The following is a 72,089-nucleotide window of genomic DNA, read 5'->3' as shown; positions in this document are numbered from 1 at the left end:
GACGTACTGGAATCTTGTTGTAACTTTCGAATAAGTGCCCACACTTCTTCGTCATTCTTCCATTCCTCACTTGCTTTGTTTATCCAATCTGGTTGGATAATAGAAATGGCGCACAACAATGCTTCCACATCCTCATCCTTTCTTGAGAGTGCATCTGCCACCACATTTTTCTTCCCCTTTTTGTAGATGATTTCAAAGTCATAACCCAACATCTTTGTGACCCACTTTTGTTGCTCTTCAGAGGATAATCTTTGTTCTAAAAAGTATTTAAGGCTATCATGATCCATTTTTACCTTGAAGTGTCTCTCCATTAGGTAGGGTCGCCATTTCTTAAGTGCATGGAGTATTGCCAACATTTCCTTCTCATAAATAGCTTTGTGTAAAAACTTTCCCTTGATTGGACGACTTTCAAAAGCAATGGGTCTTTCATCTTGCATTAAAACAACAACAATTCCATTTCCTGAAGCATCACATTCCACAATAAAGGTTTTTGTGAAGTCCGGTGTAGCTAAGACTGGTGCTTGGTACATTGCCTCTTTAAGATGTTCGAAGGCCTTTGTTGCTTCTGGAGTCCATGAAAATGCATCTTTCTTCAATAATGTTTTTAGAGGTGCTGTTATTCTCCCATAATTCTTAACAAACTTGCGATAATACCCTGTCAACCCGAGAAATCCTCGCAGATTCTTTATGGATGTGCGGATTTTCCATTCCTTAATGGCTTTAATTTTGCTAGGGTCTACCTTAACTCCTTCATGAGATACAATATGACCCAGATATTCCACCTCTTGTACCCTAAAGAAACATTTGGATCTTTTTGCATATAATTGTTTCTCCTGCAATAGTTGTAGCACCCTGTCAACATGTTCAACATGATCATTCCAAGACTTGCTGTAGATTAGTATATCATCAAAAAATACTAACACAAATTTTCTAAGGAATGGTTTGAAAATGGAATTCATCAAACCTTGAAATTTTGAAGGTGCATTGGTAAGGCCAAAAGGCATGACACAAAATTCATAATGACCCTCATGAGTTCTAAATGTTGTTTTTGGAATGTCTTCAGTCTTCATTCTGATTTGATGATATCCTGAACGAAGATCCAACTTGGTGAAGTAAATTGGTCCATGCAATTCATCCAGTAATTCACCAATGATGAGAATGGGAAACTTATCTTTAATAGTGAGCTTGTTGAGCTCCTTATAATCTGGACACATGCGCCATGATCCATCCTTCTTGTGCACTAATACTACTGGAGCAGAGAAAGAACTTTGACTCGATTGAATTATACCAGCCTCTAGCATTTCTGCAACCATATGTTCAATTTCACTCTTTTGGGCATAGGGATATATGTACGGCCTAATGTTTGGAGGAACACTTCCTGGAATCAGATGAATAGCATGATCATGATCAAGAATAGGTGGGAGACCTTTGGGAGTCTCAAATACCTTGGAATGATTGTCCAAGACTTTTTGGAGATCTGGAGAAATAGATGATTGCAATGTGGAAACATCTAGCGAACATAATTGTGCAATTACACCCCTTTGTTCCTTTTTTAGAAGCTTTGTCATACCGTTAGAGTTGATTATCTTTCCCGGTTTCCCTGCAATACCCCTTAATTCAACTTCTTTTCCTTCCACAGAAAATTTCATGAAAAGTTCTTGAAAATTAAAAGCTATTGTACCCAAGGATTGTAGCCATTGGACTCCTAGTACAACATCATCACCTCCCATTGGAATGGAATCATTGGGCTAGTCAATACATATTCTCCCATCGATAGCTTGATATTATGGCACTTTCCAGAGCAATTTATTGTTCCTCCATTTGCAGCCATCACTTGACACTCTGGTGCTGGATATAAGAAGCAATTCAATTCTTTTGCTACCTTACAATGAATAAAATTGTGGGTACTTCTTGAATCAATCAACACTATTACCTTTTTCTTCTTGATTTGTCCTTCTATCTTGACGGTTTGAGGAGTGGTAATTCCCGCCAATGCATTACAAGATATGGTCGGATTCATTTGTTCTTTATCTAGGCTTTATTCCTAGAGTATATCCTCTTCTTTTGACCTTTCTTGCTCCTTTTCTTCTTCCTCTTCGCAATCTATGTAGAATAATTTCTTCTCAGCACACTTATGACCTTTAGTGTATTTGATATCATAACTGTAACAAAGCCCTTTTGCTCTTTTTTCTTCCAATTGTTGTGGTTTCAACCTTATAGGTTATGGAAGACTAGGGGCAACAACACTTCCATCTTTATAGTTGTGAGTGGTATGCTTCCTAGTTGCCATAATTTTGCTTTCCATTTTTCTTGCTAACCTGAATGCCTTCTCTAATGAATCAGGTTCCCAAAGGTGAACATCATGTTGGATATTATCCTTTAAAGTCCCTATGAACACATCCATCCTATGCTCCTCTAGAATATTTTTTACCCTTATGTTCAATTTTTGGAACTCCTCAATGTGCTCCATTATTGAACCCTTTTGTTTGAGACTTATCAATTGGCTAAAAAAAATGTTGCTTTTTGTATCCTCATAATGTGCTGTCAATTCTTCTATAAAAATTGCCCAAGTGATAATTTGTTTACGAGAGCAAAGCCATTGATACCATACAAACTGATTTGGTTCCAATTATAAGGTTCTAATACGTACCTTTTGTGTGTTTTGCACATTATTGAGATCGAAAAATTGCTCCATTTGTAATATCCATGTTGTGGGATCCTTGCCATCAAACTTCCTCATATCGATTTTTGGAATATGGTGGGTCTTCGATCCCACATTATAGTCTAAGAAATCATGATTAACATTTCTTTTGTTTGCATCATGAGTTTCCTTTACTACCTTTTCACCATTAGTAAGTATTTCTTGTAGAAAATTTGTCAAATCTGTCTTCAAATCTGCCATGTCTCTCTTCAAATCTGTGTTCAAATATATCTTCAAATCATCCATCTTAGCTTCCACGCTCTTTATCTTAGATTCCACGTCATTTATATTAGCTTCTGTTAGCTTTTGTGAGAGTGACATTTGTTGCACTTGTTCTTGTAATTTTGATATATCATGTAGCATTTCTTCCTCTTCTTCATGAGTCATGCTAGAGATTTCAGGTTGCTTACTAGGTGTTTGCATTTTCTTTCCTCGGGGCATCAATTACTAATAATAATGCTCTACTATGCCCTTTGAATTCCTTCAAAATAAATTTTCAAACCAAGCTTAAGAAAAAATTTAAAAAAATCTACACACCTTTTTTCACTTTGTAGGAGGTCGATATTGCCTTGATGTATCTCTGTACTTTCTTATCATCCAGTTCTGAAATTGTGACCTGCAATAGCCCTCTATGTCCTCTTTCCAATGCCACCAGTCTGACCCAAATTGGATTCTCCAAGGAAGAGTTATGCGAAATCTCCCATAGTGACTTGATTATAGACTAGTTTAGTAGAGCGAACTTGTACGACGTGCCACGAGTCACTGTTTCGACCTTTGGCTCTAAAAAATATCTAAAAGAAACTACAGTCCGTCCTATTTCTTTAAATTCTTACGAAATTTCAATCTGATGCTCAGAGAGAAAGTTATGACGATTTTCCCCAGGTCACCTGTTTGGAATGTAATTCAGGAGTCTGCAAAAAGACCAAGTTCCTCAGATCATATCTCCGCAAATATAGCACGAAAAGCTCTGAAATTCGGACCCAAGCTTCAACGCGATGTCTTCTCAAATTGGTTTTTTTTATCTTCTGAAACGTCGCAAAAATAAAGTTATAGTGAAAATTCCACGATGACCTGTTTGGAGCAGCGAAACCCTAGAATCCAAAGCTCTGATACCAAATGTTATGAAACCAGCTCAAGAAAAGATAGAAAAGATAGATCAACACCTTTGAATTCAGCCTCTTCAAGGGGGCAACCTCTTTTACATTACATAAATGAACAATTCTTCGATGATTCAAATGACAAAACCTCCTTTCTATATATACAAGTCTAAGGAGTCACAATATAACCCAACCGACCTAACAATAATAATATAAAGCCACAAAAATAACAATAGAGGGATTCTATGGGGCACAGTAATAACAATATGGGGATAATAGGGGCACAACAATATTAATAAGGGATGCAACTACAATAGTAATGGGGTAATCACTAGTATTATAGGGACCCAACAATTTTTGTTTGAGTTTGAAGTCTTGTGCAGAACTTATGACTATTTAGAAGACTCTCAAAAACTCAAATTGTTTCCCTCAACAATAAAAGGGGCTGCTTTCAAATGGTTTATGGGGTTAGTCACTCAATCCATTAGAACTTGGAATGACATGAAACATGCATTTTTGGATAGGTACTTGGATTATTGTATGCATACCAATCATAAAGATGAGGTGTTCAAAATGATGCAAAAATAGGATGAAAACTTAGAGGATTTTCCTGAGAGATTCAACTATAATTTGAAAAGAGAACAAATGAACAATCTAGATGAAGAAAATTTGAAAGCTCTTTTGTTAAATGCCATTAGGGATGAATGGATAGATATCCTTAACATGATGGGGAAGGGAGATATCTCTCAACTTCCATTGAATAACATAACAGAACTATGTGTTCATCTCTCAAGAGGGAAATCTAAAACTGGGAAAGGGCCGAGAGATCCTTCTCTTGTTAGAGCAAACAAATCTGCAACCGGATCTGTAAGTACGACAGAAATTGGCAATATGCACGATGAGTTTAAAACTGACATTTTAGGGAGCCTTAGTGAGCAACTAGAGACCCTTAAAATTCAAAACAAATAGAAAACAGAGGTTGATGCTTTAGCCATCTTTTGTCCAAAATGTAGAAAGAAACATGCTCTAAGGGAATGCCCTTTAGATGAAAAAATTGTAGAAACTTGTATGATTTGTTCAGAAAGTCATGAGACCAAGGGTTGTCCCTCAATCCCAGGTCTTAAGGCTGTCTTTCAAGAGGAAACAGTCCCAAATCCTGCAGAACCTCTTTCTTTTGATTCCTTATGCCATTTACTATACAAGTAAGAATTTGACTCCCACTGAGTTGAATTTTACTGTGACTGAAAAAGAATTCTTAGCTATTGTTCATGCAATTAACAAGTTTAGACACTATATAATAGGCTATGAAACCTTTGTTCATACAGATCACTCTGCAATTAGATATTTGATGAATAAACCTACTACTAATGGTAGAGTTACAAGATGGTTTTTACTTTTACAAGAATTCAACATTACTGTGCTAGATAGACCTAGCAAACAAAACACAGTTGCTGACTTCTTGTCCAAGATTCAGAATATCAAAGAAGACTCTCCGGTTGAAGATAAGTTTCCTGATGAATATCTCTTTGCAATAACTACTCAAACTCCTTGGTTTGTAGATGTTGCTAATTACTTGGTTACAGGGAAGTTACCTTCACATATATTTCCTAGAGAGAAAAGAAAGATCATTCAAGAAAGTGCAAGATATTCACGGATCACTAACGAATTGTATAAAACATGGCCAAATCTTATGATCTGAAAGTGTGTCAGGGAAGATGAAATGCCTGATATTCTCAAAGCATGTCATGATTAGCCATGTGGTGGACACTTTGCTGACAAGAGGACAACCTATAAAACCCTTTCTTTAGAATATTATTGGCCATCCATCTTCAAATATGCTAAATAATATGTCAGAAGGTGCGACCGCTGCCAAAGGGTAGGGAAACCTGCTCCCTCAAATGAAATGCCATTACAACCTCAGGTACTTATCGAATCTTTAAAAAATGGGCTTTATAATTTATTGGACCTATTAATCCTCCATCCAAGCAGAAAAAGTATATATTGGTATGCATTGATTATGTCACCAAATGGGTAGAGGCCAAAGCATTACTTTTTGCTAACGAAAAATCTATAGTTAGTTTTCTTTTTGAGGATATTTTTACTCACTTTAGTGTTCCAAGAGAAATTGTAACAGATCAGGGATCTCAATTCGCATCCAACATGATGGAGAAGCTTATGGAGGAGTACAATATCAAGCATAGGAAATCCACTCTTTATCATCCACAAGCAAATGGTCAAGTGGAGTCTACAAATAAAGTGATTGAAGGAATCCTCACCAAGACTATGCATCTACATAGAAGAGATTGGGCAGAAAGGCTTCCTGAAGCCTTATGGACCTATAGAACTACATGGAGGAACACAACTGCACATACACCCTATGAACTTATTTATTGGAAGCAAGTCCTAATCCCTTTGGAGTTCAAAGTAAAAACTCTCAAGATGGCATTTTAGTTGGGGATGAATTTATCAGAAGCTCAAAAGCATAGACTGGAGCAATTAAATGAACTTGATGAAATCAGACAAGAAGCTGTTCAGGACTGGTCTAGTCCAACAACAAAGGGCTAAGTGGCATGACAAATACATCAAGGACAAAAAGTTTCAAGAGGGAGATTGGGCGCTATTATTTGACTCAAAGTTTAAAGATTTTCAAGGAAAGTTTCAAACTCATTGGCTCGGGCCATATGATATTGAAAAAGTTTTCAGTAATGGATCAGTAAGGATCATAATAATAGATGAAAGTCAAACTCCTCTCCTTGTGAATGGTCATAGACTGAAAATTTATCAAAAACCAGTCTCAAAGGAGGAGTTCATCAAGATCTTTCAGAACAATTCTGAAATTAAGCTGGTGAAGAAGAATCCTTCTTCTCCACCAAATTAGTCTTTGTTTTTCCTATCTTATAAAAAAAATAAAAATAAACAAATTGTATAAGGTTGAAAACCAATCACTGATTGGCATGCTTATACAAAAAATACAGGGTGAAAATAAGAAGACTCTGACACCCTATATTTTCCATTTCTTTTCTGAAAAATGGTGACTCATTATGCATTCTAAAAAATTCAATGTTTTATCTCATTTCACTATGTTTTACTTTTGCAAGTTTCACTTCACTCCATTACCATAATCCACCAATAAATTTTTCCTCTCCAACATTTCTTTCATCTCCATTTTTCATTTATCATCTTGTCATATTTTCACTCACATAGCCATTTCCATTTCATTCATTCATAAGCTCTATTTTATTCTCTGTTTTACATTCTGTAGCTGTTTCTATGTTCTGCAGTTGTTCCCATTCCATAGCTAATCTTGTTCTGTAGCCAATCTGATTCTGCAGCAACAGTTTGATTATCAGTCCAAGCAAAAAGAAGCAAGTTCATAATAAAATCTTATATGCAGGTAATTGAAGGAAAAGAAAACAACTTTGAAGACCAACCATATCTAAGCACTTGTGGAATCAAACAATAAGATATTAGCAAGCGGAAGGTAATGTTCCAAAGGTAAAAACAAAAACTTATTTCAAAAATCAATACAAAGACATAAGTTTGTATAACTTGTACAATCACATGATTCATTGATTTATCATTATGTGACTTGACTGCCGTGATGATTCCGCCAAACCTTTCGTCTTCAATGCCAAACGGTCTAATGATGCAATCTCCATTTTAAACTCCATGGCTCATACTTAACTGGATTTCTACAACACACTTGTTAAACAGTTAGATTAACGACATGACCAATTTGAATACGACTCTTCAAAACCCTGATTGTTCATTTATTAGTCCAAGTTTTTCTCTTATACTCCAGCATCGTTTTTGTGCATACAATCACTTTGTTTTCATATATTTCGTGTATACAATCACTCTATTACCTTGTGCACAGTCACTCTGTTTCCACGCATTTTGTGCATACAACCACTCTGTTTTCATATACCTTGTATGAACAGTCATTTTATCTCATATTTACAGTCGTTCTACTTCCATATAATTTGTCATTCTATTTCCATATCCAGTGCTCCATTTTCGTATACATAGCCCTCTTTACGCAGTCACTCCATTTCTCAAACAGTGAAGGGAACTTTGAAGAATAGCTGAGAATAGAGGTGATGGGGCTCATCATTATAACCGATCCCAAAGGGGTGAAGTACATGAAGGGTTATCCGCAGCTAAAAGGAATGTTACGTAAGGCTAGTTGGTTGAAATTCATTGGAAAATTCAACGGTTACCATAAAGAAATCACCAAATCCTTTGCCAGGTCATTTGATGGAATGGACGTGGAAATAGGTGACATCAAATTTGCAGTTACTGAGTCATTTATAGCTGAAGAAACATAACTCCCAAGGCTAGGAGAGAGGTGGTTTAAGAACAAAGAGTTTCATGATGAATCCTGGAAGGTCATTCTAAAAAATCCAAGTATGGACACTTCAATTTTTAGAAAAGGGATTCCAATCTTTGCACTTAAAAACAAATGGAGCAGCATGTTGTTAGTTTTGCAAAAGTTTATTACATGCGAAGGGAGGTTTGGTTCTATGTATGTATATCATATACGACTGTTAATGAATTTTCTAGAAGATGGAACCCTCAATCTCCCATTTTTCCTGTTGAATAGTCTGAGAAGAATGGCAACTAATGTTCAGAAGAAAGTTGAGTCAATAGAAACCACTCTATATAACCATGGACTAGTTGAATTTCATTTGAGAAGTGTAGGGGACACATGGGAGGACTTTTTGGTAATAAATGTCTTCCAAGATGCTCTAGAATTGCTTGAGGAAAGTCCTGTAAAAAGAAGTAGGAGAAGACCAGTCTCACCATTCAAAACACCCCTGAAACTTCAACACAGAAAAACAATGAAGAGGAGCCAATCTCTGAAACATTAACAAAGATCAGAAAGCAGAAAAAGAAGAGGAGAAAAATGAAAGAAAAGGTTGAGGAAATCCACAAGGATATTCCTAAACCTTCATCACCTAAGGAGGATGAATAGTTACTTTCTGAGAGACTCATCAAAATCAGAGAACAAATCAATAAAGGTAAGGAGAAAGGAAAGAGGAAACAGGTTACAGAGGAAGAGATCATAGCCTCCCAAAACTTGAGGAGGAGTACTAGACTCAGGGGCAAAGTGAAGAAAATGAAATCAAAAGAGACCCAGTTTATAGATTTAGAGGGAGAAACTCCAACTTAGTCCCCTGACAATATTCCTTATGAGAAAAGCCCACGAACTCTCCTCCACAAAACTTTAAGAGTAGTCCAAGAAGAGCCTCTCCAGGCATTGATCCAATCCAACAGCAAATTTATGACTACATAGAGTCATTGGATAAAAAGAGTACATCAGTAGACCCAGAGACTTCAGCTAATCCCGAGCAGCCTGCCACCTCACAAGAAACTTTAACTAACTCACTTGAATAGGAGATATATGAGCTAGAAGTTCTAAATAGGCACATCCAAAGAGAAAATGAAGCCTTAAAAGAACAAAACAAGTTGAATGATATTATCCATGATAACACTATGCTTCACTTGGGTTTATGGCACAAGAAGAACAAAAAACTGAAAAGGAAGAATAAGAAGCTAAACATGGCACTTATTAACCTCAAGTACAGATTTCTCATGAGGAAGCCAAGGATGGCAGTTGGTGCAAAGAAAAGCAAGAAGAGGTTGGATGTTTTGGCTGAAGTTTCAGAACAAATGCAATGGGAGGAGGGAGTTCACAATTTTGATTGCATGGGGACATGCAATAGTCTTGTAGTGGGGGTATGTTGAGCTCCAAAACTGCCCTTCCCTTTGAAACTTTTCTCATCCTTCCTTCTTTGTTTTTCCATGAAAAATGCATCCTTATCATCAAAAACCATTATGCATTGCCTCAAGGAGTATGTTTCAGTGATTTACATTTTATACTTTTATGTTTGTTGTTTGAATAAGTTTTTGTCTTTTAGATACGGAACGCAGCCACATGCTGTAGCTAATCGGCTGTTCCGCAGCTACTTCCACGCTTTCGCAGGTTCCAGGTGTCAAGAGAGGAAAATGACTACATGGGTAGCTTGGAAAATATCAGGGCATGGATTGTGTCCTATTCACCTGGCCTAGATCGACAAAGAAGACTCTAGCAAAAGGGAAGTCAAACATAGAAACCTAAGGCAAACAGGACTCTGTTTTGTACACGTTTCTCAGTGATGGGATCCGAAGCAGTTTCGTAAGGCCACGGACTTCATCTGCCACCTGCACAAACTCAATCCAACAGCCATTACCGTAGATTTATGTTTCCAGGCAACCAAGGACAAGAATTCCGCATACTTGCATGCCTACGTGTTTTGTTGTAGCTTATTTTTCTCCTTAAACCAGTTGTATAATTTCTCTATAAATACATGTGTGAAGAATGCAGAACAAGTTCGATTTTATTCATCTGTTAAGTTTAGATTTCCACTCTGTAGTTTTGAGAACTCATTCTCTGTTTTTAATATAAAGACTGTGTTTCATGGATACCTGAAAATGTTTGTTGGAGTGCTGATTGAGCACATTTAACCTCAGCAATTGCACAGGGCCCCTGCGCTAGCTAAGGTCACATTTCATTTTTGTTTTGTCTTTCATAGTTGAACTGTAAATTCACTGTGTTTTTCCATGATGTTTATAACCATTTTATAACTTGTTTATAATGTAGTTTTTCTCATCTTCTTACTAACGCGGAATAGTTTTATTGCAGTACATTTAGTTCTTTTGTTCATTTATTTTTAGTTCCTTATCAGTAGCTTTAAATTGAGTTCAGTAGTGTAGATTAATTTATTTCATTTTCTGCTCATTAGTCTTTACATTTTGAGTTAAATTAATCAATGCCATTTTGTTGTTAGTTTAGTAACTCATGTTGTAAGTGAATGTTTCTAAAAGCCCTTTTAGTTGATGGTTCATCTTAAAACTAAGTGGTGAAATATTTCATTTATGAATGAGTCTTTCTCTGCATTTTTTATGTTTACTTTCTTTTAGAACAATGAAGTATGGAATCCCTCAATGTTATCACAAGGAGGTTGTTCTCCCAAAATTGTGTAGCAGAGTGACAAAGCACTTCATTTAGTTGTTATAATAGATTAGTTGCAATTTCATTTTCAGTCATAGTTTTTCATTTAGTTTTGTTGCAATTTCATTTTCAGTTTTTCATTAACTTTTGATTCTGCAATAGACTAGACAGTAGTTGTAATCTCATTTTTAGTATTTCGTTTTAGTTTTGTTTTCATCATAGATAGATGCAATCTTATTTTCAGTTTTAATATCTCATTTAAGCTTTGGTTTTGTAATTGGTTAGATAATAGTTTCAATTTCACTCTTAAGTCCTTTTAGTTCATGATTGGGAATCAACAATAAATAGCAAGAATAAAAACTCTGTTTTTTTTCTTTTCTTGATTAAAATCTTTACTTCCAAATCTGGCCTAAAGCACTCTTAGTCCTCATTTCATTAGCAGAAGTAGATTTAAGGTTTTGTTAAATACATTGTACATCATTAGGGATTAAAGGATTAAAAACCCCAAAACAACTTAAAACTCAAAAACACTGAAGTAGGAAGGGCCATCTAGCACATATAGTGCACTACACTTCATCAGTTTACGATACCTGGATTGATAATTTATGTAGAGCAATTTAGGACACTAAATTGACGAAACAACTGTATCCTCCCCTCCTAAAACATGATGGTGGAATATCTGTGAAGGCCAAGCTTAGGCTGCCTAGGCATCTCCATGATGTCAATGTCTACCCATCCATGGATAATCCTGATCCTGAGCTGCAACTAGAAAAACCTGCCTCACGATACAATGGAGGCCTTTGTGAACTCCCATGTGCCAACCCAAGAGTGAGCTAGATCACTCTTTGTGATGACTCCACTCATTACGAGACAAAGTGATCTATAAACTAACTAAATCCCTGCATCCCATAACCGTACCTACTACGGCATAGATCTGATAAATGTTGGAATTCATTCTTGCCTCATCTCTAGTCTCTTCATGCAATCAATATATAGGCTCCATATATCATGAATTAATATAATGCATGCTAAATTTCCCTGTGCCTGCCACTGTGCAGTATTGATGACTGCTGGAAGTCACATTTTCCAAATAGCTACCCCCTGAATGCAACCAATAGATGGGTATCTGATACTCGCAATCGACTCAGTGTATGTGGATCCCTCCTACTCCTGCCAATCATCACCACTGGTTCTACCATCCACCCTCTTGATAATGTGCCAATAAAAATTCTGGAGCCCAGACACATTGGAAAATTGCCTCAACCGTACATGATATCTTCTGCTCGTGCATGGTTCCGACATGCCATGTGGAAATAATGACACATGTCTCCCTTGTGACCAGATCCCTAGGCATAGGGTCAGTGATGAACGACATGCCACCCCTACAGATGATCACCTCATCCCCCAACATTTGGTTGTCAACTCGTGCACTGACCCAATGCCACCACTAAGAAGTATCTCCCCTAGTGCACTAATTGTCATCCAAATATCTGGGCTGAGTTCCCCGTCCCCCACTGCTCATGCCTAGAGTATCAAAGGAAAACCAAATCGATTATGCCTGTAAGTAATGTAGAAGTGGGTTAGGTGTGTGAGTCCCCATGGATACCATCAAGTATCACTCATCTATGTCCTCGTTGATCTTGGGTGGACTACACCCAAAGGTATGCTCGATGTCTTCGTCCATGAGTCTACCTGGAGGTAACTTTCCAAGACCCCGTTGTGCAGCACCATAAGCCTGTACATACCACCAAGCATCCCTATACTCCTCGACATGCGACTGCACATCGCGACCTACCCATGTACACTGCTGGATACCCCATACTTCTATTGTCCCATCCTATATCACCTCGTGTCCTTCCCGTGTCACTGTACCAGACACTCCCCATAGATACTCATTGAGATGTGATCTACTCCTCCTACTCCATAGTGTAAACAGACATGCTATGACACACCACCATGCATCTTCATGCTCCTCTGCAAGCCACTACTCCTCGCTGCATAGCCCTGCACACCACTGGATGCTATGGCCTAAAAGTGGGTCTCTATCCATCGGTCGGCATCCATTTACATAACACTGTACCCTATGGCATAACTCTGTCAAGTCCTATGTACCACTGGCCACTTTCATACCACCTTGTAACATACGGTATCTTGCATGTTCCTAAGTATCCACCACTATGCTAATAAACCCTCCATGATCTGGGCTACATCTCCCCATTTATCCTGAAAGACCTGAGCGACTCGACTCCTCACATTCCAATGGGAATGACACTATTGTTCCTATCCTCAGTAGCTCTAGTGTCTAATATACCAATGAGAGGGTACCGTCTCCATGTAATGCCCCATCTAGTAGCCTGCTCATGCCACCTCCTCCTACCAACTCCTACTAGAGTAGGCTAATCACCCTATGACTCCACGCATAGTCAGTATGTGAAGACAACTCATGAAATATGTTTTCTCCCTTGTCAAACCGTCCCGTCATTAGTGATATCTAGGGATTTGATGGAGATCTAAAAATGTGTGTGCACCCAAATGTCGGATCCATCATGCAGCTACTACCATCACCTAACGCCTCTATGATGTGATGGGAAATCCCACCTGGATCCCAACAACATTCTAGCCCTTGAGTCCCTTTGGTAATCCATGGACTCTGCTGAAATGTGGCCATGTATGTAACCAATTGCCTAGCCAGCTCCATTGGGTACCTACTCAGTACCTTTATCCATCCAATCCCAAAGGAGGGATCGAATGTACAATCCCCTATGGAAGGAACAAGCCCTCCAAGCTGATGCAATGTCATACTCAGCTCATGTCGCTCAGTATTGCTAACTTGACCATCCCCTTGGGTATGTCTAGACAAATCTGCCTCCCTCAATCCAATGTGTAAGGGTGGCCTAATAATGTTGTAGATCCCATCAGTGTGCCTCTGAAGTGAACTGAGCTGAAATCCCAATGTGTGGTCTCTATGCTACCCCTCATCAATGGCTAGCCCAAAGGATGGTTGCAATCCTCCTCCATCATTGATCAACATGAGCCTTCAACTTCTCCTCCAAAAATAACCGAACACGTAAGACATGATCACTAGTCAACTGTAGGTGGTTGTCGTCCAACAAATCTGTCATAGATCTGTATGCCTTTGTACCTATCACCTCTTCATCAAAGTTGGAGATGTCTCTCGGCACCTCATCAATTTGTGGTGCACTGTTATCACCTCAGAACTTGGTAACAACCCCAGATACCTCGTCAATGGATACCTCAACAACAGATGGAATCTCATCAACGAGTGTATGCTCAACTGTCTTCTTACCTATTATGGACCCTTCAACTACTCTTTCATCTTCTGCCTTAATCCTCCTCATCGTCCTTGCATAATTCCACTGAATTCAAAATGATTTGTGCATGTATCTTAGTTCACAGAACTCCCAAAAGGAGAGGGACGCATGACTTCCATGTCCCAATGATTGGTATGCCTTCCAATTAGCTGCCAACCACATCAATTGCAATCATGTCTTTCCATCTTGATACATTATCCATAATTTTGGGCATAGTGGATTTATCGTATAATTGAGAATGGTCTTGATTCCAAATTGCGGTATGAATCAACTGCTCCCCCACATCAATAATCATTTGTTGCATCTTAATCATCTCATTCAAGGTTATTTCCCTGTTGTTTTCTTTTAACCTTTCTTTCGATCCCATGAATTTTTAGCTTTTATTTCGGTCTTGTCATAGAATGAAGAATTTCCCGTAGCCTGAGCCAAGATTATGGCTCTGATACCACCGTAATATTCCAAAAACAAAATAATAGTGATAAAAAAATTAAAATACCATACAACACCGAAATATTTAAACAACAATCAAACACCCACAAATTACATCGGAACTACACCAAAATTTAGCCATTTTATTATATATGGAGAAGAGTACAATGCATGAAATGTGTGCACTTGGGCTTTCTAAAGCAAGCTAAACAATATCAGGTGAGAAAGATGCTACCCAGATGCAGAGGAAAGACTTCTCCTCAATAAGTTATGCTTTGGCCCTGGAAATTCTACAATTGATGGCTAGAAGAAACACCCGTTTGGGCCTCCAAAAATACTCCGAAAATTCCAGAAAATTAATCTTAATCTCTCCATCAAAAACCCAGAAAAAATCAGAAAGGGTTTGGCCTATCTCTAAGTCAAAGCCGAATCCACAAAATGGTGCAAATTCCGTAGTTAACTAGCAATTCAGCCTAGTATAAGAATTAGGATTTCAGGCCCGAATATCACTTGGAAAATTTTGTAAAATCAGTCAAAAACTCCTCTCAATAAAGCCATAAAAACCCATAAAGGGTTTGGGCTGAATCCACCGACCCCCGATGACCCCCAACAAGTGAAAATTGCCCAATTTGGCCAGAAAACACCCCACAAAATTGATACTATTGAATTAAGCCCAAATCCACCACTGGAAATCTTTGCCAACTTTGGCTAAATTATCCCCTAAGGAATACCTCCAATCCTCGGCCCTTATCTCTCCTCAACCTCGATTCCTCGAACCCCTGTGCACTTCCAAAAATGTAGAATTTCGGCCCCAAGAATTCTCTCAACTCAACCCTACTAATCACCATAAAATCTCCATCTAAATTAGCGGAAAAACCCTTGCAAATCCTTTGGTGTTCTGCTCTTCTGTAATTGATCTCCTCACAAGCAATTTGAACCACTTCTATGCCCTAGAAGAAAAACGTACTAGCTGAAATAACTTGCAAATATGCCCAATGGAAACTATGAATTGAGCTCCCCAAATTGCCTCACTAGGGAGACACTTGAAGATCTATGAAATGAGGGTGGAATTCCTGCACGAAAATTCCTTGCTCTGAACAACACGGTTGTCTTGGATAAGAAACTTAAGGGAACTAATGTTGAATTTTCAAATGATTAAAGATACCAAATGGAGGCCTCCACGCTCTATTTATAATTGCTAACCCTCTCCCTTACTGGTCCCCACCTTCCAGTAATAAAATATTACTTTGTTGCCAATCTTCATTAAAATAATAGTTTCCATTTTTCTCCTACAAACTAATATTTTCTCCTTTTATTTAATATCACCAAAAATTGGTAAAACTCCTTACTGAATTTTGCACTCACAAAAAAATTGGGAACATTACAAGAGAAAACAATTGTTTGGAAGATTTATATAATAACACATTATAATTAAGCAACCCATCTCTTGTCACTGTTGGATAATGAGAGAAGGTCATGAGAAAAGGTCATGATCTAGAACGATGAGGAAATGTATGCACAGATAAATCAAATATTACTACAAGAGTAAACTATGTCAGGTGAAATTTTCTATATTATTGATATGTTAAAAAGGAAGCTGGGGTGTTGCATGTGAAATCACCTAGAAAAGTTGGCAGGCCCTTTTGTTAATTTGTATAACAGATTATCTTGATACAAAATTTATAAGATTGATATTCATAATATTTTTTTCAAGAAAGACAAATATCAAATAGGGGTTAAAGGTAAAACTAATGTGAAAGTAACATTTAATTGTAACATAAGATGTACTAAGAAAGTAATTACTTGGGTATGTTACAGGGGGTATAAGTCACTTCCTTGCACCTATACTGGATGTTAATCGAAGAAACTTGTTGAAAGAATGAGTGAAGGAAATCATTGATGGTAAATTAAAAAAAAATCAAATCTTATCCATGTATGGGAAGCAAGTTGTAAATGCAACATAAGCTATAGCAACATTGTGAGACATTCACAATGAATGCATCGTACGTTTTCAAACAAAAGTTATAAATGAATATAATAAGCAAGGAATTTAAATAGAATAAAATGTAGATATAAATTATAAAAGGGAATGGATGGAATCCTTCATCAATTAAGCATTACCAAATGGAATGGGATACATTCATGGTAATGACAATAATGATGAAAACCTACATGTCAACAGTATAGTTCAAGCATAATAAATCTAGTAAAGTTAAAAAGGGGGGTGGGGGTGGGCGTGTGGGGAGGGGGTGCTGGTTCAATCTCATGATTGATAAAAACAAACTTGTAAGTGAATTAATGAACTTTCTCACTAAAGAACCTCTCCATGAAGGAAGCCATAGAAAGATTGGTCACATTGATAAAGTAATTGGCACAAACCATTAGCATAAAGTTTTGTAAAAGTCAAATAATTAAGACTTGCTTCATCTTTATAAAAAAAAACGAAAATAATTGAAGTTGTGGTAAACTAACATAATAAATTGTGTTGGAATGGAGAATAGTCTCTAAATAGCATGGAAAGTAGTATAATTGGGACCTTTAAGTTGAAAGTGATAAGATAATAGTATCTGGGTTATCTCAGGGCATTAGATAAACATAGAAGCACTTAGGAACAAAGATGTTGATACTTAGAAAGGTATCAACTTTACAATACCAAATTTAGTGAGTATAAAGTGGTCAAGATTAAAATCAATTTCGAGAATATGGAAATATTTTAGGAAGAATATACAATTCCTTCCCCCTCCCCAAAAGGAATTTAGACAACTTTTAAAAATTGTTGAGTTACCAAATTATAATATTGAATCATGGAATGATTCACTAATTGGTTTATTTTACAACTGCCTTGCTATTGCAAAGGCTAAGTCTAATTGAGATCAAGATGATGAGAGAATTTTGGTTATGAATGTTAATTGTAATCTCAATATATAAATTTTTAACTAAGATGGTACAACAGGGTGAACGAGAATAGATGCAGGCTAGATTCCATGAGCCATCTAACATAACTGTTGAAAAGTATAACTAAGGCCAAAGGATACAACCATAAATTTCAGAGTAAAAAATTCTTAACATGGTCAATGCATGTCTAATGCTCTATCTCTTAAAAAGTTTTGGAACATAGCCAAAAATGGGAAACATATATATATATATATATATATATATATATATATATATATATATATATATATATATATATATATATATATATATATATACACACACACACACACATGACAGTGAATGTGTATATTAAATACATTGAGGAATCTATTGTTCTAATGTGAATTGAAGGATTGATGATGGAGATAAAAAAAAAAAAAAAAAAAAAAATGATTAGAAAAAAAGAGACAACTTAGTAAGGTAACTAAGGAAAACATGAAGCTACAAAAAAAATCGATAATAGTTTATTGGAAGAAACCTTACCTATGCCTGTTGACATGGAAAGGGCGTCATGCCACCAGCCAATTTTAACCTAGATAAGTAATTAAGGAACTTTAATATGTTTTTTTATAAATAGAAGTGAAGTCTGGTCAAACGATTGAATGAATATATATGCTTATGAAAAATATATGTCAAGACAACTACAATAACATGATGTGTTGAGGTAGATGACAGGCATGGAAGATGCAGGGGGAAGAACCTTGTAGCTGGGGCACATGTGACCCCAGACACCTTAATCAATAATTTTCAATATAGAAAGGGATGTAAATCCAAGAAGATAGTTCAAACTTGTGTGCAAGGTGTGATGGGGTAGTGCAGTTGTAAGATTTAGTGATGTAGTTTTCTTATTATCTTTTATCGATCTTAAGCATGTCGTATTACTCTAGATTGTGCCCTAGAATTGTTATAGTATAATGGAGAAAAAGAACAGAAGCAAGGGTATGAAATAAATGAAAACCTAAATTATAAAACTCGGATTAAGACTTTTACAAGAAAAGACTAGTGAATAATTAGTGTGGCCAAGACCAGGTTCACTTAGATCAAGGACAAAAATAACACTTACCGAGTAACGGTAAATTGAAGCAATTGTCTTCGAATTTTGGTAATATTTTGTGTGGCATATTTGATATGAAAAAATATTTTAGTGTCTAAAAATAAAACACTCTTTGGTTGCAAGCCATCATGGAGATAAGGTATGAAAAATCTTTCTTGAACTTAATTAAACCAAAAATAAAGATAACAAATATGATTACTATGAGAGTGGTCTCATAGGATAATTAAATATTCCCAAGATGAGTCAAAATTATTGTTTATTGATATTCCAATGAACCTCAGATGTTGATATATTATTAGATGAAGTGAATAACATGCTTGGATATGATATACAAGAAATGAACTAGTAGAAAAATCCCATGACTATACATTATAGCAAAATTCCATATAATTTACACTAACAACCTATAATACAAGATGACAAAGGGGCCAAAATTGAAGGAATGTTGTAAGCGAAATCTTGGTTTTTCTATGTTTAAGAACATAACAAATAACCCAATATGGAAATACCTAAATCTACATGGGCAAAGGATACAACAATATAGCCACATTGAATATGGCAGGATATAACAATATACTTTAAAAAAAAGAGAGGAGCTATGCTAAACTATACTCATGCATGACTAATGCAGTGTAACATTGAATTAAGATCAAAGTAGAACTACCTAGCAAGATAATACATTAGTTGCAACTTGCAATATATCATAAAAGACAAGAACAATAAATGGTTTCTGAAATATCATTTAAGAAGTGCAAATGAAATTGGTATTTCCATGATCTGGAATTTACAATGGGACCATATGACGAGGTTCGTGTCGATTGGCATCGACATTGGGTAAGTAAAATGGATTTATTGTTATGGATGATGAGGTTATATTGATGTAGGCTAACTCTTACTGAGTGCATGTTGCTAACCTATAGTTGGGTTATGATGCATGTTGATGACCCTTGTTGGGTACATATATATTCTTAAAGTTTAAACAATGATTGTTGGAAAACTAATGACAATCACAATGATTGTTGATGTACGTCGAACCAAAAGGAGTATTCCCGGTTGAACATCTGCACATTCTTGATTAGAAAGAAATTATGCTTAAGAAGCAAGAAAACACTAGGTTAAGTGTAGAGGAAACACTTTTGCCAGAAAATGCTACCGGGGAAGATGAGGATTTTCTACACGAGACATATTATAGCCAATTTTAAGGGCTAGGAAAAATCAAGGATAATGTTACACTTGAGGGTGGGAAGATGTAATACCCCTCAATGAATAGTAAATATTCTAATTTACTAAAAGTAAGTTGGATGGTTGTGGGATAATAAAGGGCCTGAAATAATGTTAGGCATGAATGTTTATTTTATTTTAATTAAATTAACAAGATTAGTTATGGTCAGCCATGGAATTATGGGAAAGTGGAAAATTCTAAATGAGGATTTCACCTATTAGGCAGTTAATGGACAGTTACACCTCTCCCTAGAGATAAATATCTTAGTTTGGAAAAAGAGAGCCAAGGCGGGAGGGATGAACCTGAGGCAATCAAGAAAGAGGAGAAGATAACTCAATACCTCAAATAGGACATTATTGTGGTAAGGCAGGACGATGCCATAGAGAAATTATTGAGCTAGTTAGTAGTGGAATTTATCTTCAAACCTGTAAGTCCAAAAAAGTTTTGGGCAAGATCTAGTGAGGTCAGGTAAGCCCTAGTAGACTAGTGTGGTTTTTGTCCAAGAAATATTGACCTAGAGGAAAATCAGCTCGAGGGGAGCTCTAATGGTGCTACTATGCTCATTGGTTTGAAGGATCATTCTTCTTTCCCTATTGATTTAAGTGGCAACCAAATGATGTTGACAGATAAGTATTTTTGTGTAAAGGTTGAGTCTTTCTATAAATTATCTCTGTAAATTATTTCTGTAAACTAGCTGTAAATTGTTTTGTAATGAGCTTCAATAAATTGTTATGTGGATGAAGTCAGAAATTTGGGTGAATACAAAATTAATGAGACCACTAGTGTGAAATATTTGTTATGATAAGTTATTAGTCTAAATGTAACCTAAAAGAATATCAATTGGTTATAATATCTAGGATAATGTGGGTTAGATTAGTCCTTTGGCCAAGCCAGTGAATACCAGCAGTCAGGAACAATTCTAAATCCCATTATTCTAAATTTAGGGAGAAGACATGCCTTGTGCAGGCCCATCTGGAGCATTTAAAATGGAATATAATGATATATGAAAAACACGCAAAAAAATAAATAAATAAATAAAATAGCAAGTAAACAATTTATACAATAAGGGAATCCAGTAAGTGACATGAAGTAATTCTATGTATAAACAATAAAGGCTAAAGTTTAAACTCAAAATTTGTCGGTACATAACAAAAATTATACTCTGCAAAAACTGTAATCTATTATATACACTAGTAGAAAATGATGAAATTAATGACTAGGTGACTAAAAATGCTAGTCACCACACTTATTTCAAGTGAATTACTACTAAATTTGAGCAATTTTAAGTGACAAAACTAAAAATGACTAAATTAAATGACTAATTTAGTCTAGGGATAAAATATATGACTAGATAATAAGTGACTAACTTAAATGACTAATTTAGTCTAGGATTAAAATATATGAATAGATAATACGTGACAAAATTAATAATGATTAATGTAAATGACTATTATATTACAAGAATAAAAATATGACCAAATAACAAGTACAACAAGTATATGAATTAGTCATTTATGTTAGTAATATCTAATTGTGTCACTCCAGAAATGGAAAATTGCAATTTTGATACTAAAGTGGTACATTTCATTACAGGGGTCTCTAAATCCATTTGCAGTGTTAAAATTTAGAAACAAAGGGGTCTTTGAATCCATCTATATTTCTAAAATTATGAATACCCTTTTGTCTCTAAATTAAGTTTAACAGTGCAGATGGATTCAAAGACGCCCTTCTTTGAATATATCTAAAATGTTAAATTTAGAGACAAAGCTTGAAGAGGCGGGCGACAACTAATTCCTAGTTGAAGTCTGCAACTTTGGAGTTGATATCGTGGGTTAGTTGGGTTTATATATTTCCTATCTTCATTCATTTTTACATGTCTTCATATATTTTTGTGCTTATCTATCGTGTTCTTACATCCATCAGATCCACATTCTTGACATCAATAATAGACTTATCATAAAAAAGTATCTAAGGTATCCATTCAAAATGGAAGTAGTAAGACATTTAGAGCTAGTGTCTTCTCCAGAAGTTATAGGTTAGTAGGTTGAATGGAAACACATATAAAAGAAGGAGAAAAAAATAAAGCTCACTACCTCTTCATGTTTTGAGTTAGAAAACACAATATCACTATTTTAAAAAATGCACAACATTCAAATTGAAACATAAACTTATCATAATCATACTAAATTATTCAAATAAAAAATATCATACTGATCTGAATTTAAACAGGAATGCAAAAAATTACAGATACAACCATACATACGGAGATGCATAAGAAATAATGCTTCATTTCAGTACTGTAAAATACTAAAATATGCTTACAAACAGAAATGGAAATAAACTAGCTTGGGTGATGGTAGCTTATCTCTTAGAAGAGATGTGGTGGCTACATGCCTCTAAATTGTCTTACAATGAAGCTCGAAGGCCTATTTAATGTTAAGAAACAATGGAAAACCATAAACATCCAAAAACTTAACCCTAGGAGATGAAGCATCAAACTATGGGCCCCGCTTTGGGTAAATTGGTACATCAACTTCTCGAGGTCGTAACTTTGGCATATGATCTCTGTTTGATGCGCACAATACCAAGTTAGAAAGATCTATCCGAGGACTACAACTTTGGGAAGAGAAAATTTGGTCCATGGACCCAAGTTTCTCCCAGTTTTCCCCAAAAACGTCATTTAGGGCCTCAAAATGGCTCCAGAAGTTCACGACCTGAAAAACTACTAAAAATAGTAAATTGTGCTACAATCAAGGAAACTAAAAAAACTGAAAGAAACAATGGTGGGGGTCGAAATGGAATTGGCGGATTGCCACCAATATCCACCTGGATCATTCCTCCCCCCTTAGGAAGCAATGGTCTTGATTGTGTTGAGTTCCTCCATGAGATGAGGAGAATTCTGCTGAACTTGGTCCCTGGTGAGCCACTTGCCCTAGTGAAGGATTTGGCCTGCTTTGACAACTTGATATAGTTGGATCTTCTACTGGCGAGTCTGCTTGATATGTGTGTCCATGATCCGATCAATTGCAACTTGTTCCATGCAATATGGATTTAACTTTGTGGGTGTGAGCTGTTTTGCACTGTCGGATGTGTCTAGTAATGGTGGAAAGTATGGCCAAAGGCGGTCCACATTGAACACTGGGTGTAGGCCAAGGAATAGGGGAATTTTGAACTCAAATGAATTGTCTCTCATAGCCTTGGTAATGGTGTAAGGACCATATGGAGTGGTTTGAGTTTTCGACAAGCTCCGGTAAGGCGTTCCTTTTGCAAATGCAACCAGACTTTGTCGCCCACCTGAAACTTGCGTGGCACCCGATGTTGATCATATCGTTGCTTGTACTTGGCTTTTGATTTCTCTAGAATGTCATGGACCTACTGGTGAATATGTTGGATGTGCTCAATGAAGTTGTTTGCCTTATTTGTTTCGGACTAGACATGAGCTGAATGTACCTAAGTAGCTGCAAATGGCATGACCACATCAATGGGACATATTGGTTGGAATCCCAAGCCCACCTGAAAAGGTTGTGGCTAGTTGAGCCATGGAGAGCCTAGTTATAACTGTGCTGAACATAGGGGAGGATCTCATCCGATGTGCATGGATGCTTTGAGTTGTACATGCACAGAATGTGTACAATCATCTTGTTGATAACCTCTGTCTGGCCATCAATTTGGAGATGGAAGGTTGTGGACTTAGTGAGTTTGGTGTCCAGCATCGACCAGAGATTGGACCAAGATGTATTGAGGAACCTGTTGTCCCAATCTAAGATGATAGACTGTGGGATCCCAATGTGTACCCACACTCATTCAAAGAAGAGTCTAGTAGTGGCTTCTACTGTGATATTCTTCTTGCAGGCCGCTATAATGGCCATCTTCGAGAACCTGTCGATGACCACAAAAACACACTCATTTCCATGCTTAGTAGAAGGAAGGCATGACATGTAATCCATGGAGATGGATTCCCAAGGTCGACTAGGGGTAGGAAGTGGGTTATAGATGCCTTGCTTCTTGATGGTCGATTTGGAAATGACACAAGCAATGCATGATCTGATGTACTTCCCGACATCCTGTTGAAGATTTGGCCAATAGAAATACTTATGCAGTACTGCCACCATTTTCTCGACCCCGAAATTCCTAGCAACCCGATTGTAGTGTGCTTCCTGAATCATCTTGGCACGCTCGCTTGAAGGAACACAAAGGTGACCCATGTGGCATAACAGGGCATCCTGGAGGTGAAAATCTGGAACATGCTGACCCTCCAAGAGTGTCTAGTATGTGTGGCCGAATTCTGGGTCGCTTTGTAGAGAAGTGGCCAATCATAAGTCTCGTGCCCACAAGAGTTGAGCATGGTGGTTAACTCCATGATTGGTGGTCGACTGAGGAAATCTGCAACATTATTGGTGCTTCCCTTCTTATACTTGATATTCAAATGGAACTGTTGCAGGTATGTGGACCACTTGTGATGGTGATCATTCTGCAATTTCCCTTGGGTCTGTGTGAACTGCAGGGGCCGGTGGTCTATGTGGATGACCGTTTCCTTCCCCAAAATGTAATGCTTCCATCGTCAATAGGCCTGCACAATGGAATACATCTCTTTGTCATAAGTGGGATATTTCCCAATTGTGTTTGAAAGTGTCTCACTGTGATATGCCATTGGATGCCCGTGTTGAGTAAGGACTACCCCAATAGCATAGTCAGAGGCATCTGTCTCGACCTCGAATGGTTGTTGCAAGTCAGGTAATGTGAACGCTGGTGCTAAGCAGAGGCGATGTTTCAACTCTGTGAATGCCTTCTGTTGAGATTCAGACCAAAATAATTTTGCTTTTGCTCCTCCCTTAGTGACTTGACTCAAGGGCCAAGTGATATGAGAAAATTTCAACACTAACTTGCGTAGAATTTAGCAAGACCCAGAAAGCCGTGGAGCTCTGTTAGAGTGGTTGGAGATGGCCAATCCCGAAAGACTTGGATCATGGCTGGATCCACATGCACCCCCCCTTTCATCAATAATGTATCCCAGATACTAAACTTGTGTCATGCAAAAAGTGCATTTCTCCAAATTGGCACATAACTTGTGCTTCCATAGTGTTTGGAGAACCTGTCAGATGTGGTGGAGGTGCTCTTCCCAATTCTAACTGAAGATCGGGAGGTCATCCAAGTATACCACTACAAATGAGTTGGGTATGGCCGCAAGATGTCATCCATTAGCCTCATGAAGGTTGTAGGAGCATTCGTCAACTCGAAAGGCATAACCAACCATTCGAAAAGGCCCTCCTTGGCTTTGAAGGTAGTCTTCCACACATTGGAGGGTTCGATTGGTGCCTGGTGATATCCTGACTTCAAATCGATTTTGCTGAAACATTCCCCCCCTTCAGTTGGTCTAGGAGGTCATCAATCTGTGGGATCGGGTACCTAGTATGGAAATGATCTTGTTCAACGTTTGATAGTCAATACAGAGTCTGCAAGTCCCATCCTTCTTCTATACCAACACGATCGGGCTCCCACAGGGTGATGAAATCATACAGATGTGACATTTTTGCAACAAATCCTGAATCTTCCTCCTGATTTCATCATTCTCTAGAACGGAGCGCTGATAAATTGGTCCATTGGGCAGCGACACACCTGGGGTAAGATCGATGGAGTGCTTGACCTGACAGTGCAGAGGAACCCCTGTAGGGGAGGTGAAGATGTCCTCGTACTCCTCCATGACCTTGTCCATCTTTATTTGTCGTGCAGAGGGACCCTGTCTCGAGATCATGGCAATTGTCTTCTTCTTCCCTTGAGGACGTATCATCAGGAAAACAAATTTCTCGGTTTTGGAAATGAGCTTGCTGCATTGTTTTGTAGTAACCAAAGAGATGGCGGTAGGCAGTGCTACCTCCATATTCTGTAAAACTTATTTCTCAAAGTAACAATAATATCACAAGGCCTCGATTCATACATAGCATGTCGCTTCCACAAGTATGATTGGCCTAATAATACATCACAAATATCAAGGGGAGAAATGTCACACAATACCTCATATGTGAAGGGATTAATGTTGTATGGAAGGCGACACTGCTGGCTCACGCGAAGATCCCGTCCTTGGTGAAGCCACCCGATGGTGTACGGTTGTGGATGTGCTGTGGTCGATTATCCCAACTGCTTCATGAACTTTGCCGAAATGAGGTTCTTTTGGCTCCCGCTGTCGACAATGAACTATAGCAAGGAGCCCTTTACCCACATCTAGGAGTGGAAGAGGCACTCCTCCTCCTCTAGATCTTTGGGTTCCTCCTTCTGGATCTTCGTGGTGGCAACGATGGCATTGGGCTCTGCATCGATAATATGCTTCCCTTTTCCAATCCCCTTGTCGTGTTCTAACTCAGAGTCGGAACATGCATCTGATTCTGAAACCTTTAGCTCGGCCACCAGTGACTGCTTGGCCCGACACTCACTTGTGTTGTGAGTGGAGCTCTTATGGAACTCACACCACTTTCCCATGTTCTTTTTCAGCTTTGCGGCACTGTTCTTTTCTTGCAGCTTTAGCGTGTCGTTTTGGGCCGAACTGTCTTGGCTTTGTCCTTTGTTTTGCGGTTTGGGGGCACCTTTTCATTGCTTCAAATTCGCAGATCCAAAGTCTCGCTTCTTCTGTTTAAACTTTTGCTCGATCCTGACGGCATATCGGTATGTCGTGCCGAGTGAGGAGATGTTCAGGAATTCTATTTCGTCCTGGATGTATCTGTGCAGGCAACTGCAATATTTGAGTACCAAATACTGCTCTGAATCCTTGATACCCAACTTTGTGCGAAGGGTATGGAAAATATTGATAAACTCCGACACATCTTGGTCCCTTCCTTGCCGCAGAGTGGTCCACTTTATGTATTGATCCTCATAGCTTCCGATAGGGTAGTACTACTCCTTGATGGCAGCCTAGAATGAATTCCAAGTGGGTGCGGCTGAAAACAGTGAGGCTATACTTTTATCCTTCTGCTCGCGGTAGGTTTCCCACTAGTCCTTGATGTGGGGGGTGGATTTGAGAAGAGTGAAAGTAATTTTTTCCCAGCCAGAAAAATCATGAACAGAAAAATACCCTTCTAGTAGATTTGACCATTTATCTACAATGTCTACATCTATCTGACCCTCAAATATGGGAATGCCAAAGTTAACTTGTACCTTAAAGGGTGTGGCGCTTCTAGAGTAGCTGTGGGAAGAAGATGTGTCGCCCCTGGGTAACCGCTGAAGGTTCTGGGAAAAGTTGTCCATCACGCGCTCCTTTGTCGCTCAAGGGTCTCTTCGAGCAAGATTTTGATAGGATCTCCTGTCCCCTCATCTTTATTTTCATCCGCCATGGGAGGCCGTCGAGATTTGCGAGGCTGGTCTTGCAATGGTTCAACCAGTTCAAGCCCTAACTCCTTATATCCCGACCTCATTGGGCACATGTAAAGAAAGACAAAGAAAGAGCAAACCGCTATGATACCACTGATCTGGATTTAAATAGGAACACAAAAAATTACACATATAACCATACATATAGAGATGCAGCAGAAATAATACTTCATTTCATTACTGTAAAATATTGAAATATGCTTACAAACAGAAATGGAAATAAACTAGCTAGGGCGATGGTAGCTTATCTCTGAGAAGAGATGTGACGACTACATGCCTCTGAACTGTCTTACAATGAGGCTCGAAGGCCTATTTATTGTTAAGAAACAATGGAAAACCCTAAACATCCAAAAACCTAACCCTAGGAGATGAAGTGCCAAACTATGGGCTCCGTTTTGGATAAATTGGTACATCAACTTCCCGGGGTCATAAATTTAGCAAATGATATCCGTTTGATGCGCACAATACCAAGTTAGAAAGATCTATCTGAGGACTACAACTTTCAGAAGAGAAAAATTAGTCAATGGACCCATGTTTCTCCCATTTTTCCCCATAAACGTCATTTAGGGCCTCAAAATGACTCCAGAAGTTCAGGACTCGAAAAACTGCTAAAAATAGTAAATTGTGCTACAACTAAAGAAACTGAAAAAATGAAAGAAACAATGGTGGGGGTCCAAATGAAATTGGTGGGTGGCCACCAATATCCACCTAGACCATTCCTCCACCCTTAGAAAGTAATGGTCGCCATTGCGTTGAGTTCCTCCATGAGATGCGGAAACTTCTACTGAACTTGGTCCGTGGTGAGGCACTTGCCTTGGTGAAGGAGTTGGCCTGCTTTGACAACTCGATATAGTTGGATCTTCTATTGGAAAGTGTGATTGATATGTGTGTCCATGATCTGATCAATTGCAACTTGTTCCATGCAATATGGATTTAACTTTGTGGGTGTGAGTTGTTCTGCACTATCGGATGTGTCTAGTAATGGTGGAAAGTATGGCCAAAGTGGGTCCACATTGAACATTGGGTGTAGGCCAAGGAATGGGGGAATGTTGATCTCAAATGCATTGTCTCCCATAGCCTTGGTAATGGTGTAAGGACCATATCGGAGTGGTTTGAGTTTCTGATAGGCTCTGGTAAGGCGTTCCTTTTGCAAATGCAACCAAACTTTGTCACCGACTTGAAACTTGTGTGGCACCCGATGTTGATCATGTCGCTGCTTGTACTTGGCATTTGATTTCTCCAGAATTTCGTGGACCTGCTGGTGAATATGTTGGATGTGCTCAATGAATTTATTTTCCTTATTTGTTTTAGACTGTACATGAGCTGAATCTATCTGAGTAGTTGCAAATGGCATGATGATATCAATGGGACATAGTGGCTGGAATCCCAAGCCCACTTGAAAAGGGTTGTGGCCAGTCGAGCCGTGGAGAGCCCGGTTATAGCTGTGCTGAACATAGGGGAGGCTCTCATCTCATGTGCATGGATGCTTTGAGTTGTACATGCGCAAAATGTGTACGATCATCCTGTTGACAACCTCTATCTGGCCATTAGTTTGGGGATGGAAGGTTGTGGACTTAGTGAGTTTGGTGTCCAGCATCGACCAGAGACTGGAACAAAATGTACTGAGGAACCTGTTGTCTTGATCTAAGATGATAGACTATGAGATCCCAATGTGTACCCACACTCATTCAAAGAAGAGTTTAGCGGTGGCTTCTGTTGTGATATTCTTCTTGCAGGTCGCCATAATGGCCATATTCGAGAACCTGTCGATGACCACAAAAACACACTCGTTTCCATGCTTAGTAGAAGGAAGGCACGTCATGTAATCCATGGAGATGGATTCCCAAGGTCGACTAGGGGTAGGAATCGGGGTATAGATGCCTTACTTCTTGATGGAGAGTTTGGCAATGGCGCAGACAGTGCATGATCTGATGTACTTCCCGACATCCTGTTAAAGATTCGGCCAATAGAAATACTTATGCAGTTTGCCACCATTTTCTCGACCCCGAAATGCCCAGTAGCCTGACTGTAGTGTGCTTCCCGAATCATCTTGGCATGCTCACTTGAAGGAACACAAAGGTGACCTAGGTGGCATAACAGGGCATCTTGGAGGTGAAAATTTGGAACAGGCTGACCCTCCAAGAGTGTCTGGTAAGTGTGGCCGAATTCTGGGTTACTTTTGTAGAGAAGTGGCCAATCATAAGTCTCGTGCCCACAAGAGTTGAGCACGGTGGTTAACTTCATTATTGGTGGTCGACTAAGGCAATCTGCAACATTATTGGTGCTTCCCTTCTTATACTTGATATTCAAATGGAGCTGTTGTAGGTATGTGGAACACTTGTGACGGCGATCATTCTGCAATTTCCCTTGGGTCTGTATGAACTGTAAGGGCCGTGGTCTGTGTGGATAACCGTTTCCTTCCACAAAATGTAATTCTTCCATTCTCGGCAGGCCTGCACGATGGAATACATCTCTTTGTCATAAGTGGGATATTTCTGGACTGTGTCTGAAAGTGTCTCACTATGATATGCCATTGGATGCCCGTGTTGAGTAAGGACTACCCCAATAGCATAGTTAGAGGCATCTGTCTTGACCTCAAATGGTTGTTGCAAGTCGGGTAATGCGAGCACTAGTGCCGAGCAGAGGTGATGTTTCAACTCTGTGAATGCCTTCTGTTGAGATTCAGACAAAAATAATTTTTCTTGCGCTCCTCCCTTAGTGACTTGACTCAATGGCCAAGTGATATGAGAAAATCCCAACATGAACTTGTTGTAGAAGTTGGAAAGACCCAAAAAGTTGTAGAGCTCTGTCAAAGTGGTTGGAGATGGCAAATCCCAAATGACTTGGATCATGGCTAGATCCACATGCAACCCCCCCGTTCATCAATAATGTATCCCAGATACTAAACCTGGGTCATGCAAAAAGTGCATTTCTCCAAATTGGCACATAACTTGGGTTTCCACATTGTTTGGAGAACCTGTCGGATGTGGTGGAAGTGCTCTTCCCAACTCTGGCTGAAGATCGAGAGGTCATCCAAGTATACCACTACAAATGAGTTGGTGAATGGCCACAAGATGTCATCCATTAGCCTCATGAAGGTTTCAGGAGCATTCTTCAACTGGAAAGGCATAACCAACCATTCGAAAAGGCCCTCCTTGGCTTTGAAGGTAGTCTTCCACACATCGGAGGGTTCGACTGGTGCTTGGTGATATCCTACTTCAAATCGATCTTGCTAAAATATTCCCCCCCTTCAGTTGGTCTAGGAGGTCATCAATCCATGGGATCGAGTACCTATTACAGACAGTGATCTTGTTCGGCGCCCGATAGTCGATACAGAGTCTCCAAGTCCCATCCTTCTTTAGTACCAACATGATCGAGATCCCACAGGGTGATGAAATCAGATGGATGTGACCTTTTTGTAGTAGCTCCTGAATCTTCCTTCTAATTCCATCATTCTCCAGAATGGAGCGCCGATAGATTTTTCCATTGGGCAGCGATGCACCTAGGGTCATATCGATGGAGTGCTTGACCTGACAGTGCAGAGGAACCCCTGCGGGGGAGGTGAAGATGTCCTCGTACTCCTCCATGACCTTGTCCATCTGTAGTTGCCGTGTGGGGGGGCCCTGTCTGGAGGTCGTGGCCACTGTCTTCTTCTTCCCTTGAGGGCATATCAATAGGAAAACAAATTTCCTGGTTTTGGAAATGAGCTTACTGCATTGTTTTGTAGTAACCAAAGAGATGGCGATAGGCTTGTGCTACCTCCAGTATCTTGTACAACTTATTTCCAAAAGTAACAATAACAGCATGAGGCCTTGATTCATACACAGCATGTCGCTTCCACAAGTATGGTTGGCCTAATAATACATCACAAACATCAAGGGGAGAAACGTCACACAATACCTCATCCGTGAAGGGCTTGATGTTGTATGGAAGGCAACACTGCTGGCTCACGCAAAGATCCCATCCTTGGTGAAGCCACCTGATGATGTACGGTTGTGGATGTGTTATGGTCGGTAATCCCAACTGCTTAACGACCTCTGCCGAAATGAGTTTCTTTTGGCTCCCGCTGTCGACAATTAACTGTAGCGGGGAGACCTTTACCCACATCTGGGAGTGGAAGAGGTGCTCCTCCTCCTCTAGATCTTTGGGTTCCTCCTTCTGGATCTTCGTGGTGGCAACGATGGTGTTGGGCTCCGCATCGATAATCTGCTTCCCTTTGTCATTCCCCTTGTCATGTTCTGAACTAGAATTGGAACTTGCATCTAATTCTGAAACCTTTAGCTCAGCCACTAGTGACTGCTTGGCCCGACACTCACTTGTGTTGTGAGTGGAGCTCTTATGGAACTCACACCACTTTCCCGTGTCCTTTTTCGACTTCGCGACGCTGTTATTTGCTTGCAACTTTGGCAGGTTGTCTTGGGCCGCCCTATCTTGGATTTATCCTTTATTCTGCGGTGTGGGGGCACCTTTTCGTTGCTTCGAATTCGGAGGTCCAAAGTCTCACTTCTTCTATTTAAACTTTTGCTCGATCCTGACGACATATTGGTATGTCGTGCCGAGCAAGGAGATGTTCAAGAATTCTATTAAATTCATCCTAGATGTATCTGTGCACGCAGCCACAGTGTTTGAGTACCAAATGCTGCTCTGAATCCTTGATACCCAACTTTGTGCGAAGGGTATGGAAAATATTGGTAAACTCTGACACATCTTGGTCCCTTCCCTACTGCAGCGTGGTCCACTTTATGTATTGATCCTCATAGCTTCCGACAAGGTAGTACTACTCCTTCATGGCAGCCCAGAATGAATTCCAAGTAGGTGCGACTGAAAGCAGTGAGGCCGTACTTTCATCCTTCTGCTTGCAGTAGGTTTCCCACCAGTCCTTGACGTGCGGGGCGGCTTTGATAAGGGCGAAAGTAATCTTTTCCCGGCCGGAAAAATCATGAACAAAAAATACCCTTCTAGTATATTTAACCGTTTATCTACAACGTCTGCATCTATCTGACCCTCAAATATGGGAATGTCAAAGTTAACTTGTACCTCAAAGGGTGTGGCGCTTCCAGAGTAGTTGTTGGAAGTAGATGTGTCGCCCCTGGGTAGCCGCTGAAGGATCTGGGCAATGTTGTCCATCATCATTTTCCTTTGTCGCTCGAGGGCCTCTTCGAGCAACATTTTGATAGGATCTCCTGCCCGCTCATCTTTCTTTTCGTCCACCATGGGAGGCCCTCAGGATTTTCGAGGTTGGTCTTGCACAGGTTCGACCAGTTCAACCCCTAACTCCTTATATCCTGACCTTGTTGGGGACGTGTAAAGAAAGACAAAGAAAGAGCAGACCGCTCTGATACCGCTGATCCGGATTTAAACAGGAATGCAAAAAATTACAGATATAACCATACATACAAAGATGCAGTAGAAATAACACTTCATTTCATTACTGCAAAATTCTTAAATGTGCTTACAAACAGAAATGGAAATAAAATAGCTAGGGTGATGGTAGCTTATCTCTGAGAAGATATGTGGCACCTACATGCCTTTGAACTATCTTACAATGAGGAGATGAAGCACCAAACTATGGGCCCTGTTTTGGGTAAATTGGTACATCAACTTCCCGGGGTCGTAACTTTGGCATATGATCTTTGTTTGACGCACACAATACCTCATTAGAAAGATCTATCCGAGAACTACAACTTTGGGAAGAGCAACATCGTTCCATGGATCCATGTTTCTACCAGTTTTCCCAAAAATCGTTGTTAAGGGCCTCAAAACGGCTCTGGAAGTTCGGGATCTAAAAAACTGCTAAAATAGTAAACTGTGCTACAATTAAGGAAACTAAAAAACTGAAAAATAAAACAATGGTGGGGGTCCAAATGGAATTGGCGGGTGGCCACCAATATCCACCTGGATCACATACCTTATATAACGAACCTAGATCCATCTTAACTCTAGATCTACCCGACACAAGGAGGGATCAAATCCCTTTTCACTCTAAAATGGTTTTGCATATTTTTATGTAATTTAACCTAGTCAAAATATTTTATTAATAATTATAATTATAAATTTTATGTTTATTATTTTTATGTAATTTGACTAAGCCAAAATATTTACAGAACATTACCTTACATTACAATATCTATACCCTAAACTTGGAAAATAACTCTTAGCACAAAAATATTGGGATCTCTTTTATTAAGAAGATTGAGCTTGAAGGATGAGTCTCTGTGTTCACATACATATATTATTAAAGCCCACTATGCAAGTTATTCTATGGGGTATGTATTATTAGAACCTACTAGGCATAAGTTATTCTACTGGGTATGTATTATTAGAACATACTAGGCATAACTTACAAACAAGACATAAGTTCCCATTCTATGGGGTATTAGAGCCGAATAAACATAAGTTATTCTATGGGGTATGTATTATTAGAACATACTACACATAACTTACAAACAAAGCATAAATTCACAAAATTCCCATTCTATGGGGTATTAGGTATTAGAGCCTAATAAACATAACTTACTCTATGGGTATTAGAACATATTTAATAAACCAAAAAAATAATTATATAACACTTCTATTCATATAATTAATATACTTTTTATTTAAAAAAAATTATCATCATCACAATCTTAATCTTAATATACATTTTATTTAAAACCAATTACCACCATCACCATCCTAATCATCTAGTGCAATTTCAAGGCTATATTTTATAGATATTTGTTAGTTCAATTATTTATTCACCATTCATGACCGTGGGATCCTCTGAGGACAAGCTCACATAACACGTAGGCTAATTCTTAGTGCTCCAAATTATCATAATTGTTTTATACCTGATTTAACTCGCACTTTACAAAGTTATTGGATTGGAACAGAACTTATAATTTCATTTCCAACATCTAACAAGACTTTGGCAGGAGCCCATACATGCCGGTAAATTAACCCAGTAAATTCTCTACATTTAAACCAAATCAAAGTATTTAGACAAATTTTTGGCGCCACAATTTCTTAGAGGCATCTTTGGATGCCCATAGCATTAGTTAGCTTGGGATGCTACTACTGGACCTTGTAACACATTCAAGGATTTCAGTCCTCAAAATCAATTTATGGATCCCTATATCCCACAATTCTAGTTCTTCAACACTCCCATCCGATGCTCATTCATATATGGAGACACAGAGTCCACCAATAACAATGTATGGACATTTCATTCCATTATGTCTTTTATATTTTTGTACTGTAATGGTATATGTGATGGGCACAAAGCTATTTGATTTGTTATTTTTCCTATTGAATGCATTGCTTCAAATAATATATTACTGAAAATATATGCTTTGTTGAGTACTCATTTTATATTGAAGTATTTGGCTTCTAGATCTTGTGGTAATAATCCCCACTCCTCTAGTCCTCGTTGGAAACCCTAGCGGTTTGTAGTGGTATGCATTCTACTTTTTGGCAAAACACCTGCTCTATTTTATGCATCCTTTCTCCAAGCTCTGAGTTTTATGTACCTCAGGCACCCAAGATTGAGTCCTCTGTCGTTCTACAGGTAACTGTTAATTTTCTCTCTACTGAAGGTAGTTGACTACTAACATTGCTGATCTTTGAGCCAATATTTCCAAAGGTCGAATGTTGAAACATGAGTGCACCAAGCGTAGCTTGGGCCTGGAGTATCACATTGTCTATATGTCTTGTAATACTTTGTAGTCTTGAGTGTTTGTTTAGCCTATTAGGATATATATGTCGGTTTTGATTTCTCTACTTGATGTCGACATCGATCGACCAGTAAGCTTGCTAGGTTCTGAGGCTTTTCTGTCATTTTGTTGATTTTTCGATACATTTTCCTCTCAGCACACTTTTAATAGGGGCATGAATCGTGCCCAAAGAAATAGGAATCATGGTTTAACTCGGGCAATCGAGAGCTTGAATGAGATTGTTTTATAAAGTTTTTTTCGAAATTATACGAGGTAACTGATTTTGACTCGATGAACGTGAGTTTGATTAGCCTGCATACCCAATGAGTGTGTAAAATCCATTTCAAGAACGATTTTGCCACTTTTCCTGTTGACCTGTTTAAGCGATTTTCCTCTCTGCCAGTGAAAAAAAGTGTTAAGGAAAGACAAATTAACCCATCTATGGTGCTCAGTGACACTTGTTGACCATCCACAGACATTTCTGGGCCTTTTCAAGATACAGGCTATTGAATCCAGGTGAACCACTGCTAGGAAAATCCTTCAAGAAGTACCTGTTGTAAAAACCGCAAGAAGGTTGTCACTGCAGGTCTGGTGGAATTTGGAAAGTGGTGCCATAAGGTAGAGACTATTGAAACATCAAACAAAAGGAAATAATTATTTTGTTGGGTTCTAGGCACTGACTGCAGACAGCAATAGTAGAGGCACAAACCACTCACTCCAGAACAGGGTATTTGTGGTAATCAAAGAGGAGTTTTCCAGGTTTATGTGGATTTGGATTATTGTCGGAGTCTCTCATCCGAGGGACATTTACATTGCAGTATGTTACTTTCTCCCAGATTCTTCACCATTTGCCATCCATAATGGCCCAAATGGGGACCTATTTATAGACTTATACACCGGCATCACCCAATACTCTATTGTTGGGGAAGTAATCCTCCTAGGTGACTTCAATGCTCGTACTAGAGATCTCCAGATCCCTCTCAACGAACGATCAGAGGATGTGTTTTGTACCTAGGGGATATATCCAGATTCAGTTGGGCTTCACCAGATGTCAGATGATGCTTTGGGGCCCACAACAGTTTATGGTAAGCATCGATTGTAGTTGGGGTAATCACAAGAGTTATTAATTCTAAATGTTCTTCCATGTTTCCCAGACTCTCGCTTTTTCACATGTCGGCCATATGGCAGGGGTGCGAGTGTAGTTGATTATGTCCTCGCTAGCCAGAACTTGCTCCCTTTTATTCACCATCTCTTAGTCTCCCCCACCTCCCATGCCGATCATGCACTTCTTTCCTTCTCTCTCCAGTTTGACCCCCCCCATTCCACCCCGTCCTTCCCCTCGGGGCCCACCCCGAACCACCTTTCGATTTGATGAAGGAGACACTGACATATTCTCCTCTACCCTACGCAAGATTCTCCCATAAGAGACCCAGTTCTCCTTGCTTGATTCTGCTTCCACTAAATACACTCGTCTTTCATCTACCATTTTGGGAAGCAGCACTCAAATCCTCCCCTCACTCCACTTGTTCCACTTCCATCTCCCGAAAAGTTGGATCTTCCCCCATGAACAAATGGTACGATGACGAATGCAAGACTCTACATCAAGAAATTTGATATGCTTTCACCCACTCTCAACCCTTCTACCTTGACCTCAAATCTTCTTACGATCGTCTCCTTCGTCACAAGAAACGACTCTTTGTCTCTCATAGAAGACGAGAACTTTCTGCTCCCCTTGCCCACTCCCCTAAACAATTATGCCATACCATCCTTCCTCGACGCTCGCCTCTTCCATATGACCTCGACCCTACATCCATGTTCTTTCACACTTCCAACATTTATGATATTCCGGGGCAAGGTCAAGTTCATGTTACCTCCCCACCCCCTTCTTGTTACCTTTTCTCAGACAAATATATTAGAGAGGCCATTTGGGTGATGAAAAACAACAAAGTAGCCGATGAGGAAGGCTACCAAGTAGAGCTCTTTAAACATGGTTTTTGTGCTTTGGTTAGTTACTTGGCTGATCTCTTTAACCATGTAGTCCATGAAGGTTTTCCATTGGAATGTTCACAACATATCATCCATCCGATCCACAAATCAGGCTCCAACTCAAATCCAATAACTACAGAATGATCATGGTGGGCCACATGTTCTCGAAATTGTATGCTAATGTTCTTCATAAGAAGCTCTCCAGTGACCTTGAGCAGAGACAACTCAGAGCTAGGTGACAAGCAGGTTTTCAACTAGCTCATCAAAACATTGACCACATCTTCACCCTCTGCGTTGTGATTGAGGAGGCACGACATCGTTCTTTGAAATTTTATTGTTGTTTCGTAGATTTTTGGAAAGCTTTTGACTTTGTTCCAAGGGAAGCCTTACTCCAAAGACTTAGAGATATTGGCATCTTGACAACCCTATTGACATCTATTACTCACCTATATGAGTTTGTCCTTCGTCATCTTCGCATGGTTCATGGGATGTTTGATTTCATCTGCAGCACTATTAGGGTTAAATAAGGTTGTCCATTTTCCCCTAGCTTGTTTGGGATCTATATTGATGACTTGCAGGCTTTTCTACACAAGAATGTCCAGGACACCGATGGTTGCCTTATTCACCAGGTCATGATATCTATTCTACTCTTTGTTGATGACGTGGTCCTCCTCTCCTCATCTCCAGAAGGATTACAGAGGAAGTTGAATGCCTTAGCTTTGTTTTGTGATCTTCGACAATTGACGTAAACCTAGGTAAAACCAAGGTTATGATCTTCAACAGAGTGAAGAAAACTTCGGGCTTTCACTTCCTATTCAAAGGGGAGGAGGTTTAGATCACCAACACGTATATGTACTTGGGGGTGCAATTCTCAGGTCCCTGCTTCAGTTTGCGACCAGTACTGCAGCCTTAGATCAATAAAGGATATGGATCCTTAGCCCTTCTCGAGAGATAGCGCTTTTGACATCACTTCTAGGACATCTCGTCCAAGATGAGCCTCATGGACACCTTGATCCGTCCCACTGTTCTATATCGCTTAGAGGTTTGGGGACCGTCTTTACTTGAGTTGGATTGGGATTCAGTTGAGAGAGTCCATAATCTTCTTCTCCACCGCATCATTAGATGCAAATAGACAATACCTCAGCACATCATCCTTGCAAAGTTTGGAGCTCAGCCCTTTCGGCTTGAGACAATCTTCAGTTTGGTCTCATTCTTGCATCGTGTCTAGGGATTTGCAGACTCGATAAAGAGTAGGGACCGTTACCCCTACTTGGCATATTTCTCTTCTAATACTATTGCTCATTCTTCTACACCAATATAATCAGGCTCCCACAGGGTGTTGAGCTTAGCTTGATGTGCCCTTTCTGCAACAGCTCATGAATTTGCATCTTGATCTCATCGTTCTCCATAACAAAGAGTCGATAGATCGATCCATTAGGTAGCGGCGCACCCTCGATGGAGTGCTTGACCTGACAGTACAAGGGTATCCCCATAGGTGAGGCGAAAATGTCCCCGTACTCCTCCACGACCTTGTCCATATGTTATTGTTGTGCGGAGGAGCCCAGTCCGAAAGTCGTGGCCACAATATTCTTCTTGCCCTCATGGCGAATCATAAGGAAATAAAATTTCCTAGTCTGTGAAATGATCTTACTGCATTTCTTTGCAGAGATCAAAGAGATGGTGGTGCCTTACTGCGGGCAAGTATAAAAGAGCAAGCCATCCACTTCCACTTCCATTTCTTTGACTCACATGATGGGCTCACACTCTCACGTATGGCGGGTATCCATCCACTTGATTGGGCTTATGGATCTTGGCTAAAGGCTTAAGGGCTAATGGCTTGTGTGGTTCTTGGTGGTTCGCTTGGTTGGCCATTTGGTAAGATGACTCATCCTCATCCTACTGGGCTACCTCCGATATCTTGTACAACTTATTTGCCCAAAGTAATAATTAGAGAGAGAGGTATAGACTCATATATAGCATGTCGCTTCCACAAGTATGGTTGTCCTAGTAATACATCACAAACTTCAAGAGAAGTGACATCACATAGTACCTCATCCGTGAAGGGGTTGATGTTGTAGGGAAGGTGGCACTGCTGGCTGACGCAGAGATCTCGTCCTTGGTGAAAATACCTGCTAGTGTACAACTACATATGTATTGCAGTCAGTAGGCCCAATCACTTCAAAACCTCTACTGAAATGATGTTATTTTGGCTCCCACTGTCAACAATGAACTACAGCGGAGAACCCTTGACCCACATCTGTGAGTGGAAAAGGAGTTCCCCCTCCTCTGGATATTCAAGATCATTCTTCTGGATCTTGGTGGTGGCCATGGTGGCACTACGCTCTACATCAATGACCTGTTTCCCTTTATCATTCCCCTTGTTGGGTTCTGACTCAGAGTTGGAACATGCGTATGATTCGGAAGCCTTCAGCTCGGCCACCAGTGACTTCTTGGCCCAACACTCTCTTATGTTGCGAGTAGAGTTATTATGGAACTCACACCATTTTCCTATGTCCTTCTTTATCTTTTTAGTGTTGTTCTTTAATTGCGAATTCGGTGGGTCGTTATGGGTTGCCCCGCCTTGGCTTTGTCCTTTGCTCTATGGTTTGGGGGAACCTTTTCCTTGCTTCAGATTCGCAGATCCAAATTCTCGCTTCTTCAATTTAAACTTCTACTCAATCCTGACAACATATCGGTACATTGTACCGAGCGAGGAGATGTCCAGGAACTCCATCTCATCTTGGATGTACCTATGTTAACAATCGTAGTACTTGAGTACCAAATGTCACTGAGAATATTTAATACCCAACTTCATGCGAAGGGTATGAAAAACATTGGTAAATTCTGGCATGTCTTGGTCCCTTCCCTGCCACAACATGGTCCACTTTATGTATTTATCCTCATAGCTCCCAATAGGGTAGTACTACTCCTTGATGACGTCCCAGAATGAATTCCAAGTGGGCGTGACTGAAAATAGTGAGGGTGTACTTTTGTCCTTCTTCTCACAGTAGGTTTCCCACTAGTCCTTGGTGTAGGGGGGGGCTTTGAGACGTGCAAAAGTAATCTTTTCCCTGACAGGAAAATCATGAATAGGAAAACATCCTTCTAGCATATTTAACCATTTATCTACGACATTCACATCTATCTAACCTTCAAATATGGGGATGTCAAAGTTAATTAGTACCTTAAAGGGTGTGGCGCTTCCAGAGTGGTTGCTGAAAGGAGATGTGTCACCTTTGGGTAGCCGCTAAAGGATCTGGGAAAAGTTGTACATCATCGCGTTCCTCTGTCGCTCGAGGACTTCTTCGAGCAAGATTTTGAAAGGATCTCTTTCCCCCTCATCTTTCTTCTCTTCCGCCATGGGAGGTCTTCAGGATTTGCAAAGCTGGTCTTGCAAAGGTTCAACTAGTTCAAGCCCCAACTCCTTATATCCTGACCTCATTGGGGACATGCAAAGAAAAACATAGAAAGAGTAGACCTCTCCGATACCACTGATTTGAACTTAAAAAGGAATGCAACAAATTCCAATGATCATGGGCCCAATCCCCGAACGACTACTGCCCTTCTTTGTGTTATTAAATTTACATTTATGCTTTCAGTTCTTGCTTTGCAATTATTCAATCATGTTTTAGATATGATCATTCATTATTGGGTTGCTCATTAAAGTGATAGTTGCTACAATAGTTTGAATGAAGGTCATGAGATTGGATTCCTAATAATTGATTTTCTAAAGCGTTATTTGTTTTGTCATTTCTTGTGATTGATAAAAAAAATTAAGTGCAAGATTTGATATTTCTTTCAGCATAATCATTTCTATTCAGAAGTGTTGTTCCTTTCTTATAGTTGTAGTTTCCTAGGAAACAACTTTTGTTTAGCATAATTATTTCTTTCGCAGTAGAAGATTCAAGCTTTGATCATCTTAAAGTAGCTTTGATTGTTTATGTTTGAATTCTCAAAGTTGTGACTAAGTTGTTCTTTTCTGAAATCATAGTTGTTCCTTGTATTTTACATGCATTTACCTTTCAATAGGGCTAGACAAATTAGATCACATTAGCACTATTCTTTGCACATACTGTGTAGACAGCCTTGAAATAACTAAACAAGTTTTGGGTTGACAATTTAATGAATGGAGCTCAGTTGGTCATTTTAAGAGCAATTAAGTAACCCAATAGAGATGTTTTAACATCTCAATTCAATTATTTATAAATCCCATTCTCATCATTGCACCTTGGGATTCATGTTAGTTTAGTAACCACCTCTAGTAATTGGGGTGTGTTACAGTCACTCCAGCCGATTAGATCCAAAATCTACCAAGACCTTACATTGTCGAGCAAATGGATAAGGTACTAGTTATTGACGTAAAAACCCCAGAGGTAAAATTATACTTTGTTGATCTATAAACTAAGGCATTAATATGTCAGTTTAATGGTTTTTGGTCGAGACCTGAAGGCTTATATCAGTGGGTGTATTCCTCTTAGACTACAAACTATGATCTCTACTTATGCTCTAAAGCCTTCTTCATGGTACGATTTGATACACAACAAGATATGGAAAAAGTTTTAAATGAAGGGCTATGGTTTTGAGGTAGAGTGAGGCTTTCGTTACCCCATGGTTCCCAAAGTTTGATGCTACAAGAATGGTGGTAACAATGATGTCAATTTGAGTGAGGTTGGCAGACCTCCCTCTTCCTTTCTAGCACCATCGGGTTTTGGAAGATATCAGAAATACTTTGGGAAAATACAAGAAAATGGATTTGTACAGAACAACAAAAATGTATCTTTACATTTATTAGGATATGTGTAGAGATTAACCTTAGCAAAGGTCTTCCTGGTCATCTTCTTATAGAACATGAAAATTTTTAGTGGACATGGGTTTTAGATTATGAGAATAAAACATTTAGATGTTGAACTTGTTTTCAAACATGACACTTGCATAACACTTTCCCACAAGCAAAAAAGGCCCCAAAAATGAAAAAGAGGCAGGACCGTAAGCCAAGTGAATGGAAATTCTTTGACACTTCAGAAGATGAAGAAGAAGAGCTCGAGGAAGATACTCCAAATATTGAAGCATCGACTCAACCTAGCAGTCAATCAAATAGAAAAGTGGGGATCAGTCATAAACAATGACTCTTAGCTAGAAGGGTATTGAATCACCAGAGTTTGTAGTATCAGAACAACGAGAAGCGGAAACACCCACTGAAAATGAATCGAGGGGCATTAAGAGATCCCATGTGTAAGGTCCTCGGGTGCGTGGGTGAACCAGGCACGGGCGCGCGGGCTTGCACGGCGAGTTGGGCTGCATGACCTGGGCGCGCGCACACGGGCGAGCTGCAGTTGCGACGGTTTGCGACGACGAGCTTGCGACGAAACATGCGACAATAATGGAGTGCGATAGAGTATTTATACACCTTGGAGCATTGAGCGGGTTACTTGGAGGCCGACTCATGATGGAGGGCGGGCCGACTCAAGTATGGAGCGTTTGGCGTTGAAGAAGGGTGTGCGCACGAACGTTGGGTGGTCGGCTGGGCGAGCCACCACCCCCACTTGCGATGGGTATAAGTTGGGGAATGCGTGGAGGCATTTCATCATTCGACAATCACTTCTCATCTTCGCTTAAGGAAGAAGTGCGCAGTTTTCTAGTGTGCAGTTCAAGAGGGGAGGCGCACATCTCATGCGCCGGTCTTGGGTGAACGCACGGTGAAGGAAAGTCGTACTTGGTGTTGGGCGAAGGTGCGGGCGAGGGTGCGCCCGGTGGTTGGAGAAGGGCGTGCACGGGTGTGTGGCGCCCGCATTGTGCGACGACTTGGCGTGGGTGTCTTGGCGACTCGGGTGAGCGTCCGCACACCGTGCAAGTGTGCACGAAGGTGAACGAAGGTTGGAACCAGAGGTCGTAGAGTTGGGCAGTCGGTACTACGTGTTGTTCATACGATTTGGGCATTTGTAAAGAGTTGGCAAGCGGGACTGCGTGTGGGCAGGGATACATGGTTTGGGCGTTTGCGACCAAACGAAGAGCGAACCAATGAAGACGTGCGACGAGGTGAACAACGGGTTGGTGAGTCGTGTGGAAACCGTGCGGAGGTGCCGACGAGCTGGGCAACCGAGTTTGCCAAAGTTGTGAAGATTGACTAAGTGTAAATTTGGGGTTTCCCAAGATTTAGCTTGTACATTGTAAAAGTGAAGATTATATATTATATTGATTCGGGCAGACTCATATTGCAGGGAGTTGCCCCTCCCTTTATACTGTGCAATTGTCTTTTTCGTTTATAATTGCTGTTGATAATGAATGAGTATGGGTGTTCATTGGTATAAAGGCTAAACATAATAATACTTGGTTGCGAAACACAAACTAAGTAGGAGAAAGTGAATTAGGTGTAGTCCACGAACATAAGTATTGGTGAAAAGAAAGTGTTCGGTGGTGCCGCACCTCGCTATAAGCGGTTGAAAGACTACCGCAGGTGTAGGGGCGTGACACCATGTATTTGAGAGCTTAGACTCAAACAAAGAAGTCCCCCCAAAGGTAGATGAAAATCAACTAGATAGTAACAACCACTCCCAATCCAAGAGTTTGGCAAGAGGTGGAAAAAAAAAGGGAAAAAGGGGAAACTAAGCAATTTTTATCAAACTGAGTCACGGAAAATTATGTACTTTTTTATATTTTTCTTTCTCTTTACTGTACATCGTCCGAGAGACTGACATGATCGAATGCTTTTAAACATCTACAAAATATAATTTTGTTCCTTGTTTTTAGGTTGAATAAAGCTATGATTTTTTCCTTATAAAAATAAAATAAAATAAAAAATAAAAATTCCAGCTATTTTACTATTAGTGCTATATTTGTTAATATTGTTATTTTACATATTACTAGTATTATATTTTTATTAATTGTATATATATTTACTATTAGTGCTATATTTATTAATATTGTTGTTTTACATATTACTAGTATTATATTTTTATTAATTGTATATATATTATTATTATTATTATATCTACTAAAGCCTAGTATATTGTAATCAGTTTGGGTCAAAATGCTTTGACTCTTAATTAATGGCTTATTGACCTACGGTAATTTAACAAAGCCTATTTACAAATTAAAAATCTCCACAATAAAATAAAGATAAAACTCCATAATTAATAACCATATTCCATATTTTTTTAAATATATATATATTAAACTTATATTAATTATTCGTTAAAATAATGTTATAATTTAACAATTTCTTTTTTTTAAATTTAATATATCAAATTCAATTTTCATAGATGTTAGTAACCACCCCGAAAAAAATTTAAAATTTAAATTTGAAAAAGATTCGAAAGGAATAAAACTTATATGTGGTGGGTTGATAAAACTTATATGTGGTTGTTTGATAAAATTTTGAGAATACAAGATTTCACAGATTTCTTTTTCGTTTTTGTAAGATTGTTAGTGCAGCGGACTGAGAGCTTCCCTGCTTCTCATGAACAAATTGTACACAACTCATAGAGGAACAGGCATCGTTCTTTTTCCCTCGTGAAAGAGCACGATGCGATTTCCTTTTCTTGTTAGAGTCTTAACGGTTGCCGACGAAATCAGAGGCCATAAAAGTCAAAATTAGTACATTTTCATTTCTCTGCAGTTATTCTGTATGAGCAGAGTTTCATGTAATGCCAAGCTGAAAAAATAGCCAGTATGTAAGTACCCTTATGTATTTTAAGGGATAAGATAAACATACCTCCCCAACTTTGAAAGGGCAGTAACAGGGGGTAGCACCTCAGTAAGTGACACAGTTCAATGGTTCTCCTGTGATATCATCTACCCTTACAACTGTCAACTTACATTCTATAACATCCTTCTGCAGTTTGGATCCTGCTGCCTTCAACTCCTCCAAGGTGGTGATTTGATTGAAGAGATTGATTACTGGCAAGGTGGATAAAGGAGGCATCTTCTGCTGAGGAAGTAGCTTATAGAAGTCCTCTTGTAAGAGGGGCACTTCAAAATCCTCCTTCTTGTGGGTCACAAAGATATATGCTACAGCAATGTGAGCTCCTGGCTCCATGTGGTTTGTTGAGAAGTTTCTCTGGTCAGGAAAGTTAGGATAAAGTGTTACATACCCTCGTAAATACATGACATCAATTAAGAATTTATTCCAAGATGATTGCCATCCATTGGTTGTGGAACCCGGTATCTGCATTGGATTCTTCTGCACATCTTCTGTAAATCTCATGTTCATGTACTTGTAAAACTCTCTCCACTTTCGTGGGAAGAATAGAGAGCCCCAGCTGCATGGAAGCTGATGTAAATATGGTGTGTTCGGATGCAGCGCCTTGAAGAATTGGGTTGCATTCCACTTGGGTCTCTCTTTAATTACTTCAATTAACCTTGGAGTGTACAGGGCAATGGCAGTGTATAGGGCAATGGCATTGAGCTCAGGTAAGGAAACTTGTGGATCATACTGGTAAGCCAAGAGGGCATATTTGAGCCACATATAGTAGAAGGGAGATACCTCAATGTCATCCTCAAGAACTAGACGAAAATCGTCATCAGAAGATGGATACCAACTTTCACTGACTGCCCTTATGAGACCCCCATGAAGAGTCCTACGTCTAATAATTTTCTCTCCGTGTGGCCAAATGAAACTGTCTACCATCTTCAGGGTCTCTACATCCACAGCGCTGTCCATATTGAATGTCAAAACAACTTTGTCTCCAACATAATAGGATTCAGTCAATGAATCCAACAGTCTCTTCAGTGATGCAGGTCTATTTTGGGTGACTATATTCACTAAGATGCTCATCCTATTCCATTCTGCACCACGCCAGAATAAGAGAAACAAATCAATGATCTAAACTTCTTGCAAAATGCATCAAATGTTGGAATAAGAAATTATTTCCCAAAACGTCCATTATTTAGATGTGAAGATTTCCACAGTTTGGCATATTGCTGTTCATGAAATTTTTGGAAATTGTATCATATTTTGAAATGTCAAAACTCAGTTTCAATCCAAAAATTCCATGAACAACATTCATTAGAGTAGTGTGATACAAATGCTCCCACACACTATATTTTAGTACCAAAATGGAAAACATATCTGATCAAAATCAGAGTTCAACATCTGAAGGTTATGTTTGCCAAACTTTTTCAAGATCTCAACCTAAACAAGAGTGTACTCCTATTAGCAATTGAAGATAGCAAAGTGCTAGATAATTAATGAAGCAATATCAAAATGACTTACGTTTCAATGCTGCTGGCTTGACATCAGCCATCCAAGAAATATGAGGGATAGATACACGAGGCAGCTGAATCAAAGCAGTGCTGGAAGCCCTTCCCACTGCTAAAGCCAATCCATCCCGAGTAGCAGGATCTAGATCTGCCACAGTGATAATGGCAGAAGGGCTATGTATCGCAAGCAGGCCCTTCATGGAGGAGTAAATGTCTCGTATGATAGGTACGCTAGAACTTCCAGAACCCAGATCCAAATCAAAAATTTTGAAGCGGCGCTCGTGACATGCAGTTAGAGACCATCCAAGCATGAGAGAAGCTTCTTCACAGGTGCGTTGAGATCTTCCACTTACTACTACATATGCTTTTCGACCAGGTGTGTTACGAAAATGAATAATCAAGGGGGCCAGGTCAACAATCTCCTCAAGCGTGTGAACATAAAACAGCACATCAGATTGTTGAGGAACATTCTAGCCCACTGAGTCACATAACCCCTAGACATGTATTGGCACGATTGTTTATCTCGTCCTTCAACGACATCCTTGAAGAGTAAAGCTGTATCAGATAGATATGCCAACCTGTCCTCGCTGTCTGCCCATGTTTCTCTATCGTTGGGATCCATGGGCAAAACAAACGAACCTCAACCTCTGTACTTCTGTAACTGATAGCTGTCCAATTACAGTAAATTGTCAATATGGCGTATCGACGAGGAAACGATGTGCAATAACCTGTATAGAAAATTGTATTACATACAAAATAATCTATTCCTTTTATAAAAAGTAAAGTTCCAGAGAAATGTACTTTTTTTAACCATGGTGATTTTGTGTCAGGTCTAGGATCAAACCTACGTAATATAACACCGGGAGTTCCGGTCTAGGATCAAACCTATGTCCTATAACACCGGGAGTTCCTTTTATAAAAAAGTAAAAGTTTCAGAGAATTGTACTTTTTTAACTATAGTTTTGTGAAACCATATATACCAATAATTTATAACTTATTAAATTCAATAATTTATAATTTCATAAATTTAGAGGCTCTGTATGGTGTAAAATTTATTTTTTATTAATAAACCCACTGAGAATATATCCAACCATATAAAACTAAATATACCAATAACTTAGAGATGACTGCCAAATATACTAATAACTTAACAAAGACCAAAGCTCTGGATCGCAGGGGAACCTACCCCGAAACCTTATCACACCAAAACTTGTCCCTTAAAATTAAACAAGAGGATGGATTACTGCAATTCCCTACTAATTCTGCCATCGCGGATTTTTGTGCCCACCATTAAACTATCCCAGTTAGGCTCGTATCAGGCAATCAAATGCTGAAGGGACCGGCCCACTACTCTATTCTTCTGCTCCTCAATTCCCACATGATCAAACATAACGCAACGTGCCAGATCTGTGTCAAGGAAGTTGCGGCAATGGGCATTTTAAAAGCAACACGCCACACAGATAAAGACAGACAAATTTAATGTTGGGTTTATATGTATGTCCAATGCTATCCTGTGGAGCATTCAGTGATCTCAAGGGATGCGAAAACAAGCTCCAAATTAAATCATATATGGATATCAACGCCTGAAACATGAGATTCTCTTGGGAGGTTCTTGTGTTTTCATATTGGTTGCTTAACCGATCAAGTTTATCAGTGATTTAATAGTGGAGTGAGTATGAATTATGCACGAGTATGAATCATCTCTGTTTTTGGACTTAAAATGGGCGGGTCTAGAGTGTGCAAATTGATTACATGGAGCTTGGGTTCGGCTATGTTCAATTTGGCCTTTCATCAGCATTTAACGTATTGTCGAATAGAACAAAATAAGTCTGACAAATATTTGACATAAGCAAAAATCTTCCAAACTCGTGCTTTACACATCCCATATGTGACAAAAACTCGTGTTTGACAGATCCCATATATGACAATCAGAGCTCGGCCTTTCTGACCACAGACGCATGCCTCGACCCAAAAGTGGCCTTTTCAGGAGCATTTATCGTCTGACTCTAGGAGAACAACTGCCTGCTGCCTTTTCACGAGCACATTAATGACGGAACAACAAATTCTGTCTCTGAAACTTGCAGAGGTATATATAATGCAGTGATCACTGATATATATACGCCGAAGTGGGGAAGGGACGCCGTAATGATATATGTGGCTATATATACTGTTTTCTGTGTCCATTAAAGTCTATCTATTCCAAAATAAAAATCAAAACAAAAATCAAAACATAGTATAGGTGGTGAAAGAAGTTTTCCTAAGAATAGTGATCGATATTGTTCATTGACGAAGCTCTATGGTCTTTTTAAAGTCCACATACTCTAAAATAAAATTCAAAACATAATAAAGATAAAAAGGTTTTCCTAAAAATAATATGTGATCTACATAATTGAATGAAGAAACTTTATGGTTTTGTATACGTGGTGAAACATGTTTTCCTAACAATAGTGATCGATATTGTTCATTGAAGAAGCTCTATGGTCTTTTTAAAGTCCACATACTCTAAAATAAAAATTAAAACATAATAAACCTAAAAAGGTTTTCCTAAAAATAATATGTGAATGAAGAAATTTTAGGGGTTTTTTTGGAAAACATTTAGAAAGTTTTATTTCAACATGCTTATAAAATGTGAAAAAGTAATGATTTATTTATTTGACTAATTAAACGTTAAGTAAAGATATATTTAACTAATTAAAGATTAAGTAAATCTTTAAGTAAAGATGTTAATGATGCAGAATATTATATCAATTTGTATGACAAGATAGTTTCAATGTCTCAATGATAAAAAAATATTGCATTCAATTATAAAATATAGAATAATTAATAACAATGTCCAAGCATATGTGACTTGCAGCTGGTCACAATCATAAGTAGATAGTACATATGTGCGAAAGGAAAGTGGAAAACATGGTTGACAAAAAAATAGAATTAACTAAAAAAATAAAATGAATAAACTTTGAGTCTACTACAAACTCCACTTATCTTATAATGATGGCATATTGTGATTATATCAAAATAATTATGTATAATTGAAATTGTGCTTCAAGTTGAGTACCTAGTAGTATTTATTATTTACCCCTTTTGTTGCATCTAAAAACATGTTATGCCAATATAGCCTTTGTTGGTTTTAATTTCCCTCATTGTTTTCCTTGATATTTTTTCATGTGTAAATTTAAACAAGTACATAGAACCAACCATTTATACTCACACACATACTTTTGGAATGTTTCAAGCCTTACAACTCTTCACATTTATTGATCTTGCCTTAATACTCTACAATATTCTTTACTTCTCATACTATCTCATTTCATTCCAAAGTTTGAGCAAGTATAGCAATCCAACCACTACAACAAAACCCTGTGATTAGTGTCCCTTTTCTCTTCCTTTTTTGCGTCTAGATCCCATTTTTGGTGCTATTTGTGTCCATTTATCAAATATGGTGCAAAAATTGATGCAAAGTTTGCATCGAGTTTTCACCAAGTCTTACACCAAGTTTAGCACCAGATATTGTAATAGGTTTTGCATCAGGTTTTACACCAGGTTTTACGCCAGGTTTTATGCCAAGTTTTGTGCCATCCTTTGCACCATGTTTTGCATCAATTTTGGCACCTAATTTTGTTTCACCAACTTTTGTGTCATTTATTGCATCCACTTTTAGCGCCTACACTTGCATCAAATTTTTCATCATCTCTTGCATCCTCTTTTGCATCATTTTTTAAATCATTTTTTGCATCCATTTTTACATCATTTTTTGCATCCCCTTTGCGTCAAGACTTGCATAAGGTTTTGTGTCTCATATTGCATCTACTTTTGCATCGAATTTTGTTGCATCAACTTTTGCATCATATTTTTCATCCATTGTTGCACCCATGTTTACGTCCACTTTTGCATCCCTTTTTGCATCTTATTTTTCATCTTCATTTTTTTTTTTTTTTTGCATCTATCATTACATCCACTTTTGTTGTGACACTATTTGTACCATATTTTGTACTTACTGTTGTACCCATGTTTGCTTCCAATTTTGCATCCATCTTCGCATCCACTTTTGCATCAAAATATTGCATCCACTTTTGTGTTGGGTTTTGCATCTCATTTTGTATCTTCTTTTGCATATACTTCCATTGCATCCATATTTTTCATCCAATTTTGTTTCTATTGTTGCACCCATGTTTGCAGCCACTTTTGCATCCCTTATTGCATCTTGTCTTGCATCCAAGTTTGCATCTTTTTTTGTGTTTTTTATTACATCCACTTTATCGTCCACTTTTGTTGTGCCATATCTTGTGCCTATCATTGAAACCCACATTTTCTTCCAATTTTGCATCCACATTTGCATCCTCTTTTGTGTCTAATTTTGCATCAAATAATTTTTATGTTTTTTGCATCCCATTTTGCATCTACTTTTACATCCACTTCTGATGCATCCAATTTTGAATCTAATTTTGTGTCCACTATTGCACCCATGTTTGGTCCATGTTTACATCCATTTTTTAATCCAATTTTGCCTCCTTTTTGCATCCAAGTTTGTGTCTTTTTTTTTGTTCATTTTTGTATCCACATTTATTTCACAACAATTCATGCTAAGTTTTATGCCTACTATTACACCCATGTTTTCCTCCACTTTTTCATCCATGTTTGCCTCCTATTTTGTGTCCAAGTTTGCATCAACTATTGCATCTACTTTTTCATCCACTTTTGTGTCAATTTTTCTGTATTGTTGTGCATCTACTTATGTTGTGTCCACTCTTCATCTAATTTTACGTCTATTGTTGCCCCCATTTTTTTTTGACTTTTGCATCCATTTTCCAACACTCATATATTTTTTGCATTGATGATGTTTCTTATGACATAAACAATTATGAAAAACTGATGACAATGTCAATAATTATGATGATGATGATAATGAAGATGATGACGATGACATGAATTGTGATTATTATGATAATCAAAATGATGATAAAGATGATGGGGGTTATAATGACAATGATGATGGTGATGATAATGACCTTGGACAATCTTCCCAATTTTTAAATGTTGTCATGGTCATAATCATAATCATTATCTTTAGAGTCATCTTCCAAGTCATCATCATTTGATCATCATTATCATTATTTTCATCTTGGTCATCATCAACAACAATAATGGCATGAATGATGATTATGATGTTCATGACGAAGTTGACAACAATGATGATAGAAATTACATTAATTATGATGATGGGGATGATGAAAATCATAATGACGATGATAATGGTAGTGATGATGATGATCATCGATCATATCTAAAAAATAAAGTTGTCATTTCTCTTGCATATATCATGTTTCCTAACAACCCTTTTTGAGCACTTGTAATATTTTTTGGGTTGATGATATTTCTTACGATACCTATAATTATGAACAATTGGCGACAATGTCCATAATCACGATGATGATGATGATGATGATGATGACGACATGAATGGTGATTATGACGATAATGCAATGATGAGATTGATGGTGGTGATGATGATGATAATGAAGATGATGACACTCCATCTAAACTAGGGAGATGCTCATAATGAGACAAACAAGTACTCTCAAGTTGAAATATTCATATAAGAAGGGATCTCGATTGATAATCATCAACGATGATTTACATCATCATAGCCAACATTGTCAAAATAGAAAGGCCTTGAATAACAAGTTATATCTCTCCATTAGATCATAGCACAATGTTGGGAGGCATAAATTTGGACACCACTGCCTCTTTAGGCACTTACCGCACTAGGATGTTCATCAGGCATGTCCTCGCATGATCATTTCCTAATCCACTGTCATAATATTTGACACCAGGAAATGTCGATCCTCATGACTATTCTTATCTTGGATTAATGTACTTGAATTATGGCAGTTAGTCCTAGTCAAAGCACAAATTCTCAAAGAATATTGGTCCCAGATGTTTATCTAATCCACCGTTCTCCCTACTGGTGTCTTTAGTAGGCTTACGACTGTTAGTCTCGGCCATAGTACAAGACAAATGGATAATATGGTGTCAATGCTCACTCCCCCTCAACCAGGGAGGAGACATCCACAAGCATAACCGTTTCTCAAGAATACCCATCATTTTCATAGGGAATAACATAATTAATTTGTTTTCATCGCATGACACCTTTATGATTAAGCATTCATAGATTTGTGGCAAAATATTTCCCCTTTTTTCATTTGTGATGAAAGAAAATCAAAAAGTGAAAGCCAAAATCATTAAAGATACACTATAAGGATTTATCTAAGTCTAAACTCTAAGGTTAAAGTGAAAATTTATGTAAATATTATATCTATGAGTTGTTCAAAACTTATGAAAACCTTATTCCCTAAGTCCTATATATAAGAAAAATCAAAAGAAAGAAAAATAAGGCCCAATGAATGGTAACTCATGTATTCACACCCTCTTTGGAAAACATATGAATATATACACTCCTAGTCACACTTGATAACATGTTTGTGATGGTTAAATCATGAAGTCCTCTTTTCCCCTTTCATTTTCACTTCATCATTTAAGCACCTAATTGAGGATCTAGGGAAATTTTCTTGCCTAAGGGTTTCATTTCTACTCTTGGTTTACTTATGTCACACTATGGTCAATCATGTGACGGAGTGAAATACTTAAGTTTGTGGAGTTATTAGAACAGTGTATTAAGTTAGTCACCACACACACATGTATTACATGTCATTGATCCACATGTGTGGGTTGGAGACTCATTGCTTGAGAACTTTAATGGATACTACTTTAGGGCCTTGATGGTATATCTTACAAAATCTCTTGGTAAACATTGTGATTCATCCTTTCTTTTCTTCGAGACACTTGATAATATTGAAGTCACTCCCAATAATCCATGGATATGGGGAGTATAAATTACTTGTGCTGGAAATAGAATTGAGAAATAGAGGTTTTCCATTTGTGATATTGGAGTCATAGACATTGGATACATGGTAGTAGTCCTCGATGTCAATTAACTAAAATTATATTGTCATAATGCGAAAAGAGGTAAACATATTCGTAACCTTGATGTCCTGATCATTCCAAATAATAACCATTCCACCCAAGTATATCTAATCATCAATCACTACTACTTGGAAATTCCTCCCCCATTTTCTAATTATATCAGGTAGAACCTCACTTAATATTTTTATTTCTTATATCAACATTATTGATGGGTGCTTTGCATACCATTTTTCATTTAGTAGTATTTGTTTTCGTTAAATATTGAGGTCCCTCATGTTCCATGAGACTATTTTCATGGAGAATTTACACAGAAAGGAAGTATAATGTGACTAAAAAAAACATGTTCCAAGATTTAAGTTATTGGACAATGCCACTTCATGACTCCTATATTTCCTTAACCTAGGACTGAATGGTGAACTTGATAGCCTTAAGGGAAATTAACCAATGAAAATCTCAAAAAGAGGTGACTTTTGACTTTATCACATACAAGTTAATTTACTAAAAAAAAATATCCATAAAAATTTCATCAATCAATGAATCTTTAAAAAAAATATCCAAAACAATTTCATCAAGCAATGAAGCATTACATTATAAATTACAATCTATAAACTTTTTGGGAACTTTTTGCTAAACCATGTTCAAAACCAACATATTTAATATTAATATTTAACAATAATATGGAAAATTAACACATTTTCCTAAATTAAATAACATGTTATCAATCCTAAGAAATGTCACTAACATAAAACTAAAAAGCATGCAACTAATGGGAGTGACCACTCAAGGCCACCATAAGACAATTAATCTATTAAGACAAGGATTAATGGGGAAAGAAATCTACAAAGGACAAAGGCAAACCTATTTTAAGTTTATTGTTTTATTAGGTGCGGGTTGAACATCTCAAGATATAATGAAGAGAATAATTAATTTTATTGCATTAAGAAAACACAAGCACATTCTATAACTTAGCAAGTAAGAGATGTATAATACCCATCTCAGCGACACAATGCATGGCATTAAGTTACTTTTTTATATATAATTTAAACTTATATCATAAAATCACAAATTTAGCATGAATGGATGTTTAAAATCCATTTTTATAAAAAGAAAATACAATTTTTGTTATAAAAAAAACCAGAAACTAAATATATTTTTTTAGAAAAAAAAAAAAATACTAAACTGAATACAAAAATAAATAAATAAAAAAATAAAAATACTAAACTTAAGCAAATAAATTTATTCTTTTTTAATTTAAAATATTTTTTAGAATTTTTTTAAACACTTCCCTCCATTCTAAGCAGCAAAAATAATAATAGAAATAAGGACGGACCAAAAATATTCCTTTCCTTGGTAAGTGTTTCCCACCATTCATTTCACTTACTCAAGGTATTTCATAAAACAAAGATAAGTGTTTTTTCATACTCTTTTGGCAAAGCCTATTGAGCTTCTCTTATGATATATTTATTCCTTGATGGAGCCCTTGATATATTGATCAAGTTTTGATTCCTTGGAGATTAATTAGAGCAAAGAAAACATGAATACTCTTAATTCCAAGTTCAATGCCTCTAATGGTGGACACAAGGCAAGGGAGGGGTTGCTATCGTGGTCATAACTCCAAGTTCATTGTCTCTAATGGTGGACGAGGCAAGGGAGGGGGTTGCGGTCATGGTCGTGGTCATGGTCATGGAGTTTTCTCTTTTACATTATATTTAGGGAGTTCAAAGCAATTTGAATGGAATCATTTTCGTCACTAGGTATAATGGATTAAGTGTGATAATGGATAAAATGAAGTAATTATTTGTGAGCATTTTTTCTTGAACGAACATTAGGATCCATTTTATTATAGATAAAATTACATGCATTAAAAACAACTCAATATTTCATGTGACATTCATATTGTATGCGGCTTATTTTTCATTAAAAACAATTTACTTTTTCATGTGACATTATTTTTTTGTTAAAATTTCTTCTATTTCTAATCTGAATTACAATTGTAATTTGAAATAAAGCTTCCAATAAATATTAATTTACCAATTCTGCATGGAAATCATAAGAAACATTCACAATATAATATGAAGAACAAATGGGTACCTACTTCATATGAATTAAAAAATGCTTTTACTACTTAATGTGAATTACAAGTGTAATCTTAGTTGGATCTCCAATATATCTTAAGCCATATTTTCATTTTATTTTTAGTATTATTAAATGTTATTATGTCCTACCTCATTTTATTGTTAGCATTGTAATAAAAATATGCACTTTTCTATAGAATTAATACTAACATGTAATATTGATTTTTTTTTCCAGAATGCTATCGGTAATGACCACGAAGATAATGATATAGACTATGTTTAGATTAGATCATATATCAGAGATGATGATGATGATGATGACGATGGCATTGGTGATGATTATGTGGATGATATTATCAGGATGGTCGGGATGATGATCATGGAAATGATCATGAGGATGAGCTTGACTATGATTTTCGTGGTGCTAGCTAGCCATGCATTATTTTTTATATTTAGTTGGATGTCTTAATATGGTAATCATACATTTGAATTTTAGTTTATTTGAATAATGATGATGATACTATCGGTGCTATCTTGTTACCTTATGAATATGTTGAAAATTGTTTACAATTTTTTTATGAAGAATTATTGTGTATGATGAGATTCCTATTTTTTTTATGGATGTTGTGAATTTACCTTAGCATAATGATATCTATGAAACATTTTTATTTGGTAATCTTACATTGACTTTTAGTTGATTTGATTAAATATGATGATGATATTATCATTTTTATCTTGTTATTTTATGTATATATTGAAAATTATCAACATTATTTTGATGGAGAATTATTATGTATGATGATATTACTATCTTTTGATGGATGTTGTGAATTTACCTTAGAATAATGGTGTTCATGAAATATTTTGATATGATAATCACAAATTTCAATCTTAGTTGATTTGATTAAAGATGATGAGGATACTATTAGTATTATCTTGTTACTTTATATATGTGTTGAAACCTGTCAATGCTTTTTTATGGAGAATGATTATGTATGATGATATTACTATTTTTGGATGTAATGTTGTGAATTTACCTTGGAATAATGATATCTGCGATAAATGTTGATTTAGTAGTAATATATGTATATTGAAAATTGTCAATGATTTTTTGATGGAGAATTGTTATAAATGAGGATACTGCTATATTTTTTTATGAATGTTGTCAATTGTCTTTAAATTTGTTTACAAATACTAAGTTATGAATTGGAATGGTGATATATTCTTAAATGTGTTATACATGAAAATATCTCCTCATCATCTTGGAGGAGAATACTATGTTGTTGGTTGAAATACCCCTTTCTCCTAAACTATATAAGCCTATAATACAAGTTATGTACCATGAGGACCACGGTATCCTAGTCTATAACAAGTTGTCCCCTTCATCTAACTTTTGTTACCAAAATTCTCGCATTAGAGGAATTTTCAACTCAAAAAATAACCACCTAAGAAAAAATTAAGAAACTAATGAAATAATGCCATGTAGACAATTTTTTAATATACCATTTTTATTATTCTTTTACAAAAATTACCCAAATAAATGTCACATTTATCAAAATAATATATGTATTTTATATTTAAATTAATATATTAGCACAAGATTTAATAAAATTTAAATTAAAAAAGAAAATTCAAAATTTAAAGGAAATTTAAATTTAAATTTAAAGGAAATTTAAATTACCCAAATAAACATCACTTTTATAAAAAATAACCGTCTACATGTATTTTATATTGAAATTAATTTGTTAACACAAGATTTAAGAAAATTTAAATTTAAAATATAAATTTAAGTTAAATTTAAATTTAAGTTACTAAAATAAATGCACTTTTATCAAAATAACCATATATTTATATTTTATATTTAAATTGATTTATCAATATAAGATTTAATAAATTTTAAATTAAGAAAGTAAATTTAAAATTTAAATTAAATTTAGGATTTAGGATTTTATATTTAAATTTAATTATTTAACACACAATGATTTACCCTTCATTAAAAATATTCTTGATATTCTAACTTTTATAGATGAAGATATTAATTTTATTTTTAATATTTAATATAGTTTTGGGTCACTTGGGCACCATTCACAGTTAATTATGTAAGTTATATTATTAAAAAAAATTCCACTGCCTAGTCACACCTGTATGTCTTTTAAATTTTAAAGGATTTTGATTGGCTTACACATTATGACATGGAAATTCAGTGTTAATATTTTAAAATGAAAATTCTTCTAATACGAGGAAAAAAGCTCGAGTTAACTAGAATTTGACACTCTTGTTCACTTTCAGAAACTCATATGGTGGAATGTGATCTCTTTATCCTCATCTTTAGATTTTTCCTAAAAAGTAAAAGCATACAAAAGTGGGAAAGTGCCATAAAGCATGGGGAAGCTTTTTCTTGAGCATAAAAGCATCTAAAAAGTGGAAAATGCCATTTTTATATGAGGAAACATTATTCACCCAATAGATTTTGCCAAAATTGAACTAATGAGGAATTTGGGAAATCTTCATAGCCTTCACTTTCCTATATATTGGAGGCTTGGCCATTGAGGAAATGATGGGAATTCGTGTATTGTCACACTGTTGAGATCTATCTTGAGAGGGAGAGTTTTGGAGCTAGGAGTTGGGGGAGGTGTTGTTGCAACTGCATCTGATGGTTGTAACTTTCCTCCAACTCTTTTATTAATATAGATTAGTTGTTCTTCCTTCCATATGCTACTATTCATTCTTTACTTATCCTAATTAACTAATGAATGTATGGTATTTTGGTTTATATTTATTTATTCAGTAATATTTATATGTTTATGATAGTTTCAATTATCAAGATATTATGTTGTGAAGTTTTCTTTGTTATCTCTCTTGTGTGTAGGACCAAGATTTGGAGATATCTAGGAGCGCTTCCTAGCTACACTAAAAACTCCAACAAGAACTACATGCAAGGACTCACATGAATTCATTCTTCTTTTCTTAATCTATACTCTACATCTTGATCTACTAAGAATCCCGAGCCTTAGAAAAACCTTTCTCTTAATCAATCTATCTTAGGTTTCTAGGATAAATTGAGAGGGTTTTATGTTCATCTAACTGTGCATTAAATCCTACAGCCAAATGATATTTAGAAATTGTAATATATTTCACTATGTAATAAAATTAGTAAAATGGAAGTAAAAGTAAAACTCTAAACAAGAAGCCAAAAGTGGATGTAACCATTGATGCAAAATTGAGAGTAGAATTGGATGTTAAACTAGCCATCAAAACAAGATGCAAACAATGAGACAAAAAGGATTTTAAAGTAGAATTAAAAAAAGGTGCAAAACTAGACACAAAGAAGGGAACAAAATAGGGCATACAAAAAGATACCAAATTGGGCGCAAACAAGGATGCAAAAATGGACACCAAAATGAGGATGCAAAGAATGGTGTAAAATTAGGATGCAAATTTGGGTGCAAAAAGGATGTAAGAAAAGACACAAAACAAGAAGCAAAATGGGACTAAAAAACGGTGAAACTAAGGATGCCAAAAATGATGCATAACTAGATGAAAATTCAAACTAAAATCTAGGTGCAAAATGAGATGCAAATGTGGACACAAAATGTGGCAGAAAAAAGGATGCAAATTTGGATGCAAAAAAGGATGAAAAATTAGACACCAAAAATGATGCAAAATTGGACATAAAAAATGGTGAAAAATTGGACACAAAAGTAGAAAAAATGGTGCAAAAATGGGCATAAAAATGGCTCAAATTTGGATGCAAAATGAGGTGCAAAAAATGATTCAAAACTTGGTGCAAAAACAAATGCAAAAGTAGACGAAAAAAATGGCTCAAAATTGAACGTAACATTAGACACAAAATGGGATTCAAAGCAACACATGGTCCAACATAAGGTGAAAATTTAGATGCTCAAAAGGATGCAAAATTGGATGCAAGAAATGTTGTTAAAAATGATGCTAAATTGGATGCAACAAATGATGCAAAATTAGGTGCAAAATAGGATGCAAAAAAGGGAGACAAATGAAATGAAAAAGTGGATGAAAAAAATGGTACAAAAATGGATGAAAATTTTGGCACTAAATCAGATTCAACATATGGTGCAAAATTAGATGCAAAAAATGGTGTAAAAAAAGGGAAAAAAATTGGTGCAAAAATAGATGTAAAAATAAGTACAAAATTAGAAGCAAAAAATGGCATAAGACTAGATGCAAAAACTGGCACAAACTCGATGCAAAAAAATGCACTAAATCAGATGCAAAAGATGGTGTAAAACTCGATGCAATTTACGACACAAAAATAGAAGCAAAGAATGGCACAAAACAAGAAGCAAAAAATGGTGCAAAATATGATGCAAAAAATGATGCAAAGTTTGGTGTAAAAAAGATGCAAAATTTGGCGCAAAAAAATGATGCTTTAAAAATTGTACAATATAGCCAGATTTAGCGCCAGGTTGCTCATCCCAATGGAGAGAAAAATACACTAAAATCTGGTGCTAAATTTGGCATAAATTGCCTGTTTTGTTGTAGTGAAATATGCCAAAAAAGTGATAGTTTTTCATCCATGAAAAAGTCACATGATGTTTCATTGTATGGAGTAAAAAATGAAAAGCATAGGAAAGCCTCATATAAAGGACATACCAAGATTTCACCAACATGAATAGACTTGTAAAGAATGGAAACTTGAGAGTTGAATCATACTTTAGAGGAAAACTATAATATCTAAGAAGGCTTGTAAATAAGACAAACTCCTTAGAGGTAAACTTCTAAATTTAACCCAATGACTTCTAGAATTTAGAGAAGATTTCAATCAACAAATTAACTTGATAAAGGTGAAAGAATATTCTCAATAGTTTAATTATAAAGTGTATCGTTAATAATTAAGTTTTGAAAATTGTCTAAATGTTTTTGAAACTCAAAAATGCCTTGAGGGGAATCTAATTTGAAATGTGTTATGCAACCAGTTCACAAATAGATAGATCAACGACTTAAAAATTATTCTATTCGAGGGGGAAATCTCCTTCACATTACATAAATGAAAAATTCTTGGATGATACAAATAACAAGACCTCCTTTGTATATATAGGATTTTAAGGGGTCACAATATAATCAGAGCTTACATAACAATAATAATGTAAGGGAACAACAATAACAATAAGGGAGCTACACTAACAATAACAATAAGGAAGCTACACCAATATTATAGGGACCTAACATTTCCCTCTCCTTCAAAAAAGTGTTGTCCTCAACGCTTGAGTAGTTATGGATGCTTCTGTATAAAATTCTCATCCTCCCATGTGGAATCTTCAATGGGTAAGTTCTTCCACTTAATGAGATACTCTGAAATTGATCGATTTCGTAGTTTTCGGGTTCTTGTTTCCATGACTTCTTCAGGATCAAATATGATTTTTCATTCTTCGTCAAGTTTTGACAACATTGTTTGAAGTGGAAGCTTGTCATCGGTAACCTTCTTTAAGCATGAAACATGGAAAACTAGGTGGACTCAAGAAGATGTAGGCAACGCCAATTTGTATGTCATAGTACCAATATTTTGCAACACCTTGTAAGGACCATAGTACTTGGGTGCTAATTTATTATCCTTCTTAGCTTGCTTGAGACATTTGTTTGTATGGTTGTAGCCGTAAAAATACCCAGTCACCTACATCAAAACTTCTTTCACTACGATGTTGATCTACCTGTTATTTCATTCAATTTTGTGCCAAAGTAAGGTTATCCTTTAAGAGTTTGAAAACTTCTTTTTGATGCTCGATGTGACCTTCTATTTTCGACTTAGTCACCAGAGAATCCACAGTAAGAACCATTTTCTGCCAACGTTTCAAATCCCAACCGGGATCCATCATCAGGACAACTTGAATGCTTGATAGAAGAAGAGCTTATTTGAGGGTTAAATAGTAATGGGGAGAGAAAAGATGAATGTCGGCTCTCAATTTTTGATGAGAAGTCGGTTGTCTCTGATTAATTTAATTAATTAATTAATTTTATTTTTTTTAGTATTATAATAATTAAAGATAATTAGGATTAATGATATTAAATTGATCAAAGTTAATGTTAAAAGAATTAATTCTAGAAAATTGAATTAATATTTAAAATTTTTGATCAATAATATTAATTAATATTGATATTAATTGAAATAATTATTATTATTATCATTAATTAATATAATAATAAGTAGTAATAATAATCATCATAATTAATGTTAAAAAGTTATTAATCTAGGAATATTGTATTAATTTTTATATTTATTATATATGTTGGTACAATTTTTATTTATTTATTTATTAATTTTTAGACTAGGTTTAAGCTTAGTAAGGAAATTAATAAATAATTGCTATTTGAAAATATTATTGATATTATTATTAATAATTATTATTTATTAATCTAATAGTTAATAATAAAAATTAGAATTAATAATATTAATAATGAACATAATTAGAATAGATTAAATTAATCCAAGAATATTGTATTTAGAATATAAATTGGAAATATTAATCAAGAATTTAATATTTAATATTTATTTATCATTTATTTAATTATAAATAATAAATACGTTAGTGCTGATATTTATATTTTTAATTAGAATAATTATCAAAATAATTTTAAATAATATTAAAATAGGTTAGAACTATTATTTAAAAGTGTAAATATTAATAATAGTTATTATTATTGTGTTAAAATAGATATTTTAATATTTAAGAAACGAAGTAATTAATATGGGTAATTAATAAATAGATTAATTAATTAATGATAATTAATATTGTAAATGTTTAATAGTGAATTAATTATTATTATTATACCGGTAGCGGGTTAATTTTTCTGATTAGGGGAAGCCAGCTTCCACTAATCTCCATACCACTGTCTCTGTTGAGATTATGCGGGTGTTTGATAATTTCAAGAGCTTCTCTGATCTTTCGCCTATGGTGTTGCTCTTCCTTAGCGATAATAGAGGCGCTTTCCAAGCAGACATGGTGCTTAGTTTTTAACGAGTGTTCTGCCAAGGCGGAAGTACGAGGCCTTTCATTCTTAATATCAGCTCCATGTTCCTTGAATCTTGTATGCAGGGAGCGACCTGTTTCACCAATGTAGCTTTTTCCACATGAGCAATCAATTTTATAGACACCTTTAAGTTGATTTTTATCAATATTATCCTTGATAGATCTCATACCTTGCCTAATCGTTCCAGGGGCTGAGAATTGCGTGCTTATGTTTTTCCTTCTTAGGATTTTCACAATCTTATCTGTAACTCCATGAATGAAAGGTAGAAAAACCCTACCACCCTCAGGTTGATCTCGGGCTTTAAGTTCATGAGATAGCATCCTTTTCTCGGCTTTCTGAATTGCTCTTTTAATCTCATTTTCTTTGTAGCCTATGCCTTTAAAGGTTGAGACTAAATGCTTCTTTTCTTCATCCATATGATCAGCGTCAGAAATTCGAAGGGCCCTGATAGCAAGAGTGTTTAGAACACCAAGTTTGGGTTGGATGATGGTGGGAATTAGCATGAAGGTAGTTTTCTGTATGGGTTGACTTCCTAAAGAGAAGTCAAAATTAACAGCAAAGATTTCAACACTTGCGAATCAAAATTAAAGAAGAAAGTCGTAAATCTGTCCTTCCAGGTTTTAGAACCTGAGGTCATTAATGTCCTCAGAAAAGGTCTTGGATTTGTTGTTGCTCCGAAAAACCTTCCCATTGAGAAAATGATATGTAACATAGAGGATGGGATTAACAACCTTCCCTTGGAAGATAAGGAAGAATTAAGACAAGAATGCTCCCTTATTATGAGAAAGGCCAGAGCCCCCAAAAGTAATTTGAGTAAAGCAGAACAAAAGGCCTTCAAATCCCTGCGTAACAATGATAAAATTGTGGTTCTCAAGGCAGATAAGGGAGGAGCAGCCGTGATCTTGGATAAAGAAGATTATATATTCAAAATGAATGAACACCTCAAATGTGGTAGTTATAAGAAGCTGAGCAATAACCCCATCCCCAAGATTATGAAAGAGGTGAAAAAGGCAATTTTGGAATCCAACCTTGATGATAAATTAAAAAAGAAATTAATTCCCTCTAGTGAATGCATCCCTAGGATTTATGGGTTACCCAAGATCCATAAAGATGGAGTCCCTCTTAGACCAATTGTCAATACCATTGGATCCCCAACCTATGAGCTCGCTAAGTATGTTGCAAGAATCCTCAAGCCCCTCGTTGGAAACACTGATTCTTTCATCAAAGACTCCCATGACTTTGTGAATCTCATTAAGAATGAGAAAATAGAGCGTGATGACATCCTTGTTAGCTTTGACGTAGTGTCCTTATTCACTAAGATCCCTCTTGAAGAAGCCATTCAGGTTATAAAAGAGGTTACTGATCCGGGGACTGCAAGATTGGCCGAAATCTGCTTGCGATCAACAGTTTTCACCTTCCAGGGAACATATTATGAGCAGACATCTGGAGTGGCAATGGGATCCCCCCTTTCACCAATCGTGGCCAACTTATACATGGAATATTTTGAAAAGAAGGCCCTGGAATCTTACCCTCTGAAACCAGCATGGTGGAAGAGATTCGTCGATGATACTAATATAAAATGGACACATGGTAAAGCAGAGCTTGACAAGTTTTTTATTCACCTAAATTCCATCTCCTCAGAAATAAAATTCACCATGGAGCTTGAAGAAAACATGAGCATCCCTTTTTTAGACATCCTCATCATGAGAAAGGAGGATGGCTCCATAGGGCACAAAGTCTTCAGGAAGTCAACCCATACAGAAAACTACCTTCACGCTGATTCCCACCATCATCCAGCCCAGAAACTTGGTGTTCTAAACACTCTTGCTATGAGGGCCCTTCGAATTTCTGATGCTGATCATCTGGATGAAGAAAAGAAGCATTTAGTCTCAACCTTTAAAGGCATAGGCTACAAAGAAAATGAGATTAAAAGAGCAATTCAGAAAGCCGAGAAAAGGATGCTATCTCATGAACCTAAGGCCCGAGATCAACCTGAGGGTGGTAGGGTTTTTCTACCTTTCATTCATGGAGTTACAGATAAGATTGCGAAAATCCTAAGAAGGAAAAACATAAGCACGCAATTCTCAACCCCTGGAATGATTAGGCAAGGTATGAGATCTGTCAAGGATAATATTGATAAACATCAACTTAAAGGTGTCTATAAAATTGATTGCTCATGTGGAAAAAGCTACATTGGTGAAACAGGTCGCTCCCTGCAGACAAGACTCAAGGAACATGGAGCTGATATTAAGAATGAAAGGTCTCGTACTTCCGCCTTGGCAGAACACTCGTTAAAAACTAAGCACCATGTCTGCTTGGAAAGCGCCTCTATTATCGCTAAGGAAGAGCAACACCATAGGCGAAAGATCAGAGAAGCTCTTGAAATTATCAAACACCCGCATAATCTCAACAGAGACAGTGGTATGGAGATTAGTGGAAGCTGGCTTCCCCTAATCAGAAAAATTAACCCGCTACCGGTATAATAATAATAATAATAATTAATTCACTATTAAACATTTACAATATTAATTATCATTAATTAATTAATCTATTTATTAATTACCCATATTAATTACTTCGTTTTTTAAATATTAAAATATCTATTTTAACACAATAATAATAACTATTATTAATATTTACACTTTTAAATAATAGTTCTAACCTATTTTAATATTATTTAAAATTATTTTGATAATTATTCTAATTAAGAATATAAATATCAGCACTAACATATTTATTATTTATAATTAAATAAATGATAAATAAATAATAAATATTAAATTCTTGATTAATATTTTCAATTTATATTCTAAATACAATATTCTTGGATTAATTTAATCTATTCTAATTATGTTCATTATTAATATTATTAATTCTAATTTTTATTATTAACTATTAGATTAATAAATAATAATTATTAATAATAATATCAATAATATTTTCAAATAGCAATTATTTATTAATTTCCTTACTAAGCTTAAACCTAGTCTAAAAATTAATAAATAAATAAATAAAAATTGTACCAACATATATAATAAATATAAAAATTAATACAATATTCCTAGATTAATAACTTTTTAACATTAATTATGATGATTATTATTACTACTTATTATTATATTAATTAATGATAATAATAACAAGAATTGCAAGCAATGGCAGTCCCTGCCGATTTGACAGGGGATCCAGAAAATTTCACAAAAAATCTGAGTTTTATCGGATTTGTAAAAATTACAATTAATTTATTTTCAAACTAACTACCGACTCAAACTAAACTTATAAAATACTATGTGATATCCAAAATTCAGCACAACTCCCAACTCATAACATCTGGTGTTGGGTGTCGAAGAGCGAAACATAACAGCTGGTGCTGCCTTGAATGCCATGCCATTCATATTTTTATTTCGACAGTTGGAAAGTTGCATGCAACTAATTTTTACCATTTTACTATGTTGCTTGTACAAGCATGGCAAGCGGCAACAGTTAGACACGTCAATCTAAGAGTGTAAGTTCAGGAAGCAACTGGATGTATGTGCTTCAGGAAGCAACTGGAGGAAGATGTTACTACCCATGTGCATCATCTGTATGTGCTTCATACTCAGCGATGGTCCCCTGATGGTGGCGCCAATGCGTATATCGACTTGCAGCTGAAATTGGATCTGTCAGAAGGGCGAGGGAAGGCCGCTAATGAAGAATTAGTGACCATGTGCTTCGAACTCCTGACCGCCAAAATTGAGACAATAGCTACTACATCGCATTGAAGGACACCCTCTGCTAAAGGACACCCTGCCATGACACCCTCAGGGTCATGTCGTCGTGTTATGCTCAGTCTCAGAGAACTGAAATCTCAAGGGGTATGACATTCTCTTCTTCCTTTGAAAATCTTGCAAAATCACAAATACAGAGGCAGACTAGGTTCACATCTGTGACTCAAAAAATAGCAAAATACATATCCAACCACAAGTTACACTGCAACACTCTTTTCCCGTTCATATTTTCAACATAGGCATCCACCTTTACCTTTGATTCTAATCGTATATGTACTTTGGTTTCTGCAGGTACTGGCGATGAGATTCGAACGCGTGATCGGCGTGGGAACACAGATCCACGGGAACCAACAAACATTACCGTTGTATGACTGTAAAAAGGCAGGAAAACGCCATCATTGCAATATCTTGCGGTTCTTGGACTACTGTGGAGCCCCTGAAGACGCCTCATGATTCTAGCCTGTGGAGATCATGGATATCGTCTTAGAGTTTTGCAGTTCTCATTGACGTTATGTCTCCATTTCTGATGAAGTTTAGGCTCTCTGTTAAGGAACCATATCCTAATCATGCGTAAGAGGCTTTGCGATCGAGTTCTGTTACTGAAAAATGGCGAAGGAAACAGTCAAGGTTGGCTTTAGATTGACCGCAGTGGCGTGTATTTGTGTGTGGACGAGCATTTACACAACATTTTCACAGAATGCAGGTAAGCTCAAAGCCACATGATCTCAGTTAAGTTAAAATTCCAGAATATTTTGAAGGTTTTCAAATTTCAACTTCAGAAGCCGATAGCTTCAAGATTCGACAATTCAAATCATATTTTGATTAAATTCTACTTCTCAAAGTAGTCGAAAGAAGAGTATAACAGCATTTTTGGTTTTGCAGAGCCGTTGGCCATCCGGATCAGCTGCGGTTCATGGGAGAACACACATACCCCCCAGACGAATATGCTCTGGGTAAAAGACTACGGTTACACAGGCGGCTCGTCCGCAAACGCCACCACCATGAGCTAGATCGCTCCTCAGCTCAAGAAACTCCGTTTCTTTAAGCTCTCGGACGGTCCCGAGAACTGCTACAACGTCACTCGTCTACCGAACGACCATTATTCCGTTAGAATGTTCTTTGGCCTCAACGAGGACGTTTTGGCCGACCGCGAGCCGCTCTTTGACGTCTCCATTGAAGGAACACAGGTTTATTCTTTAAAGCCGGGCTGGAGCATGAACGACGACCAGGCATATGTCGAAGCTTCAGTTTTTGTCTTGGACACTGCTGCCACTATCTGCTTTCACAGCACCGGCCACGGTGATCCTTCGGTAATGAGCATCGAGATTCTTCAGCTTCATCCACAAGCTTATGATTTTGGGGCTGAGTGGGGGGATACTGCCATATTCAGGACTGCTAAGCGGGTGGACTGTGGAGCAGACCAGAGCGTGTACGGCGAGTCCTACGACAAACCAACTTGCGCGGCATATCAACCGTCCTTTGCATCGAACAACTCGAAGCCGATAATAAGACCCCAATTATTTTCCGCACCAAAACTTTGCATAAACTTAGGTTAAAATGCCAATATACCAAAAATATAACGGTCAAACTACTCGGTCAGCGATCGATCGATCGCTAATAGTCCCAGGCAGGGACTAATAAGTATTTCAATTAATATCAATATTAATTAATATTATTGATCAAAATTTTAAATATTAATTCAATTTTCTAGAATTAATTCTTTTAACATTAACTTTGATCAATTTAATATCATTAATCCTAATTATCTTTAATTATTATAATACTAAAAAAAAAAATAAAAATTAATTAATTAAATTAATCAGAGACAGCCGACTTCTCATCAAAAATTGAGAGCCGACATTCATCTTTTCTCTCCCCATTACTATTTAACCCTCAAATAAGCTCTTCTTCTATCAAGCATTCAAGTCGTCCTGATGATGGATCCCGGTTGGGATTTGAAACGTTGGCAGAAAATGGTTCTTACTGTGGATTCTCCGGTGACTAAGTCGAAAATAATAAACCACAGAGGTCTTAAAATCGTGACCTTCTATTGCTTGAACCTTATAATTTTCTCTTAAATATGATGTAATGGATGGTGGATGATATCCATAAAGTGCTATAAATGGGGTCATTTTTGCTGCAGTATGGAAGGAGTGTTATACCACCATACAGCTAGAGGTAACCACTTGACCCATTGTAGTTTGTTTATCAGATACAATGAAACGAAGATATCCTTCCAAACATTTTTGACTGTCTCATTTTTCCCATCATATTGAGGATGATAAGATGAGTTATGAGCTAATTGAGTACCAAGAGAAGAAAATAATTTCATCCAAAATTTTCTAGTGAAAATGGGATCTCTGTCACTTACTATAATCTTTGGGTTTCGATGAAGCTTTTGAACTATTTCCATAAATGCAGGAGCAAATGTTTTGGCTTTAAAAGGATGAGATAATGCACAAAAGTGTGCATACTTGATAAGACTATTAATTACTACCATAATGACACATTTTCCTTCAGACTTGGGTAAACATGTGATAAAATCCATTGAGACCTCCTCCCAACACTGACTTGGAATGGCTAAAGGTTGTAACAAATTTGGAGTCTTAATTGTCTCAACTTTATTTTGTTGGCAAACCAAACATTCTGCCACAAACTTCTGAATATCATATTTAAGGCCATCCCAAAAAAAATCCTTCTTGACCCTATGGTAAGTTTTTAAAAATCTTGAGTGCCCTCCTAAGGGAGAGGTGTGCAATTCCAAAAGAATATTTTGTTTGTGTTGGGAATCCTTGTAAAGATATGAGTGATCTTTGTACCATAATGAATAATCTTTCTAGCTAAATGTATCAGATGTACTGGGATATTACTGCAACTTTTGAATGAGTGACCACACCTCTTCATCGTTCCTCCATTCATCCCTTGCTTCGGTTATCCACTCGAGTTTGATAATAGAAATAGCACAAAGAAATGCTTCCACATCCTTGTCCTTTCTTGAGAGTGCATCTGTAACAACATTTTGCTTCCCTTTTTGTAGATGATTTCAAAGCCATAACCTAACATATTTGTCACCCATTTTTTTTGTTCTTCTAAACATAATATTTGTTCCAAAAATTATTTAAGATTATCATGATCTATTTTTACCTTGAAGTGTCTTCCCATTAGGTAAGGTCATCATTTCTTTAGTGCATGTAGTATTGCCAACATTTCCTTCTCATAAATAGGTTTGTGTAAATACTTTTCTTTGATTGGATGACTTTCAAAAGAAATGGGTCTTCCTTCTTGCATTAAAATAGCACCAATTCCATTTCCTTAGGCATCACATTCCACAATAAAAATTTTGTGAAGTATGGCGTAGCCAAGACAGGTGCTTGGCACATTGCCTTTTTACATGTTCAAAGGTCTCCATTGCTTCTGGAGTCTAAGAAAATGCATCTTTATTTAGTAATGATGTTAGAGGTGCCACTATTCTCCCATAATTCTTAGTAAACTTGCGATAATACCCTGTCAACCTAAGAAATCCTCGAAGATGCTTTATGGTTGTGGGTATTTCCCATTCCTTAATTGCTTTGATTTTGCTAGGGTCTACCTTAACACCCTCATGAGATACAATATCACCCAAATATTCCACCTCATGTACTCCAAAGAAACATTTGGAGGTTTTTGCATATAATTGTTTATCCTCCACTAGTTTGAGCACCCTGTCAACATGTTGAACATGATCCTTCCAAGACTTGTTGTAGATTAGTATATCATCAAAAAATACTAACACAAATTTTCTAAGGAAGGGTTTGAAAATGGAATTCATCAAATCTTGAAATGTGGAAGATGCATTAGTAAGGCCAAAAGGAATGACCAAAAATTCATAATGACCCTCATGAGTTATGAATGTTGTTTCCAAAATGTCTTCAGTCTTCATTCTAATTTTATTATATCCTAAACAAAAATCCAACTTGGTGAAGTAAATTTCTCCATGTAATTCATCAATGACAGGAATGAGAAATTTATCTTTGATAGTGAGCTTGTTGATCTCCCTATAATCTTGACACATATGCCATGATCCATCCTTCTTTTGCACAATACTATTGGAGTAGAGAAATAATTTTGACTAGGTTGAATTATACCGGCCTCTAGCATTTCTGCAACCATACAATCAATTTCACGTTTTTGGGCATAGGGGTATCTGTAAGGCCCGATGTTTGGAAGAACACTTCCTGGAATCAAATGAATATCATGATCATGATCATGAATAGGAGGGGAGTCATTTGGAAGTCTCAAACACCTTGGAATGATTGTCCAAGACTTTTTGGAGATCTAGAGAAATAGATGATTTCGATGTTTGAACCTCTAGTGAGAATAATTGTGCAATTACACCAGATTGTTCTTTCTTCGGAAGCTTTGTCATGCCATTAGAGCTTATTATATTTCCTGGTTTCCTTGCAATACCCCTTAATTCAACTTCCTTTCCTTCCCAAAAAAAAATCAAGAAAAGTTCTTGAAAATTGAAAGTTATCATCCCCAAAGATTGTAGCGATTGGACTCTTAGTACAACATCAACACCACCCATTGGAATGTAAAGCATTGGACTATTCAATATGTATTCATCCATGGTTAGCTTGATATTATGTCACTTTCCATAGTGATTTATAGTTCCTTCATTTGCAACCATCACTTGACACTCTGTTGTTGGATATAAGAAGCAATTCAATTCCTTGGTTATCTTATAATGAATAAAATTATAGGTACTACCTAAATCAATTATCACTATTACCTTTTTCTTTTGGATATATCCTTCTATATTGAGAGTTTGAGGAGTGGTACTTCCCGCCAATGCATTACAAGATATGGCCGGATTCATTTCTTATTTCTCGGGGGTTGGCTCCTGGTGTATATCCTCCACTTTTGATGTTTCTCGTTCATTTTCTTCCTCCTCTTCACAATCTATGTAGAATAATTTCTTCTCAGCACACTTATGACCTTTAGTGTATTTTGTATCACAACTGTAACAAATCTCTTTTGCTATTTTTTCCTCCAATTGTTGTGGTGTCAACCTTGTACGTTGTGGAAGACTAGGAGTAGCAACGCTTTCATATTTATAGTTGTGAGAGTAGAATTCTCAGTGCCATAATTTTGCTTTCAACTTTTCTTGCCACCCTGAATGTGTTCTCCAATGAATCAAGTAAAAGGCAAACTTCATGTTGGATGTTATTTTTTAAATTCCCTATGAACACATCAATCCTATAATCTTCTGGAATATCGGTTACCCTAATATTCAATTTTTAAGTCTTCAATGTGCTCCGCCATTGAACCCTTTTGTTTGAGATTTATCGATTGGCTAAAGAAGATGTTTCTCTTTATATCTTCATAATGTGTTATCATTTTCTCCATAAAAATTGACCAGGTGACAAGTGGTTTACGAGAACAAAGCCATCTATACCATACAAATTGATTAGGTTCTAAATATAAATATGCAATACGTGCCTTTTGTGAGGGTTGCACATCTTGTCAAAATGTTTCTCCATCGATAGTATCCATGTTATCGAATCCTTGTCATCAAACTTCCTCATATCTATATTTGGAATGTGATGGTTCTTAAACCCCACATTGGAGTCTCTAAAATCATAATTCATATTCCTTTTGTCCTCATCATGATTTTCATGGATTACCGTGTCACCACCGAGAAGCCTTTCTTGCGACAACTTTGTCGAACCTTCCTTCAAACCTTGCATGTCTGCTTTTTGTAACAGCCCTGGTCAAAATCTATGTAAAAAGTTAATAAAGGAAAAATATATAATACCATGGTCATGGGACATGTATTCCAAGTTGAATGGTGGGAAAAACATCCTAGCGGGTGTTCACTTTGGTTATTATGGCTAAAGGAAATTGGCAAAGGCAATGGAAAAGGCTTTGGAAAGGCAAAATGAAATTAATTGGCATTTTATTTATGAAATAAAGGAAATTAGAAGGAAGGTGAAAGGTCACAGGTTGCATGTGAGGATGAAAATCAAGGAAAATAATGGAAAATGAAGAAAATAGAGGCCTCATTGATAAAAAGTCTTGTGAGGATCAATGGGCTGGCTTGGTTAGTGTAACATTTTGTCATTTCAGTTTTGGAGCTCTCATTCTATTCTCTCTCTCTCATACTCTTGGACACTTAGATTTTTCTTGGAGCACTCTTGGAGAGTGTGGCATACTTGGATTCTTAGAGAAAAAGGCAAAAGAAGAGAAGGAAAGAACAAGAAGACTTCGGGATCAGCAACTACA

The 72,089-nt window shown here is 37.0% G+C and overlaps 1 protein-coding gene and 1 pseudogene across 1 annotated transcript; one reads left to right on the top strand and one right to left on the bottom strand.

The window, feature by feature from the left end:
* Nucleotides 1-44,552: 44,552 nt before the first annotated feature.
* LOC149180345 (uncharacterized) lies at nucleotides 44,553-46,661 on the bottom strand. Its single transcript, XM_089418164.1, has 2 exons — nucleotides 46,014-46,661; nucleotides 44,553-45,586 (listed from the first exon to the last, which is right to left on the bottom strand). The coding sequence occupies exons 1-2, from the start codon at nucleotides 46,309-46,311 to the stop codon at nucleotides 44,553-44,555; spliced, it is 1,332 nt and encodes a 443-aa protein (XP_089274290.1). The 5' UTR covers nucleotides 46,312-46,661.
* A 19,770-nt stretch (nucleotides 46,662-66,431) lies between these two features.
* LOC149180344 (receptor-like protein 4 pseudogene) lies at nucleotides 66,432-67,381 on the top strand (annotated as a pseudogene).
* The last annotated feature ends 4,708 nt before the right edge of the window (nucleotides 67,382-72,089 follow it).

Source organism: Pinus tabuliformis, chromosome 3_2 (genome assembly GCF_031772625.1).
Source record: "Pinus tabuliformis cultivar Carrire ecotype Pingquan chromosome 3_2, CPIR1, whole genome shotgun sequence".
In the NCBI taxonomy this organism is placed as follows: domain Eukaryota; kingdom Viridiplantae; phylum Streptophyta; class Pinopsida; order Pinales; family Pinaceae; genus Pinus; species Pinus tabuliformis.
Note: the sequence above shows the minus strand (reverse complement) of the source record. Positions and strands in the feature narration are given on the sequence as shown.

Excerpts from the sequence above, each read along its gene's own strand:
- LOC149180345 (XM_089418164.1), bottom strand. The coding sequence starts at position 46,311 with ATGCTTGGATGGTCTCTAACTGCATGTCACGAGCGCCGCTTCAAAATT. Across the intron at positions 45,587-46,013 it reads CAAGCCAGCAGCATTGAAAC|AATGGAATAGGATGAGCATC; the intron begins GTAAGTCATTTT and ends GGCGTGGTGCAG.